The 72089-nt window shown below is 33.6% G+C and overlaps 4 protein-coding genes across 4 annotated transcripts; 1 reads left to right on the top strand and 3 right to left on the bottom strand.

Moving 5' to 3' along the window:
• The first annotated feature begins 22657 nt into the window (after positions 1 to 22657).
• On the top strand, positions 22658 to 26491 carry LOC128200734 (uncharacterized protein K02A2.6-like). The gene has a single exon (XM_052895070.1). It carries the CDS (start codon positions 22658 to 22660, stop codon positions 26489 to 26491), a length of 3834 nt encoding a protein of 1277 aa, XP_052751030.1.
• Positions 26492 to 30964: 4473 nt separating this feature from the next.
• LOC128200738 (UDP-glucosyltransferase 2-like) lies at positions 30965 to 38458 on the bottom strand. Its single transcript, XM_052895080.1, has 4 exons — positions 37567 to 38458; positions 35047 to 35269; positions 31812 to 32031; positions 30965 to 31258 (listed from the first exon to the last, which is right to left on the bottom strand). Exons 1-4 carry the CDS (start codon positions 38398 to 38400, stop codon positions 31009 to 31011), a joined length of 1527 nt encoding a protein of 508 aa, XP_052751040.1. The 5' UTR covers positions 38401 to 38458; the 3' UTR covers positions 30965 to 31008.
• A 5484-nt stretch (positions 38459 to 43942) lies between these two features.
• LOC113513128 (UDP-glycosyltransferase UGT4-like) lies at positions 43943 to 49690 on the bottom strand. Its single transcript, XM_031911227.2, has 4 exons — positions 48798 to 49690; positions 47769 to 47991; positions 46198 to 46417; positions 43943 to 44271 (listed from the first exon to the last, which is right to left on the bottom strand). The coding sequence occupies exons 1-4, from the start codon at positions 49629 to 49631 to the stop codon at positions 43980 to 43982; spliced, it is 1569 nt and encodes a 522-aa protein (XP_031767087.2). The 5' UTR covers positions 49632 to 49690; the 3' UTR covers positions 43943 to 43979.
• Positions 49691 to 56448: 6758 nt separating this feature from the next.
• LOC113514030 (vitellin-degrading protease-like) lies at positions 56449 to 70642 on the bottom strand. The gene is made up of 5 exons (XM_052895076.1): positions 70531 to 70642; positions 68756 to 68927; positions 63592 to 63844; positions 58766 to 58915; positions 56449 to 56646 (listed from the first exon to the last, which is right to left on the bottom strand). Exons 1-5 carry the CDS (start codon positions 70595 to 70597, stop codon positions 56467 to 56469), a joined length of 822 nt encoding a protein of 273 aa, XP_052751036.1. The 5' UTR covers positions 70598 to 70642; the 3' UTR covers positions 56449 to 56466.
• Between the last annotated feature and the right edge of the window lie 1447 nt (positions 70643 to 72089).

Genomic DNA, 72089 nt, shown 5'->3' with positions numbered 1-72089 from the left:
TGATTCCTTCATTATTTGCTATTTATTTTCCACTAGCTGTACCTTTGGATTTTACCTGCGACGAGTATAAAGACCAGAAGAAAACTTTGTACAAAAGTCATCAACTTGCATATCTCTGTCTCACGAGTGTGATGGGTTTGAAGGGAAAGATATTGCTTTAAAATTACAGGATATGAGAGATATAGTACCTTAGTCCTCAGAAATGGCAATGCATAAAGGGTATCGTGGGCAACGCATTATACTCTGTGATGTCCATCTTATATTTGCGTATGCGGTCAGCTAAACTATTGCACATCGACCCATTGGAGACTTTTGTGCTTCCCCCTGACTTATACTATCAATTTACAGATCCTATATATTACCATTGGGCCATATGATCCCGGCACAAAATAAGCCACACCTTCCTTTCTCGAGGGTGTTGTAACAGCTGACTGAAGGAGAGCGAGGGATGGGCAGCAGTGTCCCTCTTAATACATCTCTAAAACCTAACTGCGGTTGTCAATCCGCCTGCCAAGCGTGCAACTACTGGCAAAATCCCCCAAGGGGGAGGCTTATGTTCAGCAGTGGACAGTTAAATGCTGATGTGATGATGATGATAGTGATAATGATGTATTACCATTATGATAACCCGCAGCTTAAGACATTTATAGTCATTTTATTAGTAAAAGTTTTGTAAGCAAAAATTATATTTTAATGTAATAACTACCAGTTTAAATTACGTGTAATTAGATCGAAAAACCTCGACTATTTTAAGTTCGACTAGCTCGTGCTGGCGTCGCAGTCACTTATGACTAAGGATCACGATTTGATTCCGAATCTAGTGGAGTTTTACGATCTTATTATACGTACGTTAAACATGGTTGTTATTTCTATCAGGGGGGCCGTTAGCTGATTGCTGTTCATAAAAAAATCTTAAAAAATTCTCACCCCCCATAAGAAAGGGAGGAGGGGGCGTTCCAGTATTTGCCACGCTTGGCAGGTCAGTTGGCAACCACAGTTATCCCATGACGTTGATGTTTTAAGACGGACGCTGCTGTCCATCCTTCGATCATTAACTACCCTTAGTCGTCTCTTACGACACCCACGCAAAAGGAAGGGACGGTCCATTCTATGCCGGAAACACACAGCAATATAATAATACATTAAACATTAAAATAAATATATTTAATATTTCAAGTGTGATTTATTAATAAATATCAATAAAATGTTGAAGGATATTGAAATTGCTAAATCAAAATTTCAAATTGCCATAATATCTTTTGATCTAAGATTTTGTCAAATTTGACGTTGAAATTGAAGTTTATTAACGTAAGTAAATATTTGGAATTTTTTTCATTAATAAATACAATTTTGAGCCATTTAAAAGTAAAAATTCTCTATTAATAATTATGTTTATGTTGAATTTAATTTATATTTCATAATTTTGTATATCTTCATACTAAACGTTGTACAAATAAAGGAAACCTAAATATGTTGTAAAATCCGCTGATTGCAGATATAGTCTGTTTCAATAAGTAAGATACGAGTATAATGAAAAATAAAAATAAAATATATTGAAATTTATCTCAGAAACAAGTTCAAATTATATTAGTAAAGAATCGAAACATTCAATCAAGTAATATATGTTTTATTTGTATTACTAAGAAATATGTATGTACTTATAATTTAAAATATATACATATGTATAAATGTAGATAATATTAGTATAATATGTATGTTACTTTTAAATTACAATTTTTTCTCAAACATGCTTGAAAATGAGAGCATCATTTTGACAATCTTCTTCGAGATAAATCAAAATTGCCGTACTGGCCAGATACATGCGGGCAGCGGCCGGCAAAAGTTGTATGAAAATTCATATGTCTGTTTTGCGGCCAGATAAATTACTATGTAAACTCATATCTGTCCTGTAATTTAAAAATGGAATGACCTTTTACTTCGAAACCTGGCTACCAAGGAGGTAACTAATAAAAGATTTTATTTAAAGGTTTTATTGTTCGTTATTCGTCATTGAACATAAAAAGTAAAATTGTGTTTTTGATTTCCGCGCATTGTTTGGGAAAAGTACTATACAAGCCTTGGCCACAACTAGGCATTGATGGACCCACGTATGTGTGCCTCGGCTACGCCTCGGCCCACATTTGCACGTTCGTCCATCAATGCCTCAGTTGCTGGCCGCAGTAATGTACTATAAATTAAATATTGTTTATGACGTTGCTCCATCAATTACATTTTATGTTATTCCTGTTTTCGGTAGATTAGTAGATAACGCCATATAGTATTAAGTCTGCCATTTACACTTTCTCAGCGTATTAAAGTTTAATAAATAAATAACAGACGGTCTTGTATCAACAAAAGAGTAATAGGTCCGACCGATCGATTATTCATTTATTTATATTTTTATTATGTTTTATTTAAATATATACTAATAAAATTAAAAGGATTTTTTTAATGTACTTATCTCTGGAGCTACCCGTTGGATTAGAAAGATTCTTTAATGTTTGATAGCTCATTTCTTGGGAAAAATTATAGACTATAACATCACGATACCACCACGAGCAAAGCTTCGAGAGACAGCTTACTATCCGATCTGTAGTATATTTTTTTATATGGTTAAAAAAGTAAATATAATAAATATAAGGTACAAATATCTGAAGTATGTTTTTCTATAACATTTTTCTATCATTTAAGCCATTATTCGTCCACTACTGGGCATAAGCTATCCCCTATAGACTGCCATAAGTAACGATCTTGAGCCACCTGTATCCACTGACTTTCTGCCCTGCTTTTAAGGTTGTCACTCCATCTAGTAAGGGGGTCGTCCTACACTGTGTTTGTGAGTACGGGAGCGCTACTCAAGAACTTTTTTTCCGTTCCATCGAGCTACGTGACCAGCCCAAATTTTACTATAAAACAAATATATTCTAAAATTTTCGTTCAGAAAACTCTCACAAATGGACCACACTTTACTAAATTTCATCCAACACACCAACGGCGAGATGATATTACCGCGTGTGTTGTATTCCTATTATGTACGTATTGATATTTGTATTGGTTTTTAGATAGAAATCTCAAAATTGGTTTTGTTTATTCTTCCGCTGTTTCCTTTCGTTTGTTATTGCTGTCTTGGTGGAAAGTTTTGATTACAGATTAGATCTTGTTTTGATGATAGTATCGACGGCTGAGTGGAAAGATTCGTGTTATTTAATATGGATTTCTAATGTTTAGATACTGCTTGAAAATATAAAACAACATTTTTTTTTTTAATAAGCAATACTTTTTTTTTATCAAATTTTTTTTAAGGCTTTAGTACACCGGAGTGACTATGCCAGCCTCATAGGGATTGTCTGAAAGTCAGTCTATCAGTCCGTCAGGGACACCTTTACCCACATATATAGCCGTCTTGCATTGCGACTGCCAGGTTGACCCAATTTTAATTGGCATTACCGATATATAACGGCATATCGCCCAGAATCCGCAATTGTTTCAACCTCATTCGGAAGTCTTCTTCAGGGAGCGTACGGCGCCTTAAAATAGTAAATTCATAAAATTTCCTGTCATACATATATATAGACAAAGCGGCAGCGGTGGAGTGATGGAAATGGGTCGTTGAATTCCCTAAAATATTATTGAGCGTAATGATGGCTGGCTCATTCGTTATACTCGTAAACGGGTGCTGCTTGCGGGAACTGGTCTGCTCATGTTTACTTGTTTATTCATTCCATTTAATAATATAAATAAATAGAACTTAATGCTAACTACATTCATAGTACCTATACAATTCTTAAATTATTTATTTATTTATAAAAGACACACCAATAATATGCTCACTATAATTAAGCAGACAATATACAATGTTATTAGTAAGTAAAAGAGAAAAACTACTATTAAAAATGCTTAAATCTAAGTTTAATCAAAAAAATCTTACTCCTCACTACCAAGCTTAAGGCTATATGAACATATCAATTAAAGGTGTATACAGCTCTCACAGATAAGCGTCAATGTACACTAACTAACAATTATATCTTATATAATATATATATATTATATTATCTTGTACATAATAGTTTGAAAAGAGTAAATGTTGAGTTTCTTGCGAGTTCTTCTCAGCAGATAACAATATCCCGAACCCAGCATTAGAATCATAAAAATTTACGGTTTAAAAAGCTTGTAAACAAGTTTATTTGAATAAAGGTTTTTTCTATTCTATTCTAAAAAAAAGAAAGCACTATTTTAAATATTAACAAATTTTATTTATTTATTATTATACATAACGCCAGTACATTAGAGCTCGCACTAGGTGAAACTGTATCGCGGAAGTCCATAAAGGGATTACATAATTAATAGTTATTATTATCATGATTAAATTATGTCTAATTAATTACATTAATAATTAGACATAATGTCTCATTAATATAGATCAGTGAGCAATTTCACACAATTAAATATGACAGAAAAAAAAATAATAATAAAAATATGTATATAAACGTTATTTTGAAGATATCGATATCACTACTTAATTGATTAAAATTATTTTATTAAATGGTAATGGAATTAAATAAAATAATTACAATTAACTAACCAGTGAAATTAATATGGGTCCCTATAGATACAAAAGTAAGTCTTAGTCTAATTTCAAAATCTAATTCATAAGGATATCGTATTAAACGTACAAATATCTATACAAATATAGACAAATTGGAGCACCCCACTAAAATGGATACCATAAATTCGCGAATTGCAAATGCAAGTTGGTGTATTGAAAAACCTTCAGCGATCCGAATCCTTCGATCCGATAGGATTTGTTGCCCCACATCTATTCCGAACGAATTACATCACGGCCAAAAAAAATATAGATAATAAGGTAAATAGAGTGCGAATATTCAACAGGATAAGTCTTTCATTGGTTTTTATGATAAGGATAATATTATTATTAGATTATAATTGAATTCGGCAAATAAGGAAAAATAATATTAGATACCAAATTCTATTTGTTATCTTCTTCGAACGTTACTTGAAGTGGTAGTAAGTACAGCATAAGCTAATTTTACCGCTGTAATTAATCCACCATAGTATTTGTCCTAATCACTCAAGAATTCGGTTAGAAATATTGTTGTTTTTTTTTTTAGAAATTTTAAATATCGATATAAAAAATCATTAACTATTACATTCATATGAAAATAATGATAATATATAAGAATGATATAATAATAATGATAACTGTGATGATAGTGACAATGTTTTTGTTAAAAATGATGTTGATGATGATTATAATGATATTTTAATGGCGATATATATAGCAATGTCTCTTAAATAGTTTTTTGTTAAAATATTTGTCATAGAACTAAACTAACAAATATAGCTCGAAGAACAAGCGAGCTTTATGGACAATGCAACAGCTGCACAGTTTGAAGCTTCGATAAACGATGGGGAACAGATTTTTAAAAATCAACCTCGTGTATACAACAAGGAAACAAATTTCTGTGCATAATTAAGGTAATGTTTTACAAAAAAACCGACTTCAACTGCGGCAAATTCAATTATCTCTATATATCGATTTAAAAACTAAATTGCTAAATTAATTTTGATATGATGTCTATCAATCAATTCAAAATCGGTTTAAAATTGACCGAGTTATGAGGTAACAAACATAAAAAAATACAGCCGAATTGGGAACCTCCTTTTTGAAATCGCTTGAAAACCATCTCCCAAGGATGGGCGTACTCGGAGACGGAGCGACGATTTCAAACATGTTACAAAGAATCAGCAGATGCAAGTAGCTCAAAACCATTTCTTATGTTAGTCTATGGGAGAGGCTTATGCTGTAAATGAGACAATTACCGTCTGAAATGATGATGACACAAGTTTTCGCTGTAATAAGAGTCATATCAAAATTTTACTGCTCAATTATTCAAATTGAATTGCCAACTTCGTGATGTAATTTTCTAGAGTTTGTTTAAATTGCTTCCTCGTCTTCTATCTTTAACTTTGATGAGGAGTTTGAAGACTAGCAAAATGTAACCTCTTGAATACTAAAATAAAAAGTTCAGACTTTAATAGTTTATATCTGTTTTCTTATTTTAAGCAAAAACGATAATAATAATAAAGTTTTTATTGCACACAATAGAGATGTATACAAAGAGTATTTATACAGAATGTGCATATACAAAAGGCGGCCTTATCGCTAAAAGCAATCTCTTACAGACAACCTGGAATAATTTGGATTTCCGAAATTAAAAGTTGAAACTTATTTAATTTTCGAAAAAACAACAATATCCCAGTAAATCATTACGTAATAATGATGACGATAATATCAACCATTAACTGTCCATTGCTGAACATATGTGGCTTGGCAGACAGGTTGGCAATCACAGTTAGCTTTTGGTGATGTTTTTAGAGGAATGCTGCTACCTATTCCTCAAAAAACCCTTAGTTGCCTCTCACGACATCCACAAGAAAGCAAGAGGTGGTCCATTCTTTGTAAGACTACACGTATTACCAATAATTATATACAATAATTATTATAGCTACTGCCTAATTTATAAACTAAACTTACAATATAATGTGAGAAAAAAAGACAAGGCTATTTAGTAAAAAGACACAAACCAGAAAAACCGCACCTGAGTTTCGTAAATTTTGTAACATATATTTCTTATTTATTTATTTAAATAACTTTATTGACCAAAAAAAAATATGGTACAAAAGGCGGATTTAATGCTAGGAGCATTCTTGACCAATCGACCTCTGGGATGAGTAATGAATCACAAACGCGGTACGTCATTATTGGGATAGGTAAAGATAAATATTAGTTAAGAATGAACACATCAGATTAATCAATAATGGTAAGAATAAGTAACTAACGTAACTTTAGTTTTAATAGGAAGAAAATTTCTCCACTAAGAATCGAATTTGAGACCGTAGAGAGTTTCAAAATAAGCAGAATATATGTACCGCTGCGGTACCAAGATTATTTATGAGCCCAACAAATATATCACTACTATGATGTATAATCCAGGATCTGAGTTCCGTTCCACATTGACACGATCAGCGGGAAAACTCGTGCAGGCCCGGGGGAAATCTGAGACTGTCTTATAACTCGCACAAGAAATTTAATCAGAAAACAAAATACAGGATCTGGAAAACATAAATCTCAACATTGTATACCGATTAAACACAAAACGTCTTATAATTCAAGTTTTTGTTCTATAATAACAAGTCTTACAAACAAACAGACTCATTTTTTAAAAGATATTCTTTCTTTTTCAACCGTCTTGTAAAAGAAATCTCTCAATCCGATTATATTTTTTTATGTTTCTTATTTCATAAGGCCGTTAATTTTTTTTATACAACTTAAAATGGCAAACAAGCTGACGGCCTACCTGATGGAAAGTGGTAACCATCGCCTATAGACATGAGCAGTACCATGGACATAACAGAGTATACTTGTTTCGCCCACGATACCCCCCATGCGTTGACATTCTTGAGGACTTAGATGTTTTCCTCTGTACCCAGTAAATTCCCGCCATATCCCACCCTTCAAACCGAAACACAGCCATGCAAACACAACTGCTTCACGGTTAAAACACGAATGGGACAGAGGTACCCAAGCAACCGACTTTTGTACAAAGTCTCCCTCTGGTTTAGATTTTTTATCTGAAAGGATATACTTACTGACTGGTTCCATTGAGATTTTGGGTAAAATAGATTCAGTACTTTAGTTTAATTTAGTTTAGCATAATTCAGTTTGGTTTAGTTTAGTTTTGTCATCAAAATAATCAGTTTTGTCATACATATTTGAAGTCAGTTTTGTGAACATAAAACTTTTTAATATAGTCATGTGTGTGATAATATAATATTAAATGTATTTATTTATTTATTCATTAGTACATACATATGTACATGGTGGACTTAATGCTAAAAGCATTCTCTCCCAGTCAACCATGAAATGTGATAAAGGAAGTGTCAGAATACTCGAATGCAGTACTAGTAACGTATTCATCGATTAAATGTACCGTTTCATCAAAGTCGTCAATAATAAAATGGCAATTATTGGACAAATGTTAATTTTGTGTTAATTTCTGTTTAAATTACTGGTTTGATAAGTTCCCTCGACGGTTTGATTGCTATGATTTTGAATAAGTTTTCGTATTAAATGTTAATGGGGAGCTGGAATTGATGTCGGAATCGAAATGGTCGATCGAAGGGGTCAGATCCGGAACAAACATCAGTTTGGACTTGACACTGACTTAGTATGAATGATAATAACCCTACTACATTTATAAATGTAAAAGCTTGCAAAGATTTGAATTTAATGACTACCAGTTTAACTTACGTGTAATTAGATAGAAAAAAGCTCGACTAGTTTCGGGATCAATTCGTGATCCTTAGTTATGAGTGGCTGTGACGACGGTAGAATAACTACCATTAAAATATAAGGTGTGCTTACGAAATTTTTATCAATAAAGTTTGCAAAGATGTTAGTACTTTTGAATCTTTGTTACCCAGTCACGCTTAAATGGCTGAACGCTTTCGAATAAATTTTGGTACACGAATAGTTTTTTTAAGGTACGAAAATGAAATAATAAACTTGCCTTTTGTAGTGTAATGGATGTCATGACATTTTTGACTTCTAATTTGATCCGAAAATCTTCACTTTTAAGTGCGTAAATAAAAGTAGAAAATTAAAATAAAATTTATTACATATACATATATATACAATGAAACTTGTTATAGTAATTTTTCCTCAAGTATCGTAATATTTTTTTCTTATACTACGAGGATGGCAAACAAGCATACAGCCTGTCTGATGGTAAATGGTTACTGCAGTGTATGGACGCCTGCACACCCCTTGCACGCGTGTGCAGGCGTACGTGCAGTATGTATGCACATTGCTGACCCTAATAATATAAGACAATGGATCCCTTTTCTGAATACATTACATTTTATCCTGTGGAGTACTTATGGAAGTCACTCAAAACCACTTTTTTAAATCAGATAAGACCAAAGGCTAATAAGATTCTAAAAGCAAATGCTTACTGCACATACAAGCCTATTAGTTAAACAAGGTTCCAACCGCATAAAATATGGGCTTACTAAGTAAGTTGGAATCGTGCTCCCAACCCTTCGGGCACCGAATTCATGAATGTTAAATGCGGACGGACTGTGTCACACTAGAATGTTTCCTCGTTGGTTTTTGGACTACCTTCCGATTTGTGAGTGGATTAACGTTTCCGGATTTACTAAAGATCTCTAAATAATGCTTACTCGTACCTTTTCTGTTCGATTGATGTTGAAACGTATTTTAATTATAACTCTACTAGAGATTCGCTCAGACTTTGTAGGCGGAGGTAAAATATTAGAAAATAATATACAGGGTGTATGTTATAGTTTGGCAAAAATTAAACAATAAATTCAAACTTTTATATTCAACGTAAAATCAGTAGAAAATCTTTCTAGATTTTTCTTCAACGCTCTGGAATGAATACCATGGCCAGTCTGTGATATTTATGGTACTGTTCATATCTATGTGTAACGGTTATTTCTCCATCAGATGGGCCATCAGCTTGTTTGCCATTTCTACTTTTATAATTTTCTTTTAAAACTCATCCATTTGTGGAGGATAAATAAAAGAAGAATTCCAAAAGAGATTTGTCGAGCAAGAATGAATAGAGATATCGGTAGAGGCCGCCCTAGATGGACGTATGGCGACCAAATAGGTGATGTACTGGAGAAGGAACAAATTAAAAGTACCCGTAACCGGCGAGCGTGTATAAAAAGATTGATGAATGTGGAAGAAGCGAAAGAGGTTTGTTTGAATCGAAGCATTTGGCGTTCCATTGTTTCTGCACACCCTAATGCGAGACAGGCGTGACAGATATGTATGTAAACCTTTATATATAAGAGAATACTAGATTAATATTACGATGCTAATTGGGTAGATCGAAGTAGAGTTCTATTTTCAGTTTCCTTCTTTTTGATCAGTATATTTTGCTTTGTTCTCTTATTCACTTTTTATGACATCTAAACACTAGCTGTCATAGACAATTATCTAGAAAATTAAAAAAAATTGCTACATTATAATTTTCTCTTTTGTCTATACAGTTGGCATTTTTTTTTTTTAATTACACCAATCGGCTTGTTTACCCAGAACATACTAAACTGCAGCAATTTCAGAAAATGTCCTCAAGTGTCCTGAGATTCAAACCCAATGATGTTCACATAAAACAATGTGTCGAACGCACCGCAGAGGTCGTAAAATTGTTGAATAAGTCATAAAACACGAATATAATTTTTTTTAAGACAAATATTTTACAGAATGGAAAAGGAAAAATACATGATGAAGGAACGATTGTAATTTAATTAATTAAGTAAATATTAAATCATACCATATTACCGCGATTCGGTTGGCCTACTTTGCTTGCTTACGATTGTGGGCTCTCACGAAAAAGAAAATCTTTTAAGGATGGCTCATTGCACGCCGGTAATCCTGTTAGAGACACGCCAAAATCAAACTAAGCGAGTTTACTTTGCGTTCAGCAATTCATCGCTGCGTTATTTCCAGCCAGTTCCTTTCACGCGTGCTTATAAAACCAACTCCCAGTAGCAGGATATGTAAGCAGATATGACATAATTATAATTATAAAAAAAAAACATTTTCTTAAAAGACAACTTCTCTCGTGTTCCTGAGTGATGGTAGCCGATCTCTATCACTAAGGACCCTGTGCTAGTTTGCCTCTTTAATAACAAATAAAAATTATTAGAATGGAATAGAATAGAATAGAATAGAATGAATATTTATTGTGAGCCGTACATTACAATTTTTCGTAAGATGTTATTAACGTCTTAAAGGAAAACAGCCTACCCATACATCGGGCATACAATACGATTAATTACATAACATTAATTATTTTACAGTCATACATTAAAATCGTCAATAAAATTGAAAATAAAATAAAGCATGTCAATCAACAGTCACAAACTAACTCATGGTCACCATTAGAACATATTAATTATCATCTTTTTTTTTATACCACTGTGGTGACAAACAAGCATACGGCCCACCTGATGGTAAGCGGTTACCGTAGCCTATGAACGCCTGCAATACCAGAGGTATTACGCGCGCGTTGCCGACCCTATTATCTTATATATTAATTAAATTATTTATAGGTAATATATATTGTTATAGAGGCAAACTACAGAACTATCTTAATAGATCATGTTAAAAAAAATCCGATTTTAATTATAGTAAAACCAGTTATTTTGATTTATAAACTAAACTACTAGACTTATTTTGATAAAATTTCTATGGGACCAATCTATAAGTATATTCTAACAGATAAAAAGAGAATTTTTCAAATTAAATTACAACTCACAGAGTTATGAAGTAATAAACATAAAAAAAGCAACCGATTTGAGAACGTCCTTCTATTTGAAGTCAATTGAAAAATACCAGCGACCTATAATTCCTCTGAAGTTGCGGGTGCTTTTGGCAGGCGGTAGTAACTTACCGTCAAATGAGCCGCGTACTCGCTTCCCTCTCTATTAAAAATATACTTATTGCATTTATCGACTGGTCATTGGTGAAAATGTTACTGATGGATTGGACCATAGACATTATTTTCCTATCAGAAATGGGCTAAAGTAACCAGTATAAACTTGTTAGTTTTAGTGTACAGACAAATGCAGTATGACTCTATTTATTTATTTATTAGTACATATGTGTACATGGCGGACTTAATGCTAAAAGCATTCTCTCCAGTCAACCATAAGGAAGTGTTCGAATATTGGAATGCGGTACTTGTAATTATTAATATATATATATATATATATATATATATATATATTTGAAGCTTGAATTAGAAAGGATGACGATTCTCGTCATTTTTGGTAAATCAAGCGAAAATAATAAATATTAAATTGACTTTGTTTATTTATCTTTATTTGTTTGTTTGTTGCGTTTTGGCGTCTTAACTGCTCAACCAACAGTCATAAAATGCGCTGTAGTATTTGGCAAAGCGAAGGACATTGGATAATTTTTATCTCAAACAATATATTCTGGTCACCGAATGAAATCGTATGCACATATAGCCTTATCTTACCAGAGGGAGATTTTGTACAATAGTCGTTTGCTTGGGCACCTCTGTCCTATTCATGTTTCTACCGTGAAGCAGTTGTGTTTGCATGGCTGTGTTTTGGGTTTGAAGAGTGGGATATGGCAGTGAATTTACAGGTTACAGAGGAATAACATCTGAGTCCTCAGGAATGGCAACGCATGATGGGTATAATTGGCGTAACAGTATACTCTGTTATATATATATATATATATATATATATATATATATATATATATATATATATATATATATATATATATATATATATATATATATATATATATATATATATATATATATATATATACTCTTATTAAAGAGTACTAGAAACGAATACAATAATTTTTAAAATTTTTGTCTGTCTGTATTTATTCTATCATCACGTAAAAGCTAATGTGTTAAATTATATACAGCTTTCACAGCTGCGTTTCTTATGATCTAGCTTAATTTCTGGCGTACATTTTAGCTTACCGCTACACCGCATTCAGAAGTACTATTTAATTGGTATAAAATCCATGCTTACAAAAGCTATTTAAAAATATAATTTCATATCGTTCACGATATAATATCCAGAAATTACATCCATAAATGCACGGAGAGAACTCAATCTGAAAAATCTCAGGAACGGAAATAACCATTTTCTTTATTTTCCTTCAGCTTTTATGGTTTAACGCACGCGTTTGATACGATAAAGCGATTTCACGACCGCACTCTATCGCAGTTGTTTATTCGCAAGTAGATTTAGCTTCCCAAAAAAAAAAAAACTAAATTCCAGTGTTACAAAATTATTTGTGACTAGCTAATTAGCTAGCTGTAATAACTAGTGAAATTAAAATATAGGATATAACCTGCTTTTGTACTAAATTTCGGATCCAAAAAATTACGATAAGTTTACCTTGTTTGTCATAAAGGGACCTTTTGTCCGCGGACAGAAAGTCCCTCGACTGAGTACGTCATTAGTGTAACTATTAGACAAGCCTGTGTTTGTACACACTATGCGAATTTTCTCATTTACATTTTGCTACTTAACGTCATGTTAGGGAGTCGTTACATTAACTCACTGACTTCAAAAACTAAATTCTTATTTTTTTCTTTCCTTCTTGAAACATGAAACTTATTTTCATATTTCAGTACTAAAAAAGTATAAAGGAACCCTTATGTTGCGATTTTGTCCGACCGTCCGTCTGTCAGTGTTATATTTCGACAACTACTAATGCAAAATCATAATTTGAAATTTGAAATAGTTTTACGTTATATCGTATAGACATAGTTAGCAAATAAATTCGAAATAAATTGTTTGTGACAGACAAAGGAAAAGTTTATATGCGAGTGATCTTGTAAAGCAGCGATCCCTCAAGTGGGTTCCATGGAACCTAGAAGTACTGTAAAAAAAACACCCGAGGTTTCGCGAAATTATTTATACAGTGAAACAATTTCATTCTTCATATAAAAAGTTAAAGGAAACTATAAAGTGCTATACTTTATAGTTTCAGTTTAGAGTCCTCAGGAATGGCAACGCATGGGGGGTATCATGGGCGAAACGAAATTTCTAATAAAAGATTTTCTTTTTATTTAAATTACAGTAGTATGCTGCACAGAGATGTTGCATCTCTGTGCATCTTCTATAGAATTTATCATGGGGAGTGCTTTGAAGAATTGTTCGGATTGATACCTGCTGCTGATTTTCACTATCGTACAACCCGCCATAAACTAAAATTTAATCCCAACCATCTGGACTAGTGACGATCCTCCACCGTGCGTTTTTCAAAGCACTTTCTCCCACGCACAACCACTCTTTGGAATCAACTTCCAGCAGCAGTATTTCTAAACCAATACGACAACATAACCTTTAAGAAAAGAGCATATGTATTTATTTTTGAAAGGCCGGCAGCACACCTGCAATGCCTTTGGTGTTGTTTTGGTTTGCTTTGTGTTGTGACCATGGGCGGCGGTAGTCACTTACCATCAGGTGAGTCGCATGCTCGTTTGCCCCCTGTATTGTAAAAAAAAACAGTGTTTTAAATTTGTAATAATTTCCATAAAATAAAAGGTATTTGTTGGGCGTTCTTTTATCCTAAATGTTTAGAAACCCTTGCTATAAGGGTTCCGTTTTTGCCCTTTTGAGATTCATCATTCAAATCAGCTGTTAATTTTCCACTGCTGAATATAGGTCTCTACTATAAAGCGGAGTTTCGTTAGTTGTTGCCATACTTGGCAAGCGATTTGGCAAATGCAGTTAGGCTTGTGGTGATATTTTAAGAGGGAAGCTGCTGCCCATTCCTCGACCTTTAAGTTCTTTTAGTCGCCTCTTATGACGGCGTAAAGGGAGGGAAAGAAGGGCGTGGCCCATTTTAAGATAAGGAATCACAAATATAGAAAATATTAGTATATTCGGTAGATATACTAAACAAAGCATACATTTTAAGAATAATGCAAAAATCTTATTTATTATATATTCTCTCTCTCTTTTCATTTAAGAGTTTCCTCTTGTCGGTGCAACTAATTCATGCATCTTCCTCCAGCCAGCTCTATTCCAGGCCATATCCTTTATCTCCCTATACGACATGACGCCTAGTGTTTCCTTTATCTGTCCCATGTAGTTAATCCTCGGTCTTCCTCTTCCTCTTTTGCCCTCTATCTTTCCTTATATATTATTAAAGCATAAATTGTATTTATTTAAATTTTTTCCACCGAAAAATGCCTTTTTTGAAGTTGCAAAGTTTAAGGGCGCCCGTATACTAAACGAAAACCAAGTTAGTCCACAATTACTGAGGCAATTTTCTTCCAAATTTTCGGCGGTTGGTTGCCTTGATTAATGGAGGCGCGCTCGTCACCCCAAGAAATGAGATTTAATTGAAAAATATTTATAAACCACAGTATAAAATGGTTACTACAGTAGTATAATGTTATACAAAGTCACAATTATACCATAATTACTACCTACGCTTATATGTTTATATTTATATGTTTATATTTATTTGTGTATGTCGATACCTTCACTAATTCTGAACTGATTTATTTTTATAACTTATTTCAATTTATAAAAAAAAAAAACAAACAAGCTCACGGCTCACCTGATGAAAAATTCTAACTGTCGACTATATATGACATGAGTAGTACCAAGGACATCAGTGGATACACTGTGATGCCCATGATACCCTTCATGAGTTTCCATTCCTGAGGATTACTGTGTAATGCCTTTAATGCCTTGTAATTTCACTGCCTTATCGCACCCTTCAAACCGAAACACAACTGCTTCATAGCATAAACACTATGAAACAGAGGTAACTATGTCGACAACTTTTGCACAGTGATACCAGAGGGCGTCTGTTATCACTGTGCAAAAGTCAAATAAAATGACACAGACGCTATTAATTTTGATGCAGGTGGCTCAGAATCGTTTCTTGTGAGAGTCTATAAGGGAGGCCTATTTTATTTTTATTTATTTATTTAACACTTTATTGCACCAACATTACAGGATTTGTTGTACAATTTTTGATAAATATAGTGTAGTACAAAAGGCGGTCTTATTACTAAGCAATCTCTTGCAGACAACCTTTGGGTAGAGAATTAAAGAATAAATAGGTACGTTGCGCGTTAAAAAAATAGGTGCCTATGTCCATCAGCAATGGTCAGTTAACGGCTGATATGACGATGACTCGTACCTTAATTTAGTTTATTTATATAGGATATATATATATATATATATATATATATATATATATATATATATATATATATATAATTCTTAATTAATAATTCAGATTAATAAATTAATTAATTTCTTAATCAGAATTATATATATATATATATATATATATATATATATATATATATATATATATATATATATATATATATATATATATATATATATATAATTAGGCTACGTTTGTAGCCAGTTATGCGAACAAAATCTTGCAAACAGCTACGAAGTGTAATGATCTTAAACGTCTATCGTCCAATCATTCTGAATTCGCATTTTTCAGACAAAGGTTAACAAAATAATATTACTTACTTACTTATTTCTTTTATCAATTTTCCGTCCAAAGGTCAAAATGTTCTTGAGAGACTAGAAATCAACTTGAGTATTGTGTTATAAATGAAAATCAATCGACATCGTAGGTAAGTATGTTTATAATAAAATATATTTCTATTGTATTGGGTCTAATGCGTCTGATTCTGAAGGGTATCTGACCCCGACATAAATGTATAAAATTCATTTGGTAAATTCAATCACAAAATAATTAAATTGTGAGCTTTAAATGCAAAAAAAAAAATGAAGTTTGCCACGAAAACTAAATTAGAGATAAGAGAGCTAGAAATTTTTAAACATAGAATTCAAGTCTGTGATTTTTAGAATTCATCTATTATGCCATTACGACAAAATGACTTAACAGGTTTCAAATAAAATGAAATTTTAAAAATAAATAAATAAATCCCAGGAATGTAATGAAATTCAACTAAGTACTTATGTTTTTACTAATGAATCTCTATCACTGCTCAGCGCGGCAATACGACCAGTCTCCTAGGCACCCTACCAGTCGACAGTGACCTCAAAGAACTTTTTTATTTCACGTTAAAATATATTTTACTGATTTTTTTATAACACAAAGGGCAAACGAATGTACGGTTCATCGAGCAACCATTTGGCACTCAAATTGCGAACGAATACTAACACTAAAAAAATACGAACGGTTAACACTAGGCTCCAAACAGCGATCTATTATTTTTCCGAAGATCATTACGATGATTCGTTTAGAGGTGAAACATATGCTGCAAAACGAGTATAGACGAAATGGCAGTCGGAGATTGATGGTTAATATGGAAGATAGTAGAATTTCTGGTATTACTTGTAATAATAGTAATCAATCTTCGAGTGTTGGCAGTCGTACACAAACGAATGGTAGCGGAATTAAACAAAATAATTCTAATCAAACAACTAGTGATATTGTCGTGTCGTCTCGGTATAGAATGGGCTAGCCCTTTTTTTTCTGTGGGTGTCGGAAGAAACGACTAAGGGACTACTCACACTTATTCAGCTTCATTCGCGTTATCGTTCACTGAACGATTTTGGTTACACTTACAGCTCTGCTTCTATCAGCCGCGTACGGCGTCGTAAGAATGAGAAAAGCCGTCATAGCGTGCTATCTCCGCTGAAACGCTTGTCTACTGCGTACGGCGTTGAATATGCTGCATATTGTAAAAATAAAATAATTATAATTACTATAAAATAGGTCTGCGCTCCTTAATTCTTGCGTACATAATGATTACGCAATAATAAATCAATGCAGAAACAATACAGGTCGCAACTTGTCGAGAAGGAGTCGCGAAATATCCCTGCAAAGAGCTGTTTCGCCGCGTTCGATGGTGAATACGGCAGAACAGAACTGTACACGGCGGAGCAGCGCTGAACGCTCTTTATAGAATTCGCATGATAAATACGCATTTATCCTGAGAGCAGAATAGACGCGGAAAGCTGAATGGATGCGTACACGTCTCCATACAAAATCATTGTTTTCTATGCACAAAAGCTGAATAGAGCTAAATAAGTGTGAGTAGTGTTTAAGGGAACTGAATGGTCGAGGAATGAGCAGCAACTTCACCAAATTCAACATCACCAAAGCCTAATTGTGGTTGCCAACCCGTCTGGCGTGGCAACTATTGGCAAAATCCTTCTTATGAAGAAGACCTATGTTCAACAGTGGACAGCAAACGAAATTAATTGAAATGAAAGAATATTGAAAATGCTTTTAGCATAAAATAAATATTGTTTTATTTATTTCTTTCTGATATTAATCAAAATAATAATCTTCTTCGAGCAACAGACAAAAGGAAATCTGTCTGGTACATAACATTATTAAATACACAATAAAAATAATTAAAAACGTTCAACAAGAAAGTATTCTGCGTCTTTGACTTATTCTGATGGTCTTGGCTAAAGAAACTCCGACATAACTAACAGTATTCATTAATTAACTCTTCAAGTCGCAAACTTAAGTAATTGAGTTTAACTTAACAGCTTTGACACAATTAGAGAGATGTAAAGTTAAAATTACCAACGTAAACATCGTCTTAATTTTTTTTACGTATGTTGTAATTTTTATAATTCTACACAATTGCTCGTATGAAAAAACTTTAAATTAATCAGTGAGTTATCGAGAAAGCTACACTCGGAGTATCTTTGCGTGACAGTATCCGAATATGATCGGATATCCACAAAAAAAAAATATAGTGACAAATATAGCCCGAATGATAAGCAAACTGAAGTGACAATGGGCTGGTTACATAGCTCGAAGAAACGATAACTGGTGTGGAAAAAAGGTTCTTGAATGGTGACCTCATATAAGCAAACGTAGTGTAATACAACCATCACTAGATGAAGTGCCGACTTAAAATATATTGTGGAAGTCTTCGTCTTTGCCATTAAGAGGTTTTGCCAGCAGTTCTCAAGTTTACAAAAATTAATTATTTAATAATAATTAAATAAATTATTTAGATCACAGAAAATAATAGAAATTCTCAAGTATCAGTAATGCCTTTTTGCCATTTTGCGAATCGTTTATAACAAAATCTTAATAACAGACATTTATGTGAGTTCACCATAAGATTGGTAGTATCATATTTGACACACAATACATCGTAATAATATCTTTCACATTATACAACCCGCTCAGTTAATATTTCCAATATAATAAGAATAAACCTACATCAATATACGGCTCCATATTTATACATCAGTACCACATGGCGTAATATTATCAAATACCTTCCAAAAGGCCTACTATCGATATTGGATCTTGTGCTATGGAGATAAGGAACATTAAAGTAAATGGACTCGAAATAGAATCTTCCGTCTGTTAATAACATCATGTTGTTCTCAAACTTGAGACAAAGTTTCTAGTGTGATGTTTTCTAGGAACATGTGTTTTGGTAAACTCTAATAAAGTAGCAGTGTTTTAACTTTGTTATAAGATTGGATGGGGACTGCAGAGGAATAGTTGAAAATCACGACCAGTAAAAAGGATTGTATCCAAAAATGAAACGTTGTGGGTTCATGATTAAATTGATTAATGTTAATGAAAAACTAAAAGCAAACTTCGTATATTCACTGTGATGAAAGGAATGATAAAATAATGCATTCTCAGTAACATTAATAATAAATATTGCGATCAAAGTAAAGCTTGTATTGCCATAAATCGGAAAATATTAATACCAATATTCATTTTCACATTTTGGAATCGACTTCCAAAAGCAATATTCTGAAGCCTTTCTAAGAATATGCTCTTTTCTTTTCAAGAATTTCTCAAAAGGCTGACAGTAGACTCGCAATTCTTCTGGTAATACAGGTGTTCATGGATACCGGTAGTCACTTATCATCAGGTCAAGATTTTTGGCCACGCTCTCTCTTTAACTATACCACCAACTACTACTTTTTCTTCGATAAATATAGTAGCAATAACTATTATCAAATTCTCGCAATGAGTCATTGCAGAATAATGCCTTTCGCCCTGCTAAAAATGTATAAATACGACAATACGATCTAAATTTAGACAATTTCTGTTTGCAGGCGGTGAACGGTTAACACTAGGCTTTCACTAGGCAAATTATTTGAGCAGCGATCAAATAATTTGCCTGAAGATACCTCGTTTAGAGGTAAAAAACATATCGCAATAGATGCACGAACAAAATGGTAGTCAGAGATTGATGGCCAATATGGAATGTTGTAGAACTTCTGATAGTAATAGTGGTGGTAAATCTTGGAGTGTTGACCGTCACACATACTAATGCTACCGGAATTAAACAAAATTATTCTATTTAAATAACTTTTCAACAAAATATTGATATGCTGAAACTTATGTTCACCTTAGCTCACTTCTCACAACCCTAAAATTACAGTCATAAACTTATTTTTTATATTTTAATTAAATAAATTGAGGAAATTTCGCTTTAAAATCACAAATTGACATAAAAGTTATAACTCAAACAAGTTTAACTGAATAAAAATTAAATATGAATTTTTCATATTCTATTGGAAACACGTTTTTGCCAAATGAAAAATTTTTAACGTAAGCTTTTAAAAGCTGGAAATGAACGGAAGTCGCACCCTCGCGTAGTTTGAAACTTCATAAATGAATAATTTTAATTTTCTGCCAATAAAATGCACATGCTATGTTTTTTTTTAAACCGACTTTAAAATATTGACTTTTGAGATTGCTTTGATTTCAATAAAATTTATTTAATTATTTTAATGAATTAATTATTTAAATGTGGATACTTTGAAACATTTATAATCATAAATCTCCCAACAAACATGCTTAATGCTTTTAATTTAAAATCTGAACCAAAAATCGTTCAGATCTCTATGTCTCTTATGTGATTAATTGAAAAATTTCTATACAAATTTTTAAATAATAGTTAAACTAATAAACAACTTTTAGATTATATATTACAAAGGCTAAATATTTGTAAATATAATTTGTAAAAAAAAACGCCTGTGTAAATCTAATGTAATAAAAATACTCTTGATGTGAAAAGAGGAAAGAGGATATAAAAAGGGGTAGTAAAAGTTATAGTTTCCACAAAAGGCTCTGAATAATAATTCTCGTCTCCTATCATCCTTGTGTTATTGAGTTTATTGAGGGAAAACCTTTTTTTTCACTATTCACTGCACAAAATTTCAATTCATAAGCATCTATAAATATAGGAGTGCCTCAGGGGTTTTTACTTGGTCCACTTTTATTTTTAGTACCGGTTTATATTCTTTATTGCACACAGAGAAAAATAAAAGTAAACATACATAATTAAGCAATGTTTTTTGTTAAATATAGATTAATTTTACTTATATTAAAATATAAATTGATTTTATTGATTAATATAATAAAATTTTGACTGGACGATATTTATAAATAGAAAATATATTTATTAAGTCCAATAGACATAAAAACAATGCTGTTTAGAAATTTAATTTTCTGTCTGTATGTTTGTTCCATCATCACGCAAAAACTACAAAATTAGATACGGTTTTCACATATATGTTGCTGAAAGAATAGAATAGAATAGAAATCATTTATTCAAATAAACTTACATTGAAGCACTTTTGAAAAGTCATTACATTTTTTTTAATCTACCGCAATTTAAAAAATGACTATTTGAAAATCTAAGTTTACTCGAATAAAAATATTTGTTTCTTCCTTATGACGATGTAGTGACAAAAATCGAAACGGGAATATTGCGTTGATTTGGCTATTTATAGAGGACGAATAAAAGAAGAATTACTTGATTACAATTATTTTGTTTAATTTATTTGCAAAACTTAAAGGATCAAAAATTTCCTAGAGCAGTTCGATTTTTTTTTAATTTGAACAGAAAACTATTTTTTTCTGATTTAATATACATGCATAATGCATTGCATATAAATTAGTATCATCATCATCATTTCATTAGACTGCCATAAAGAACGGTTCTGAGCCACCTGCATCCACTGACTCCCTGCAATGCATTTTAGGTCGTCACTCCATCTAGTGGGTGTCGTTCTACACTGTGTTTGCCCGTACGCGGTCGCCACTTAAGAACCTTTCTTCCCCATCGGTTGTCGGTTCTTCGAGATATGTGACCAGCCCATTGCCACTTCAGGCTACGTCGGCTATTTTGGTTCTTTTGCGAATAACCTCGTTTCGGATTCTATCACGAAAACGAAATTAATATACATACATGGATAGAAAAATGTATCTATTTTTGACGTAACTTTGGTCTGTCTATATAATCTAAGGATGTTTATTACAATATTTAAAAAATGTTGGACTACTTCCGTCCAGTAAAAAATATGTAACTACAAGCTATATTTAGGCCATGTTTTAGTACCGATATTAAGGACAGCTCAGTTTAATCTGTAACTGTCAAGTTTTAAGCGCTCATAATACGTTTCCTGCAGTGATATTATTAACAAAATGTAAAACACTGTCTAGAATACTGATTGGAACTAAATCTCTCGACTTAGTCTCAAGGCTAAGTACTAAGTGCCTTGTAACACAGGTCTTTTCAAAACTTACATATTTAGTTGTACCTCAAGTTGATTTTTTTTATATAACTTAGAATGGCAAACAGTCTGACGGCGACCTGATGGAAAGTGGTAACCGTCACCTATAGACATGAGCAGTACCATGGACACAACAAAGTATACTGTTTTGCCCATGATACCCCCCACGCGTTGCCATTCTTGAGGACTCAGGTGTTATTCCTCTGTACCCTGTAAATTCACGCCATATCCCACCCTTCAAACCGAAACACAGCCATGCACACAACTGCTTTACGGTTGAAACACGAATGGGACAGAGGTACCTAAGCAAACGACTTTTGTACAAAGTCTTCCTCTGGTGAATACTTCTTGATACTTAATGTTATGTATTTATTAGAGATGTCTAATGACAGTTGATATTTGGTGTAATGAGGGTAAAAGATAAATAAATCAGTTTTGCTTATAATCTCAACTTGGATGTATTCTTTATTGGCGACGAAGTAAATAAAAATTGTTTATTGTGAAAATGGCAGCAACTATTTCAAATATTGTGTTTCCTGGACAATTCAACCCAAAGACTGATAAGTGGTGTGATTATAAGGAACAGTTAATGTGCGCGCTCGACGCGGCGGGCGTCGGTGAGGATAACCTCAATAGGGGCCGATCACTGTTCCTTTCTCAATGTGGAAAAGACACTTTTGCATTAATTGCATCGCTTTTAGTTCCAAAAAGGCCTACAGAAGTACCTTTAGTGGAAATTTTGAGGGTTCTAGATAGGTTTTTCGAACCAGAAGTTAACGAAATTCTACAGGCGGGAAAATTTCACAAACGACAACAGTTACAGGGAGAAAGTGTACAGGACTATGTGGCGGCCATCAGCCAGCTCGGAGCTAAGTGCAATTTTATAGACTTGGAACGCCAGTTGAGAGACCGACTAGTGCTGGGGGTGCGGGATGATCGCTTACGACGCGACTTATTGAAAAAGAAGAAAATAACTTATGAAGTTGCACTACAAACATGTCTGGACTATCAAGTGACATTCCCTGATTTGTACCCTGCCAGTACGTCTAGCGAATCAAAGCAAACTCCGTTAAACGTCACCGATTGTGAACCTATGGACATTGGCATTGTAAAATCTAATGAATGTCGACGGTGTACACGCGGTCATAAGCCAGGCGAACGTTGTCCATTTTGGAAAGCAAAATGTTTCTATTGTAAGAAGTTTGGACACATCGCGGCGGCATGTGATAAAAAACTGGGCCGCATGCACCAGGTTAACGAGACGGGGAAATGTAGCAGAAGTGGTGATACGGCAGTAGAGGAAATGATGGGGATCTATGTTTGTACTGATAATTATACACCACCAATAACGGCAGAGGTCATAATAGACGGTGTAAAATTATTAATGGAAGTAGACTCGGGGGCATCACGGACCATTATGTCGGAGGAGACATATAAGAAGCTCTGGTCGACACCTCCACCGTTAAGAGCCACTACTTTGAAGTTGGTGACGTGGACTAGAGACCCAATAAAAGTGTTGGGAGTAGCAAATGTGCGGGTTATATTAGCGAACAAGGAAGCACAGTGTGAACTTGTAGTAGTGTCAGGAAATGGTCCAAATCTGTTAGGCAGGAATTGGTTCCAAACACTAGGACTTCAAGTGTCTGGTTTGTGCTGGTCGGAAGAGGATATAATACTTTATAAAAGGGAATTTCCTGAATTATTTAAAGAAGGATTGGGGGAGTACAAGGGCCCTAAAGTATCGTTACACTTACGGAAAGACGCCACGCCGCGTTTCTTAAAGGCTCGCGCGGTACCATACCCACTCAAACAGAAAGTGATTGAAGAACTGAATAAGATGGTAATAGAGGGCGTGCTAACACCTATTCGATATTCGAAGTGGGCAACACCATTGACACCAGTGATGAAAGATGACGGGACAATACGGATGTGTGGCGATTATCGTGTGACAGTAAACACCGCGATAGATACAGACACGTACCCCCTTCCAACAGCAAATGAAGCGTTTGTAAGGTTGAGTGGGGGTAGAATATTCAGTAAATTAGATTTAAAGCAAGCGTATACACAGCTAAAAGTTGATGATGCGACTGCAATGCTGTTAACACTCAACACTCCAATTGGTTTAATGAGAATGAACCGTTTACCGTTCGGTGTCAATGCGGCGCCAGCTGTTTTTCAACGCCTGATGTCAACGGCGCTTGCAGGTATGGAGGGCGTCGCCTGTTTATTGGACGATGTGGCGGTAACGGGATCCACCATTGAAGAACACAATCACAGACTTAGAGAAGTGCTAAGTAAATTGCAAGAAATGGGATTTCGATTGAATGAAAAAAAGTGTGTTTTTGCGGCGAACAGCATTACGTTCTTAGGCCACATGATTGATGCGAAAGGCCTCCACCCGGCACCTACGAAGGTAAAGGAAATTCAAGAAAAACCGGCTCCAACTAACAAAGAGACGTTGCGAGCCTTTTTGGGCTTATACAATTTCTATGAGAAATTTTTACCTGATAAGAGCACTATATTAGAGCCATTATATAGACTATTAGAATCAAAGAGACCCTGGAGCTGGGGAGAGAAAGAACAGAAAGCTTTCAATGAGGCAAAACGTTTATTGTCATCGGATCTCACATTGGTGGAATATGATTTACAAAAAGAATTGCTTCTCATCTGTGATTCTTCAGAATATGGAGTAGGAGCGATTATTGCCCATGTGATGAAAGACGGATCTGAAAGACCTGTAATGATGGCCTCGCGCACATTGCAAGCTCATGAGAGACGATACGGGCAAATTGATAAGGAGGCACTAGCAATTATATTTGGATTGACCAAATTTCACGAATTTTTAGCAGGTCGTAAATTTTGTATAGTTACAGATCACAAGCCACTGGTAGGGTTATTCAATCCTTCAAAGCCTATACCTGAACAGATTTCGCCTAGAATGTTACGTTGGTCACTTAAACTCGCTTGCTATGACTATAAACTAAAGTACAGACCTGGGAAATTAATTGGCAACGCGGATGCTTTAAGCAGATGGACCGCTACGGATACATCCAGTGTAAAGAAGGAAGTGTCTGGTGATCTGCTTCTGTTAGAAGAGCAGTTGAGCGGATGGCAGCTAAATGCTGGCAAAATTGCTGAAGAAACTAAAAAGGATATGGTGCTGCAAAAAGTAATGTTCCATGTTTTACACGGCTGGCCACGCAAGAATACAGATTCAAGTTTACAAGCTTATTGGTCAAGAAGAGAAGCTCTTTCACATAATAATGACTGTTTATTGTGGTGTAACAGAGTAATAATACCGGCATCCTTGCAGGAAAAGGTTTTGAAGTTGTTACATGCTCCACACGCGGGCATGGTCCAGACGAAAGCGTATGCAAGAGGCTATGTATGGTGGGTAGACATGGATCGTCAAATTGAGAATATTGTAGCCGCCTGCCAACAGTGCCAATTAGTAAGAAATAAACCACCAAAGGACCCTCAATCTTGGATTGTTTCAGAGAAACCCTGGAGTCGTGTACATGTGGACTTTGCTGGACCCTTCCAGGGGAAAACATTTTTAGTTCTAGTAGATAGCTATAGCAAATGGTTTGAAGCCGAAATAGTACCAACGATGAATAGCGGGACAGTGATAACGGTGCTAAGGAAAATTTTTACTTCACAAGGACTGCCTGACGTACTAGTTTCAGATAATGGACGCGCATTTACCTCGGAAGAATTCAATAATTTCTTAAAAAAGAATGGAATTAAACATTTGTATTCCCCACCTTACCACCCAGAAACGAATGGGCAGATAGAACGTGCAATTCAAACATTTAAAAATAAAATGAAGAAACTTGAAAGCCAGAATATACAATGGCAACAAAAATTGTGTAAAGTTTTATATTATTTAAGGACAGTTCCTAATAGTTCCACTAACAAAACACCAGCGGAACTACTCAATGGGCGGAGATATAGAACGGCAGTGTCAGTCTTACACCCTGATTCGATGCCTAGCCGTACTGACCAGCAACGTGAAGTGGCGGCACAGCACCGGCCCACCCGTACCTTTGCAGTGAATCAACCAGTACTGATACACATGTACGGGCCAGGAGAAAAGTGGCGCAGAGCCACTGTGGAAACAATAGAGGGGCCAACGACTTACAGGGTGAAAACGGAAGATGGAGAGTTACATCGCCGCCATACTGACCAAATCTTGGCCAGACCATCAGACATGACATGTCGCCCATCTGAGTTAGACAGTCAACTCATGAAGGATTCAGATTCAGAATTGACACCGGATTCCCCCATATTGATTCCACCGCCTGATTTATGGCCAGATATTATAGGAATACCTAATTAGCATTTCATTATTGTGATTGTCAATTTTAAAATATTATTATGTATCTATTGATTTGTAAGATAGAATCATTGCTTTGTAAACCAATCAATATGAGAGAAAGGTATGTTATGTATTTATTAGAGATGTCTAATGACAGTTGATATTTGGTGTAATGAGGGTAAAAGATAAATAAATCAGTTTTGCTTATAATCTCAACTTGGATGTATTCTTTACTTAATATTACATTTTGTGAAGAGAAAATAAACCATTAATTCATTCAGAGGTAATAAAACAGTCTTTCCTACTCATATTACAAGCTCTAAAATTATCCTTTACACATGATATCAATAAATACTTTGACGATCTCAGTTTTCCAACTTTCATATACATTATTCATGAATATTCTGTTTGTTAAATACAAAATATATTAAACTTGACAACATAAATCTTAATTATCAAAATTTTATTGTATCTAGTGAGAACCAATAAAATTTTATGGCTGAGATGAATCCATAAAAATGTTTGGATGTTTGTTATTCAGTTGCGTTTGGTGTCTGAAGGGACTTCACCGAAAATCAACACAGCAATGAATTGCATTCTATAATAACAAATACTATGTTTTGTTATTTATTTACATAACTAAAACTTACTGTTCGTGTAGCCAATGTTCATATAATAGCCAAGAATAGTGTAAATGTGAAAAGAGAAAAAAATAACTGAAATATAAATTGCCTTATGGTCCCAGAATGGTATGGTGGTCGTAACAGGCGACAAATGAAACATAATAGTCAATAAATGGGCAACAATATCACTTTCATAACATCACTAAAACCTAACTGCGATTGCTACTGACAAAACATCCCTATAGAGAAAGACCTATGTTTAGCAGTGGACAGTCAACGGCTGATTAATATATAAATAAAAATAAAAAGTGCAAATTTTAATAAAGTCTCAAATATAATACATACTTGTTATAGTAGAAACTAGACAATATCTGGGTATTGTCTCTTAACTAAATGCAACGTCAGCGTTATCCAAGAGATGACTGAGGAAATTGGTGCAAGCGAATGCCACGTGTATCGATTCCGCGAACATTCGAGCCACAATAATATTTATTATTATATTAATATTTTACTTAATAATTCTGTGTCTAACATCAATCAGAAGTACACATTGTTTCAATTGTAATCTTAAATATTTTATTAAGTTTAATTTTAAAATAAATTGTTTTTTTTTTTTTGTTTTCGCCAATGACTCCAATAACTTACATATAAAAAAATACATATAAAAATTAAAACTATTTACATTATGAAAATATTACTCGTATTTATTAAATAAAAAAAAATTAAAATTTTAGTATATTCTTCGTTTTTAAGAGACGACAATTATCGCTATCATTTAGGTAAATTATAATACGAGTAATTTATCCGAATTGTCTCCACGTTTTGACCATGTTACACCGGCCGTGGTCACGAGTAGACTGATGTAGCGCTATCACGCCCTCGCTTTCACAGAAATATTTTCTTCTACCCTCGCATTATACATTTACGTCATATGATTTGAATAATTATCTGAGTTGAATCGTATCTTTATACTTAGGGTTTCTACATACAACAGTGATCGTATCTTTGTTCGATGTATTTATTTTATTTTTAATGAGGCACAAATATTAACCATGTTAGGTTTATATATAGGTAATTATGGTTTTAATGCTAGGTTACAATTCAAAAACATGTGTACACAACATGATTAACATTTAGACGTAACATTTCAATTTGACACGTGGAAGACATAATAATTAGTAAACATTATATACATATAATTTACATTAAAAGAAATTTAAACCATAAAACTATCACCACACAAGAAACACAGCCCAGCCATCCTAAACATGAACTATATCACTAAATACTAGAAAGTAGTACAAGTTCATTCCAAACGGCTCACGCACCCCCTGAACGATGACAGCTTCATGTCGAATATATCAATGAATTTGTGGTTGTATTTACCGACTGCGCACAATATCAATGTAATGTTTTTTTGTATTACTACGTTCCAGGTCGCGGTGAGCTAGAACCGTCATCTCGATCGAACGTTTTATGTTTGTTGATTTCAATCGTTTCACGTACTATTCTTGAATAAAAACGTCGTTCCGTGAAAAGGTTTTTTGGATAGTGAAACACGATGTAATGGTTGGTACCCCTTGTACACCATAAAACAAGCAATGCGAAAGTCTAACCTCCTTATTAATAAAAACTAAACCATTTTACAAATCTGTTTTAAATATGATACTGTTTTGATAATTTTTTTCAAATTTGGAATTTACCGCAAAAGAAAGAGATAAAACATCGCAATAACTAAAATAGGTTTATGAGAGATTTGACGTTTTTATGAATAAGGGGGAAAAGTTAGAATGTTAATTTTTTTTCGTATTAACTATATGTAACTTTTCTGTCAAAATAGATTATTATACATTTAAGAAAGGATTTTAGGGTATATATTGTTACAAATTGGATTTTTTGTTGCAATTTATACTAGAAAAATTGGGAATTTGGACCTGGAAACATACGTTGATTATAAAATCACACGATATAACTTATATATATATAACATATATTAAGCCAAGATGGGTTTTATGCAATAACAATAACAGTATCTCGGTATATATATCCGGCCATACAAGGGCAGGGCTCAGGTGTAACTTCCTTGATCTCAGCCATTTCATGCTCTTTAGGCGTAATATCAACAACATTGCCAGATTCCATTTTTTTTAACTTAATATATATAAAATAACTGTATCTAGGTAATGTCTATATTTTATTGTAAATAGTTTCGTAAATGTATAATATTTTCATGTAATAATTACCAGTTAAACATAGGTGTAATCTGGTTAAGATAAGACGACTAGATTCGGGACAATTCGGGACCCTTTGCGAGTCCTTTAAAGAGTGATATTTAAAAAATATAAAGGGCAATAAAAAATATTTTTTTATACTTTGTTTCTATATGTTTATCTATCTGTATGTTTATTCTGATATCAAGTAAATTATCACATTAAATTGAATATAATTTTGTCATTTATATTTCTGAAGTTGTAACCTGGACTTTGGCGTATGTTTTCCCTTAATACGCTAACTAGAAGTGGTTACCTACTTTTAACCTAATTTGTAAGTGCATTTTTTAAGAGGAAAAAATTCAGGTCGGTTTCCAGCTTACGCAGTTATGAAACAACAAACATGAAACATAAAAAAAAAACAAACGAAATTAAAAGTTTCTTTTTTTTAACTTCAGTTAAAAAAAAAATGTTTATGCAGCTTAGAATGACAGACAAGCTGACGAAAAGTTGTAACCGTCGCCTATAGACATGAGCAGTACCATGAGCAGAGTATACTGTTTCGCCCATGATACCATGTGTTGCCATTCCTGAAGACTAAGGTGTTATACCTCTGTACCCTGTAAATTCACTGCCATATCCCGCCCTTCAAATCGAAACACAGTCATGCAGACACAACTATTTTACGATTGAAACACGAATGGGACAGAGGTACCCAAGCAATCGACTTTTGTACAAAGTCTCCCTCTGATCTTGTCCGGGTTGCAATAACATTCTGCTCTTTAGTAATAGTAGAAATAATATTACATAAATAACGACAAATTAATTTTTTAATTTTTCATATACAGCATGTTTTATATCGAGTATCAGGTAACTGCTATGATTACGTGGTACTTATAATATAATTAATTTACCAGTATAATCTAATTACCGATCCGATCCTCTTAACTACAAATATTTATCTTAATTAACCCGTATTGTTATTGAACTGATCCAGATAAAGAGGGTAATGAGGTTACATGTTATACAAATGTTAATTAATTAAATATAATTAATAAGATTGAAATTAGAATTAAATATAAATAAAGATAAAAGTGTATCGCTAAACGAGTTGCTAAGCGCAAAAGCGATTTGACTGTTTTTTAACCGACACGAAAAAGATGAAGAACATTGTAATAGAAGATAAAATAGAAGGAAGGAGGGAAAGAGGGAGACCAAGACATAGTTACATCAGGCAGATCAAGGAAACAATTGGTGTTATGTAATATCAAGAGGTGAAGTGACTCGCAGAAAATCGTAGTGAGTGGCAAGAGCTCCACCGACGAGAGCGCAGCTCTTAAATAAGATAGATAGATATTAAAGATACATCAAATAGAAAAAGATTCTTAATTTAGTTGTATTTAGTTTTATGTTTGTTACCTCATAATTCAATTATCAACTGTTTTTTTTTTATCTGAAAGTATGTACTTATAGACTAAACAGGAATCGTGGAAATTTTATCAAAATCGATTAAGTAATTTATTTTTGTAATCAAAATAACTGATTTTGTCATAACTGAAGTCAGTTTTAAGATATGTATATGACGAAGGCGGCCTAGAAACTCTTGACAGCAAAGGGCGATACTCAAACATGAGTATTAGTATAGACAAAACCATAGCCAACAATTTTCATTTGTCTTTATTACTGTATCAGTGATAAATCTCAGTTAAATACACTTCATCGTACACTTGATTAGAATTATCGTTAAAATTATGGTGAACAGTAAACTTAATAATATGTATCCAATGAGTTCCAGCTCCAAGTACTCTGTCCAAGATATGTTAGCGGCTGGTGAACGAAGGTGTTTCGCACCCCCGTGTCGTAGCACGTGTTCTGTCCACCAGACGGCGCGCTCCAAAGAACTCTCGGGTCGATCGGACATCAGTGAGCGAAGTTTGACGATGTTGTCTCGATAGCTAAAACATTTTTTTTTATTAACACATGACTGTATGGATTCCTATATCCTCTACGTGTAATAAAAATTATAAAGATTATTTTAAATTATTAAAAAAAATGTATCAAAATATCTAAAAATATATATATAAATCTATATGTATATATAACGAGAAATTAACGGATGAAGTCGAAACAATTTTCGAAAACAGCAATCATGTTTCAATGTAAACAGGTTTGTTAATTTCTGGCAATTTGTTAGTTTCCGCTTGGCAAGCGTAACAACTACGCTTTTGGATTGACAACCGCAATTAGGCTTTAGAGATGTTTTAATAGGGACATTGCTGCCCATCCCTCGCCCTCCCTTAGTCGCTTTTTACGACACCCACTAGTTGCTACGCTTGTCAGGCGGATTGGCAACCGCAATTAGGCTTTAGAGATGTTTTAATAGGGACATTGCTGCCCATCCCTCGCCCTCCCTTAGTCGCCTTTTACAACACCCACGGGAAAGAAATGGGTGGTCTATTCTATGCCGGGACCACACTACCAATACCTCAATACTAAACAGAGTGATACCTATTATCATTCATGACAGTATCTATGGTGTTTTTAATTTTTTCCTCAGAGAGTTCTTCCATTTGAAGTCCCAATCCTATTTTAAGTCGTTCATATTGCTCCACATTATACCACTGGTCTCCAAGCACTGGTATACCAATTAACGGCACACCGGCACTAATCGCTTCATCAGTTGACTGCAGTCCTCCTTGTGTTATAAACAATAGTACATTTGGATGCCCTGTAAAAATATATCTAATATATAAAATTCTTGTGTCGCGGTGTTTGTTACCACAGTCCTCCGAAACGGCTTTACCGATTTTCATGAAATTTTGTGTGCATATTCTGTAGGGCTGAGAATCGGCCAACATCTATTTTTCATAACCCCCAATGATAGGGGTGACCCACCCCAAAATTTTTGTTTTTTAATTTATTTGACAATTTTTTTTATTTTAATTTTATTATGATTTAACATTGAAAAATACATACAAATTCTAATTTTCACGCTTTTGCGATCAACCCCTTTTGTTTAATCGTAATTTTTATATGCCGCAATAAGGTTGCAAGATGACAATCGAATATAATAACATAATTGTAATACGATATATTTTCATGTATAGTTCTAGAAATAATGTATATGGTAAAACAATGTTTACCGAGTCAGCTAATATTATTATAAAACATATTTTTTAATACATACACTTTATCTACACACCACACTCATACATTTGTCTATAAACTACGAATTTCGGGGGGAAGGGATTGTTAGTAATAGAGAGGTTAGTTCCCATTGTTCTCAATATACCCTATCAGGTCGACCTCCACATGGTTTCCCCTGGAAACTATTGTGACTAATTTATCGTTGAATTCGTTGACTAACTGGCCTGCCTTTTCATCTTCACCTATTACTTCTCAATTGTACCCCACCGGTGTATATTGATAGCGCAGGAGGGTTACCTTGTCATTTTTACCCATTAAAAAAAACTACACATATTACAACTTTACATACACATATATCCTATTTTTCTTTTTACTTTTTTTCTTCAAAATGCAAGTAGCTCATGTACTCATAGATGACTCATAGACATGGCCTAATTCACATATATAAGGGCAGTAAATTTATTATCTCAAAACTAATATTGTTGTTATTATTATTGTTATCTATATATTTAAATAATATTTATCATTTGTAGTTTAACCTTTATTTGTATATTTTCTGTAATTCCTTAAATTTATATAAGAAATTTAATTATGTAAAGTACGGTAGCCTGACCTTCATAACACAGAATTTTCTGAACATGGAGGTCAGAGACACTTACTGTGAATCAATATATAATGTACATGTATCTTGTAATTGCATCTGCATATTTTTATTAAATAAATTATTAATATTGTTTTACAGCAGTTGCGTTTGCATGGCAGTGTTTCGGTTTGAAGGGTGGGATATGGCGTGAATTTACAGGGTACAGAGGAATAACATCCGAGTCCTCAGGAATGACAACGCATGGGGGGTATCATGGGCGAAACAGTATACTCTGTTATGTCCATGGTACTGCTCATGTCTATAGGCGACGGTTACCACTTTCCATCGGGTGGACCGTCAGCTTGTTTGCCATTCTAAGTTGTATAAAAAAAAACCAAAAAGAAAAAAATATCACTTCAATTGTGACAAAATCAGTAATTTTTACTTGAAAACTAAACAAATGAATCGATTTTAAAAAATAATTCTATGAGACCAGTCTGCACATTTGTCTCCTTTTAAAGATTAAAGTATCTAAACTTTTAAGTATCTAAAGTTAAAAAAAAAATACTTTTCCAAATTAGTTTATAACTGGCGGAGTTAAATAGCTTAAAAAAATGCAACTGAATTGAGAACTACCTTCTTTTAAGTCGATTCGAAATTGAAAACTATCTGACGGTTTGCCTTTAAGAAAATGGTGATGTCTCTCTAGCATTGATGTTCCTAAAAGTTACGAAGTTATGACCCTGTACCCTTTCATTTTATCTCATATCCCAACTTTACCCTTTCATTTTATTCCAATATCAAACTTACTGCATAAGCATAAGTTGCAATATCATCAGATATTTTAACTAAATTTCTACACTCTACTTATGTTGCTGGCAAACTGGATAGTTGGTTTTATAAATATATATATATATATATTAAGGTGGTAAACAAGCATACGGCACGCCTGATAGTAAGCGGTTACCCTAGCCTATAAACGGCTGCAATGTCAGAGGTATTACGCGCGCATTGCCAACTCTAATGAAACCTATTTACCCCTTTTTTTTAAAACCCTAGCTGTAATCTCTTAGGAAAAACTCAATAGGGGGCTCATTCCATAATCTGAGCGTTTGTGGGAGAAAACATCCAGGCTCTTTTGATGCATCTTTTACACTCCATGCCCCTCCCTTCAAATTTATTATTTTATCAAGTAGAAATATCATCAAATTACCTGACTGGTGCTCTATACCTTTCATCAAACCTTCATTTTAATACTGTCTTTATCCACCTTCCAATCCAATCTGCCAAGCTAATTATATGCCATCTGATACTCTTTTTGATCATATTTCTCTTAGATCGTAGGCAAAGAGAATTTAGTAAAAAAGGCCTCTATCATAATATTATATTATTACTCATACATGCCGCCTACATACACCCCGATTCCAGAAACTCTTGATTACTCCTTCAAATGGACGGTCGGAATAAATTGCCTACCGTTCCGTTACCTATATGATTCCATTTTTTCATTGCAACTACTGGCAACCCAATACAACTTTTAATTCTCTTTTTTTTATTGTGGCAATAGCGCGCACTTTCTGCTAACGTTCCTATCTAAACTGTCTAAAATTGTACATTTTTACTATGTGAAAATAAATGTTGCCTATTTCTGTGTACTGTATACTACTATCGTGATTAAATTTCATCTCTCAGTAATTTTTGTCATAATAATATTATAAAAAGTAAATATTTAATTTCTTTTTACGATTGATTTACATCGACAATCTTGCAAACAATTGGATCTGGGTGAGTGGCGGTCTTCCACCGTGCGTTTTCAAAGCACTTTAATCCACGAACAACCAATCTTTGGAATCAACTTTCTGCAGCAATATTTCCGAACCGATACAACATCATATGTTATGGTGGTGTTGTGGGTGATCATAGCGGCGGTATTCACATACCATCAGTTGAGCCGCAAGCTCGTTTGTCCCCTGTTTTATAAAAAAAGCGAGGTGTTATTAAATTAATACTTACTAAGAAGATCTGACTGCGGTAACCATTTGAAAGTTTTGATGTTTTGAGGTTGATTAGGCATTTCATCTTTATCCCACTTCCATAATACGTCATAAGGTAGACGTGACAACACATTTATTAACATTTGCATTTTTTCCTTTGGCAACATTGATGGGTTTACGTTTGTACCAAAACTAATATATATGACTCCATGCTTCGATGCATCTAAATACGATTGTAGATCCTGGAAATAGAATAGGTATTTATTATTTAGCTATTTCTGGCTATTCTAATGTCTAAGTACTTTTAGGGGGGAAAGAATCGTTAGTAGTTAGGGATAGACTGCCACGAGGAACAGTCCTGAGCTATCTGCGTCTACTGACTCCCTGCAATACATTTGAGGTCGACACTGTATCGAGTGGGGAGTCGCCTTACATTACAAACTACTAATATAGAATAATTTTCATTAAAGATTTATAAGAGAAGATTAAACTATTGGTGACTACGATACCACGACATAACTTAGATAAATCATCATAGATTACCTAAATGATTACGTTCATTTCAATCTCTTATAAACCATACAACCATAATATTCATTTAAAATAACGAAAATAAAATAAAAATGATTATAACAGTTTTATTTATAAATTAAAATTACTATAACTTTAAAAACTTGATCACATTTACGGTATTTTGAGAAAAGAAAACAAAAATGTTTACTCAGATGCTGTAACTAACTGCGAGAGATACGCAAAATAAAAAAGAAAAAATAACACCGGTCAACACTGTTTTTGTCACACGAACTTTGTGATGATTTTTATTTATTTTGATGTTCCCTCATTCAAAAAATAATAATATTTTGTTTTAGTCACATCCAGTTTTTTTTTGTTACAGCCATATATTCTTTTCTGATCTTATCTTCTCCATTTACTTGTTGTTGTTTGAATAACTTAATTTAGGCGACTGTATAACGATTATATTTAACTAAGTTACGTTTGTTACATTGTAAATATGCCACAAAAGTATTCTAATAACCCGGACAGCTTTTGTTATGTGTGTGGAGAATTAACTTTTACATCTCAGCGTCGAAAATTTACGCCATTAATTGAAAAATGCTATTTAGACTATTTTCGTTTATTAAATACAGTGAACATGTTTGGAAAATTTGTGGAGATTTTAAAGTCATTGCTCTTTTGCTTGGGCTACAGCTTGGTTACACAAAATCATTTGCAAATGGGACAGCAGAGACAGAAAAAGTCACTACACAAGGAAAGTATGGCTCAAGCGTGGATCACTTACTCCAGGGCAGAAGAATGTTAAAAATGATACTTTAGTGAACCCTGAGGACATACTTTTACCACCGTTGCATATAAAGCTCGGCCTAATGAAAAATTTTGTAAAAGCTATACCTAAAGATGGCAGTGGATACCTGAAAGAGAAATTTCCCAAACTCAGCGAAGCAAAAATTAAAGAGGGTATATTTATTGGTCCACAAATACGGGAACTAATGACAGATACAAACTTTGAAGGAAAGCTGAATGATCTCGAAAAAGTCGCCTGGAAATGTTTTGTGAATGTTATCAAAAATTTCCTAGGAAACCATAAAGGGGAAAATTACAAAGACTTAATCAATGAGCTTATAATTTCATACAGAGCTTTGGGATGTAATATGTCTTTAAAAATACATATCATGCACTCTCATCTGGATTTCTTCCTCGAGAATTTGGGTGCAGTGTGACGAAAAAGGCGAAAGATTTCATCAGTACATTTCCTTAATAGAAAACCGCTATCAAGGGAAAAGGAGTTCAGGAATGCTAGCAGATTACTGTTGGAGACATAAAAGGGACCTACCAGAAGTCAAACATTCACGAAAACCATAGCTATTTATTGTACATTAAGGAATATTTATTCTAAGTGTTTGTAATTTTTGTACTTTTTATAAAAATATATGTCTTGATATCACAAAGAAACCTGATGTGTAAAATTTTTTCTATTGTTATATTATTATTCGGTGATCATAGTATATTTAAAATTTGGTATAAGTTTCCTGTGACAAAAAAAAGTTTAAATTTTGTTGACCAGTGTAATTTATCTGTCCCTAAGCAGGATCTTTGTTCTAAAAAAGACAGTAAGAATCTCTGAGTTTTTATGCTAAGAAATATTTTGTTTACCGCTATTTTTTACAGCTGGCGGAGATAAAAATTTATAAGTAAAGTCGTATCAGAGATTAAGAGTTAAGTTTTGTTAAACTTTGGTATGTAATATTAAGCTTTCTTATCAGATTATAACTCAAAATGTTTGTAAAATATTTGTGCTTGTAAAATACTTGTTTTTTAATATAAGTACAAAATTCGTATTCATTATCCTAAATTCGACAAGGGGCAAGTGATATCCCAGGCTGTGTGTTTATTTGCCATCGTCATGATATAAAAAAAGGATTATCAATTTAATAATTAGATACAAAATATTCTTTACCGTTACAAAGAATAACATAATTATGAAATTTCTAAAATGAAAATTGAATTTTAATAGTCTTACCTGTGGCAAGTCTTTCTCAGGATTGCGATGCAGTCCTCCCAAATATATTGTGCTGGGTGGAACAGGCCTGTTCATATCCCATATTGGATGCACATTAATAAATAACATATCCACATTATTCTGCAATTCATCAATACTAGGAACATCTGAACCGAAATTCTTTCTTATCATTTTATTCATAGCTTCACTATCGAAGTAAATTGTGGCCACTATGCTATAGTACATGTATAGTTCAGATATTTTCTCCCATATTGTGAGATTGTTGACTCTCTGTCGACAAAACCCCATCGGATAAAGGAACGGATGAATAGGGCTGCCAATAACTTCCATGTTATTGTATATTGGCAACATAGAACTTATAAGAATGAGAGGCGCCTTGTAATAATGTGATAGCACCATCCCTGGCCTGAAGTAGGACTCTAAGATTATCAAATCGAATTTTAATGTTTTATCGCGTAAAACATTTTGTAATGCAACCGTGTTTATTTGCTCGTCAAACAAACCTAAGCATATACGATACATGGTTGTTATTTGTTTTGCCACGTCTTCCTTCTTGCCGGTCGTAATTCCCGCATTTAATATTGCGTTTATCCATTTTGAATACGATACGTCCCGGACGTCTATTTCTGTTAAGTTTCCAAGAGGATTCTCTTTAGTAAACGCTGGGTCTGTTGTAATAACAAACACTTCGTGTCCACGTCTCGCTAATTCGTGCATCAACGGTCGAAACACTATTTGGTGACTTATAGACGGAGTTGGGAAGTAACCTAGTATCTTGGCAGATTCTGTATTAACAGCTAGATATACGAGTGCTAACACTATTATTCTATTCATTATATAAAACGTCTGTACACGACTTGAATTATCTTATGACTAACTAATAGCTACGATCTAGCTTATCTAACGTCTATTTTACAAGTATAATTCAATATAACATACATAACAAGAACTATTCATATAGTTAATCTTTCACTAACAAGTGATAGAAGGTATACATATATAATTAAAGTCAATAATTATTTAAGTAACTAACATTTCATAGGAATATTAAATTTAGCACATCCTTTCCCGTAGATGTGGTAAGAGCTGAAGAGAGAAGACCGAGGAATAACTACATAAAACATATAAAAGAAACACTAGGTGTCATGTCGTATAGGGAGGTCAAAGATATGGCCTGGGATAGAGCTGGCTGGAAGAAGATGCATGAATTAGTTGCACCGACAAGAGGAAACTTTTAAATGAGGAAAAAAAGATATTGCTAAACATTTCCGTGTGGTCTCGGTATAGAAAGGGCCATCCCTTCCCTTCCCATAGGTGTGGTTGCCAACCAGCCTGCCAGGGGGGAAAGAATTGTTAGTAATAAAGACTGAGAATCCCATTGCTAGCAACCCAACCAGGTCGACCCCCTCGCGGTTCTCCCTGGAAACTATCATGGTTAATTCCTGATGAATTCATCATGATGGGCTAACTGGCCTGTTTTCATTCTCATTTATAACCCTTCATTGGTGCTTCGCCAGCGTATCCCGTTAGCGCAGGCGGGGTTACCATACAATTTTTACCCATAAAAAAAAAACCAGCCTGCCAAGAATGGCAACTACTGGCAAAACCTAATAGGGGGAGACTATGTTCAGCAGTGGACATTTAACGACTGATATGATGATGATGATTTTACGAAAAAAAAAATAGAAATCACCTATCTGCCCTTGCAAAATCGGGATAGGTCGCTAGTCATAAATAAAACAGTATAAATGTAAGTCTAGGTACTATATTACTATTAATATTGTCTAAGAATGATCCCCGTTTCATACAGATGACATTGGATTGGCATTTCAATGGACTAATTATACTGTCACCTAGTTTCTATTTATATCCAGCCTCTGCAAGTTCATTCTCGTCGACATTGATTCTATTGCTGTTATCAAATGACTTCAAAAAGAGAGAGGACCTCAATTCGTTTGTATTTTGTTTTATGTTTATTACCTCCTAACTCCGGTAGTTGGGAGGGGGGGTCGACCTCTACGTGGTTCCCCCTGGAAACCATCGTGAACAATTTTTGTTGAGTTCGTCACGATGGGCTAACTGACCTGCTTCATCCTCACCTATCATCCTTCACTGGTGCCCCGCCGGTGTATACCGATAGCGCGGATGAGGTTACCAATTACCATTCCATTATCACCCATAAAAAAAACTCCGGTAGTTATAAACTAATGTGGTCATTTATAAATCTTTTTTTCAACCAACTTCAAAAAGAAGATTTTCAATTCGGCTGTATTCTTTTTTATTTGTTATCTCATAACTTCGTCGGTTGTAAACGGATTTGGATTTTTGCTTTTGGATACGCTTACAAATTTATAGAAACTTTATCAAAATCGGTTCAGTAGCTTAGTTTTGAAATAAAAATAACTAGTTTTGCTACAATTAAATTTGTTTTTTTTTTATATGTTTTATTATTTAATAATAATAATAATAATGTTTTTTTTTATGGAATACAATATTAAATTATTATCTTCATGTCTATAAGCGACGGCTATCACATTCCATCAGGTGGGCCGTCAGCTTGTTTGCCATTCTAAGTGTCATTCAAAAAATATTTTATTTCAAGAATAAAATATATTTTACTTATTATACAATATTTTTTGTACTTGCGCTCAGAAAGGTAGGTTAGATTAAGTTTGGTTTGACGAAAGCTCGAGAGAATTTTTTTTATATAAAAATCTTACATTTACCGACGTTGATAAATCCTGAGACTTACTAGGTAAACCTAAGATTTATCTATATATAGAATTTTATAGTAAATATTTACATTTATAATACATATATATATATATATATATATATATATATATATATATATATATATATATATATATATATATATATATATATTAGTCTGCAATAGGTCCGGCGGTATTTATTTATTGATTTATTACTACCATTTACCCGCGACTTCGTCCGCGTGGCCGGATATCTTTACTGACCCGGGTAAAAAGTAACCTTATATCCTTCTCCATCCCATACACTACATGCACATCAAATTTCATAGTGATTGATTAAGTCGTTAAGGCGCTATAAGGCAATAAATAAACTCACTTTCACATTCATAATATTTGTATGAATATTATTTATGATTATTTAACATGAATGTTGTTTTATAAAACGCACTTGTTATAATGTGTTTATTTTATACAAAACATAATATTTATAGCAATTACATCATAATAGGTGCGTAATAATTATAAATGCAGGCGGTGCATTATCTATTGCGGAAATAATATTTATTGTCACTCTTAATAAACGTTTGCACGGATAACTTCAAGGCTAATGCAAGAAGGTCATTCTTATAGAAATGTATTGATATTGATGGGTACATCATATCATCGTTGCGTTGGTTTGGCCATTTGGAGAGGATGGATGAAAAAAGAATTACGAAAGAGATTTATCGAGTAAGAATGAATGGAGATGTCGGTAGGGGCCGCCCTAGACGAATGTATGTCGACCAAATAGGCATGTCGCCTATTTGCTGAAGAAGGATCAAATTAAAAGTACCGGTATCCGGCGAGCGTGTATGAAAAGATTGATGAACGTGGAAGAAGCGAAATAAGTTTGTTTGAATCGAAGCATTTGGCGTTCCATTGTTTCTGCCTACCCTAATGGGAGACAGGCGTGACAGATATGTATGTATGTACGCATGTATCATATCATCATTAAATCAGCCTTTAACTGTCCACTGCTGAACATAAGCCTCCCCTTTGGCGGGTTTTGCCAGTAGTTGCCACGCTTAGCAGGCGGATTGACAACCGCAATTAGGTTTTCAGAGATGTTTTAAGAAGGACGCTGCTGCCCATCCCTCGCACTCCCTCAGTTGGCTCTTACGATACCCACGGGAAAAGGATGGGGTGGCCTATTTTATCCCGGGATTACACGGGCCATTGATGGGTTGCTATTTTTATTTTCATCATTATAACAACTACAGTGCAAGTCCTATACATTAGAGAATTGTAATAGGTTTCTATGATTTTTTATGGTAATTTATAGTGTTTTTTAATAGAAGTTAATGAAAACGTAAACAAATAATTGTTTCATTCTTATATCCGCTTATATCCAATAACAAAACAAATCGAAAGTCAGCTTAATAATATATTTGACTAATTTAACTATGTTTTGATTAATTTAACAATGCAATGCCGGGCCGACTAGTGGCAGGATTGGAGCTAGCCTTGAACATTCCTTCGGTTTACAAAAATCAATTTAATATCCATTATATATATATATATATATATATATATATATATATATATATATATATATATATATATATATATATATATATATATATATATATATATATGTAGTATATCCTTCAGTGAGGGAACTTTCAGATATTAAACTCAAAATAATAAATACTACACTTTGATCAGTAAGAGTTGACTCTCAACAGTTGAATTTCAACAATATTTGATTGCCTATTTAATGTTCTATTGAAACAAGATTTATTTGGCATTTTTCTTTTATAGTTTCAGCTACTAACTCTGTTACTTGTATTGCTATTTACAAGTTAATAACGTTTAAAAGAATTAGTGCTGTGAAATTTTTTTCATATATGATTCATTTATTTAACTCTTTATTGCACCAGAAACATAAAAATAAACAATGACATATAAACAACTCCAGTGAAATACAGTAGCATAAATTTAAGTACAGATTAAAATACATATACACAAAAGTACAAAAGGCGGTCTTATCGCTAGGGCAATCTCTTACAGACAACCTTTGGTTTATTAAATAAAAACAAAAAATAGAACATGAATATATTTTTTTTAATCACTTTCAAAAACGAAGGGTCAGTATCTCAATTTGCTTGTATTTTTGGTGTTGATGTTACGCCATAATATCGGTATCATTGCAAACTCTGCATCCACTTCGATAATTCTTTTTTCAATCGATAATTTCGACTTTCGTGTTAAAAATCTAATTAAGTGCAGTAACTTTTACGTGATATTAGAACAAACATACAGACAGTCAGATAGATAAAATTTCTAATATTGATTGTTTCGGCTCTCTATAAGTCTTATTATGACAATTCATGACATTCATTGATGCCTATATATGGGTAATAGTACTATACTATATATATATATATATATATATATATATATATATATATATATATATATATATATATATATATATATATATATATATATTACAATTTTAAGAAGTCCATGATGCTGTGACGTCCTAGTGACGATTATCACTTTTAGTCAGCTGTCGATTTGTTCTGTTACATCTAATACTAGCGACCTGCCTCGGCTTCGCACGGGTGCAATGCCGCATCGCTATGTTGCATTTTAAATCTGTAATATCTTCGGAAATATTCATATAAATTACATGCTGTAAAAGGCCATATTTATCTATAATAAATGAACAATGTATTTAAGGTACTTAGTTGGATAAAAATTAATGCTGTATTACTTAAAATCACTTTGTATATAAACCATTTTTTCTCGTAAAATGTAAAGGATAAAAAATGGTTATTGTAAGTTATCCTTAAGAGATAGACATATATGGTATATGTCTATTTAAGGATACGCAGACTTTTTTGTTGACCTTGTTAAGGTGTATAATACTGTAGTACATTATTTTGATTTATCTCGTGGGTTTCAGCCAGCGTTCGCAATGTAAGCGACATCACATTAGAAACCCCTAAATTTATTAGTGTTTCTCTACAATATTATGCATGTATTATACATATAAACCTTCCTCTTGAATCTATCTATTAAAAAAACTACTTCAAAATCCGTTGTGTAGTTTTAAAGATTTAAGCGTACGCAGGGACGGACAGACAGCGACAGCGACTTTGTTTTATACTATGTAGTGATTACAAAACCAATTACCGATTAAAATCATAATAATATTACCATTAATTACCTGTTATTGTATACACAGTAATAAAGTGTTCAAGTTGTAATAATAATTATAACTTGAACAGTTTATTACTGTACAATTATATAGAAATAATTCTCACAGGTATATAGCATGTCATAAAGGCAGTTATGTAATTCTAATAATCATAACTGCCTTGTTTAGTTTGTAAATATTTATATATTTATATATATATATAATCTTATATTTAAATATATATTATAAAATTTTAATAAATTCTTCATATTATTCGATCAAACTAATATTAGTTCAAACTAAACTAATAAATTAACAAAAATAATTATTAAAAATTATTTTTGTTAATTTATTCATTTAATTATATAAATTGAATTTTGTGATTTAGGTATATATTTTTAATTCTATAGACGCTGGAATTTGTTGACACTTAATGAAATGTGTAATTCATTTTTATGATTAAAAAAAAACAATGATACTACATTCATATATTTTTAATTTGATTTAAACTATTTTTAATTGATTTTCTTTAAATGTTCATCTGAAATATGACTAACTGTGATAAATTTATATAAATAAACAAATATAAATACCGAGATAATTATTAGAGTCAATATAGTTAATAGTACATATCCAACGAGTTCTAATTCCAGGTATTCTTTCCATGACATGTTGGCGGCTGGAGACCGAAGGTGTTTCCCGCTACCATGGCGTAGCACGTGTTCCGTCCACCATACGGCACGCTGTAGTGGAGTCTGGGGCTGATCGGCCATCAATGTACGAAGCTTTATTATATTATTGCGATAGCTATGAAAAAAAAAAACAAAACAAATCTGTTAAAATACACTTCTAATAACAAGCTTTTGTAATGTAATCCGCTATCTTAGGGTGGCAGTTAAATTAAATATAGTGTACTAACTACTAACTTTATTGTTTTCTACTATTCAAGCTCTACCTTAATACCAATGTTACCAGGTTAGAAATATATGATCCACCATCTTGTGACGGCGGCCATTTTAAAACTGTTAAAATAATGAGTATGACATATTATTACAAATTGTCACCAGAATTAAGGTTGTATACAAATTTTCAGTCGAATCGGATATCAAGAAGTAGTACTAATTCAGCTTTTAAGATTTGACCTAAATAAACAAACTACCAAACATACATTGTAAAATAAACAAAAGCTTGTAAAAATGAACCCTATAGGTGGCAGTAGAGGACAATAAGTGTTGACAACACTAGTCAAAAATTTTCAGTTATTAAGTTGGTACTAATGTATAACGCGGGAAATTTTTTCTCGCCCTACTTTTTAATATTGTATTGTTTTATTGTATTATATGGCGCGTACTGTTTTATACAATTATTTGAAATAAAAATAATAGTGTTGTAAAATACACAATCGAGACTTAACAAAAAAAACTTTTACAGGTAAATAACACTCACATACCTGCTTCCTTATGCAAAGCCTTAAAATATGTGTAAACAAAGCGAAAGTCTAAAATTAACTAAAATAATTTTGCATTTTTTAGGAGTTTGAGTAACATCATCCAGTCTACCTAGTCACGTACATAAGTACCTTTATATACATGTTAGGTAGCTAACATGTATATAAAGATACTTATGAACATATAACGTTCAGTTATTACACAGTCCCAACACGAACTTATTATAATAATGGTAATTTACTTAGTTACTATTCCAATTAGACTACCATATTGTCTGGCTGAGCCCATAGATGAAGGTTTGTCTATTGTTTATTGGATTTAGTTGGTTTTAACTAAATTTAACAACGAATATGGGCATTTTATTGTGTTAAATTGTGAATGGAAATATACATCTGAAGATTAAATGTTCAGATTTGGATGATATAAAATAATTGGCACTTTTTGTACTTTAGAGGAGAGATAGTCATGTCATCCCATAACCTTAATTTACGAAAGCTGGCAACACTAGACAACATAGAGCGCATTTAAATGACTAGTGGTCTTGACAATAATTATCCACGTATCTTATTTTTATTTCACTTCATCTTGTGAAAAATATTACTGATAATGTTTCACAGTTTTTGAAACCTAATATATCTAAAAGTGACTTTGCTTGTTCCATTTTAGCGCTTTAACGGGTAAATCAATCGTCATGAAATTTGAATATATTTTAATGAATATATTATATTATTACCTTTACATTATATAAAACAGAATCTTTATGAGTAGGTACGATAAACATAAAATATGTTCATAATCATAAAACATTTTCGTTGCCTAAACTACCCTCACATTACTTGGCGTTGGTGTTACAAAGTAGATACATTTCATTTCATTTTGTACTGTATTATTCTGTATTTATTCATTTCGTCAGTTATTTGTTTCACAGAATAACTACTGTATTTTTATTTTTCTGGTCTGATCTTAAGTTTTAATATGCTCTAGTTGTTAAGCCATCAATTGAATCGTGTCATATGTATCGAATCAGAATAAATAAATATATAAATATTATTATATGTAATAATAATATAGTCTCATAGAAACTTTACAAAAATCGGTTTATTAATTTAGTTCATATATCAAAATTTTATCACAATTGAAGACTGTTTTTTTTTGTGGAAAAAATTCTAAATTATTTCAACCCATATTCCTTCAGGACAATCATCCAACTCAACTGGCTGAATATTCTTCTAAAGTAAGGTTAATAATTTCGATTCTGTCCAATATAAAAAGTAATTTTACCTACCTTTTATCATTTAAAACTGTATCGAGAGCGTTCTTGAATTTCTCCTCCGTGAGCTCTTCCATTTGCAGCCCCAATCCTATTTTGAGACGCTCATACTGTTCAACATTAAACCACTGATCTACAAGCATTGGTAGACCAATTAGCGGTACTCCAGCGGCTATGGCTTCATCGGTTGATTGTAGACCTCCTTGCGTTACAAACAATAGTACTTTCGGATGACCTGTAAAATAAAACTAAATATCAGTCACACGAGCTTTTACCACGGACTACTTCTCGTGACTTGAACATGTTCTCTAACTAGTATAAACAGTAGCCTGTTTTCTTCTCTACCTCATACAGTACGTTTTTTTTTATGCAAAATTTATTATTGTCATTCTGACAATAATAAATGTTTCCTTTTTTTTATACAACTTAGAATTGCAAACAAGCTGACGGCCCATCTGATGGAAAGTGGTAACCGTCGCCTATAGACATGAGCAGTACCATGGACATAACAGAGTATACTGTTTTGCCCATGTTACCCCCCATGCGTTGCCATTCCTGAGGACTCAGGTGTTATTTCTCTGTACCCAGTAAATTCACGCCATATCCCACCCTTCAACATTTTACTTATGTGTTAGAAATATGAGTATATATGGAAGTTATAATTTATAAAACAATATCTTGTTTCATTGCAATCAAAGAGTGAGCCAGATGTAGTCGTGCCAGACATAAGAGAAATTTCTTAGTTATTTTTATCACTTGATACTTTAACTGATTAATCAACAGTTTTGATATTTGATTTATACAGAATTCCTTATATAGACAAAACAAAAGATACTTTTGAATCCAGTCAAAATATGCATCCCGGTAATGCATCTGAAGTTGAGAACAGCCTGTAAAGTTATCAAGACTTAGATAACCTGTGAAGATTTATGATGCAATTAATTTGTGTTTATAAAATAATATTCTAAAATAGATAGCAGATTGATATCTGAATACTATACCTAGGGTCAAGAGTGTGTGTGTGAGAGAGACCGAGTGATGTATACCGTACATAACAATTTGCTATACATGATGCTAATACCTAGATCGGATCAAAATACTTTAAGTATACTATAAACACAATATATAGATATAAGAATATAGATTAAGTACTTATGCTTAAAATGAGATAAAATTGCTAGAAAATGGTTTTAAATCTTTATGTAATAATATTTAAAATGAACAAACTAATAGTTTTATAAATAAAAAGCTGTGACCTTCTCCTATAGATATGAAGAGGAACAAAGACATAAACTATACCAGTATATCACAAACTATGCCTTGATGCTCACGGTACTCTCTATTCATTGCTATTTCTACCAACTATAATATTATGGCTTCGTATCCAGTCGGCATAGAATAGGTCCCCCTTCCTTTCCCGTGGATACAAGTGAGGATGAAACCAGGTCATGCTTTCATCTTCACCTATATCCCTGACTGGTGTCCAGCCAGTGTTAACTGATAGTGCAGGCGAGGTTACTATTCCATTACCACTTATTTAAAGCGACTGATCTTAAATTAGTAGTTTAGTCATCTTGAATACTTACTGAGTAAATCCGACTGCGGTAACCATTTGAAAATTTTGATATTTTTGGGCCGATTTGGAAAGTCGTCTTTATCCCATTTCCATATGACATCGTAAGGTGTACGAGAGAGTACATTTGCAAGCATTTTAATTTTTTCTTGAGGCAACAGTGATGGATCAATATTTGTGCCAAAACTGACGTATATGACGCCGTGTTCAGATGAATCCAAAAAGTTCTTGAGATCCTGAAATAAAGCAGTAATAACACTTTTTAACTGACTTCAAAAAAGAAAGAAGCTTTTAATTCGGTTGCATTCTTTTTCAGTTTATCTCCTCATTTCAGACCTACATCATTTATGAACCAATTTGGAAAACTATTTTCTAGTTGAAAAAATATACTTTCAAATTAATCTCATACAAATTTCATCAAAATTGGTTTTGTAGTTCGGTTTCTAAATTAAATTAACGGACTTTCCTTCGACTGAGGTCAGTATTTTTTATTTTGTAAAAAAATATACATATATATATATAATAATAATATTACTATATTATACTATATATATACTATATACTATACTATACATACATATAATAATATTACTCAACTAATGAATACTTTTAATGCCATTTTTTAAATATAACGTAATAAATGTAAGAAAATATTGAATTTACAGCTTGAAATATAACAATAATAATATAATAATAAATGAAATATACCACTACATAAGATCAGGAAAAAGCAAACTCGATACCATATAGATCGGTACACTAAAAGATATGCTCTTTTTGTATTTGGACATTTTAATAAACAATATTATTTATTATGAAACAAATAGCGTATATATTCATTCAAAGCAAAACTGATTAACAAACTTTCAGTTCAATTTAGATATTAACCAAAAAAAAAAATACTAAAATAAACCTAGTAAATATTATTCTATATTTTGGTGAAATTTACACCGATATATACAAATAGAATTAAGAACACGGAATCCTTTTCTTACATACATTAAAACCTTTACGTATTTTTACAGGATTTGATTTAACTTACCTTTGGTAAATCCTTTTCTGGATTACGGTGCAATCCTCCCAAATAGATTACGTTCGGCGGTGCGGGACGGTTCATGTCCCAAATTGGGTGTACATTCACAAACAACATGTCAACATTGTTTTGCAATTCGTAAACAGAGGGCGCATCTGGCCCGAAATTTTTCTTAATTATTGCATTCACTCTATCATCATAAGAATCGACATAATTTAAAACATTATAATAGCTATAAAGTTCGGTTATTTTCTCCCATGCCGAAAGGTTGTTGACTTTTTGGCGGCAAACTCCCAACGGGTAAAGTATTGGATGGACAGGACTCCCAAGAACTTCCATGTTATTATATATAGGTAAGAAAGAAGTTATAAGAATAATAGGTGCCTTATAGTAATCAGAGAGAATAAGGCCTGGTCGAACGAATGACTCCAAAAATATCAAGTCGAATTTCAATGATTTATCATTCAACAATTTTTGCACTGCATCTGTGTTGATTTGTTCATCAAACAGGTTAATTATAATTGCGTACATAACAGCGATTTGCTGTTTCATATCGTTTTTATTGCCCGTCGTCATTTCTGGACTTAGGACTGCTTCCCGCCATTTCAAATATGATATATCGTGGATGTCTATTTCAGTTAGATTTTTCGGGGCTTTACCTTTAGGGAACGCCGGGTCTGTGGTCACAACGTACACTTCGTGGCCACGTTTTGCGAGTTCGTGCATCAAAACACGGAACACTACTTGGTGACTTATAGACGGTGTTGGAAAGAATCCTAATATCTTTGCACCATCTGTATTAACTGTCAAGTATATTAAGGTTAGAGCTATTACTTTGAACATTGTACAAAACGTCTATTCACAGCTTCTATTGGCTAATGACTGACTAATAGGTACAAGTCATCTGGCGGCATTGATTGTTTATCATTTACACATTCAATTTAATCTCCAACAATTTCCTATGCAAATATCTAATAAGTCGTAAATCGTCAATTAATTGTAAGCAAATATGAGGCGGTGACTTATTTTTGTTGACGAAGGACTTCTTTCAGATTTCTTTACTTCATTTACCTAATCTTTTTTAACCACATTATTAGTAAATTAAATAATATAATCTTATTACGTATGTATATAGTTTACGTTAATAAACGAGTTTTAAAAATAAAAATAAAATACATAGTTTAGCATGAAAATTAAATATAGGGACTAATGTAAATAAAAAGAGAGACTGAGCAAAAGTCGTTAGCACACGTCCTTCTAAGCAAACTTTAAAATCATTGTCACAGCTTAATGTGACAATAAAATTAATACACAAGTATAACATATTATCTTAATAAACAGGAGTGACACCATACCATACCATGATCGTCACAGTATATACTGTGCTCGTGGTACTGCTAGCAATATAATGTGTATAAACATAGATCTAGATTAAAATAACTATAGGTAGATAAGATTTGATCACACGCCAAATATTTAAATGAATGAATTAAATACCATTTATTTATAGAAAATAGTTTTGCATTTAAAATGCAATTCATAATGCAGATAAGATGCGACATGCAATATGCAAATATTAGTGCAATAGGCATATTTATATGTTTGTTTTTTTTTTTGACGGGTGAAAATGGTATGGTAACCCCGCCTGCGCGAACGGGATACGCTGGCGGAGCACCAGTGAAGGATGATAGATGGGGATGAAAACAGACCAGTTAGCCCATCATGATGAATTCATCAGGAATAGCAATGGAATTTTCAGTCTCCATTACTAACAATCCCTTTCCCCCCTCTATATGTTTGTTACTATATGTATATATTGTTATGTAAGTCAAATTTTATTAATATTATTCCTTATAATTATGCATATGTGTTATTGTACAGATGCTTTCCTGAGTAAGAGTATTAAGACTTTATGGAATTTAGAATGGCAAACAAGCTAATAGCCAACCTGATAGAAAGTGGTAACCATCGCCTATAGACATGAGCAGTACCATGGACATAACAGAGTATACTGTTTCGGCCATGATACCCTCCATGCGTTGTCATTCCTAAGGACTCAGGTGTTATTCCTCTGTACCCTGTAAATTCATTGCCATATCCCACCCTTCAAACCGAAACACAGTTAACTTGTTATTGAGATTGTAGAACTAACCCAGGTGATGAAATAAATAAATTAGTCTCTCTTTTCATTGAAGGTTCCTCTTGTCGGTGCAACAAAATTCATGCATTTTCTTCCAACAAGTTCTATCCCATGCCATATCCTTGACCTCCCTATACGACATGACACCTAGTGTCTGTCCCATGTAGTCATTCCTCGGTTTTACCCTTCCTCTTTTGCTTTCTATTTTTCCTTCTACTATGCTCTTTAAAAATCGTCACGTCGTATAAGGTGAACCAGCATTTTGCCTCTTCTATTCCTAAATAAATTAGTAATTGAATAGTAATATGCCATTAACTAAGAGTAATGCGGCGAGAATTTAAGAATTTATATAAAAGAGTTAAGATATAATAGCTTAGTACAGTTTTGTATATACAATATAGGTTTGATTAATTATATAAATGTGACAACGTCGAAATTGTCTATAAATTAAAGAATAGTTTTGTATACAACTTAGAATGGTGAACAAGCTGACGGCCCACCTGATGGAAAATAATAGCCGTCGCCTATACACATGAGCAACACCATAGACATAACTGAATATACTCTTTAACCCATGAAACCCTCAATGCGATGCCATTCCTGATGACTAAAGTGTTACGCTTCTGTACCCTCTAAATTCATTGCCATATTCCACTATTTAAACGGTAACAGCCATGCCAATATAACTGCTTCACGGTAGAAACACGAATGGGTTAGAGGTACCCTAGCGACTTTTGTACAAAGTATTTTTTTTTTATACAACAGAATAGCAAACAAGCTGACGGCCCACCTGATGGATAGTGGTAACCGTCGCCTATAGACATGAGCAGTACCATGGACATAACAGAGTATACAGTTTCGCCCATGATACCTCCCATGCGTTACCATTCCTGAGGACTCAGGTATTATTCCTCTGTAAAAAAAACACTAAATGTTTTTGATTATTATTCAATAAGTGTTGTGTTAAATATTATAAAGTTACTTTTTCTAAAGATACAGAAGATTTTAGTAAACAGAATCTATTACATACGAAAGATAGCATAGAGATTGATTGATATTTCAGGATATTGACGGAGATCAGATCTATGGACCTTATTAGTATAATAATAGTAAATAATTATATAGATAAGAAAATTAATGCACATCTTAATTATACTTATATAATGTTAATTATTGCTAATTATATATATAAAGATAAGAATATTTGCTAATTTATATTTTATCAATGAATATTACAATTAATGAAGTTTATACAAAATAATTCTATAATAATTTATTGGCTATTAATTAATAACAAGGAAGAAAGAAGATAACCAGCATGGATACAAGAATATTACGGTGACTTGGTTACTTCAATCTATCTTCACACCAACTCCCTTGCAGGGTAGGCAGAGAGAACCGTGCGCTAAAGACCTACTCTTACATACATTTATTCCTTTACTTTCATAACTTGTCTCATGCTTGCATAATGGTGACGTAAACTCTTGACTGCTTCTTCAGATAGAATAGAGTCTATCCCCTCCTTTCCCGTGGGTCGTAAGAGGCGAAAGCTAGAGGAAATTATTAGGGAGAGATGGGCAGCAGTGTCTCTCTTAAAACATCACTAATGTCTGACTGTGGTTGCCAATCCGCCTGCCAAGCATAGCAACTACTGGCAAAATCCTCCAAGAGAAAGGCCTATGTTTAGCAGTGGACAATTAACAGCTGATGTAATGACGATAATGACAGTCGGTCTGATCATAATAGGTTAGTTTAGGTTTCTCTCGATAACATTATTTTTCACACAATTGTCTGAAATTTGATACAATAGAATTTGACTTGTGTCTCATTGAGATGTACGTATGAGATGACCACAAGCATTAAATAAATATAATATTAAATTGACAGAAATGCAAAACATTAAACTAAACTACAATAAAAACACAAAAACTAGTAAAAGACCAGTGAGTGATAGGTGAAGATTGAAAACTCAGCTGTTAGCCCATCCTGATGCATTCACTTAGTATTAACCACGACGGTTTCTAGAGGGGACCGCTTGGAGGTGAACCTGACAAGATAATTATATTGCTAGTTGTTGGTACCACTAGTCCCCATTACTAATTCCTCCTCCTTCCTGTGTGCGAGCGTGCGTGCGTGCGTGCGTGCGAGTGTGCGTGCGTGCATGCGTGCGTGCGTGCGTGTGTTCGCGCGTGCGAGCGCGCGTGCGTGCGCGCGTGCGTGCGTGCGCGCGTGCGAGCGTGCGTGCGTGCGTGCGAGTGTGCGTGCGTGCATGCGGGCGTGCGTGCGTGCGTGCGAGCGTGCGTGCGTGCGTCCGTGCGTGCGTGCGAGCGTGCGGGTGGCGGGCGAGCGTGCGAGCGCGCGTGCGTACGTGCGTGCGTGCGTGCGAGCGCGCGTGCGTGTGTGCGTGCGTGCGTGCGTACGTGTGTGTGTGTGTGTGTACAAAAATATATAATAATAAATATTGTATGTCATATATACATATCATTACAATAGTTGATAGTTGCTTTCGAAGATAAAATAGGAAAAACACAAACAATTTTCTATTAAAATTAAAATTAGTTCTTGTATAAATGTTTTACTTTTTAATAATTAACATTATATGATTAAAGATAGATTTCGAATATCATGTTAAGTTTGTTATAGTGTAAAATTTTAACTTCTATCAGTACAAAATGAAAGTAATTTAACTTCATAAAGTTCGATATACTGACGTCAAACTTCCAAGTTTCTAGTTAAAAGTTCGGTTTCTTTACTATAAATTTAGTGAAGTATTCAGATATAATGATCAATTGTTTTACCAGTTGTTATTTTCTGTGCAGTTTACAACTAAATTTTTTTTTTAAATAGAGAGCTACGATTTTATTAGGCAACACTGAAAAAGAAGGTTTCATTTTATTGATAGAAGGGCGAACTAGCTGATGGTCCACCTGATGGAAAACGACTACCGTCGCCCCTGAACACCTGCAATACGATAGAAGTTCCTTATACGTTGCCGGCCTTTTAAATGTTTGTAATCACGTTTTATGTTTTTATTTTTTGAGTTTTTTCGACTATAGTAATAAAGATTGATAAGACAATTGATGCTTATTTCGTCTTTTGGAAGGGACAATTGAAACTAAAATTAAGAGAGAGATTTATCGAACTCGAATAAGTGGCAATATCGGTAGGGTCCACTTTAGAAGGACGTTTGTCGACTGAATAAGTGGCGTACTAAAAAGAGCCAAGTTAAAAGTAACCGGTGAGCTTTTTTTTTTATTGGGTGATAATGGAATGGTAACCCCACCCGCGCTATCAATATACACCGGCGGGGCACCAGTGAATGATGATAGATGAGGATGAAGCAAGTGAACTAGCCCATCGTGACAAATCAATAAGAATTGTTCACGATAGTTTCCAGGAGAAACCACGTGAAGCTCGACCTAATAGGTCATATTGCTAGCAATGGGGCTATCAAACTCCTTTGCTAACAATCTCTTTCCCCCCAACCGGTAAGCTTGTATGAACAGAATAATAAGCGGGAAGGGATTATTAGGAATGGGGTCTAACAGCCCCATTGCCAGCAAAATACCATATCAGGTTAACTTCCACGCGGCTTTCCTTTGAAACCTTCGTGGTTAATTTTGTAGAATTCGTCACGATAAGCTAACTGATCTATCACGTCCTCATATCCTTATCATTCCTTATTAGTACCCCGCCAGCGTATACCGTTAACGCCGCTAAATTACTTATGGATGGATGGTATTTTTTCTCACATTTTCGATAATAAGTTGAAAGCTACATAGTATAAAAATAAATAAAAATCATACATACATACATACATACATATCTGTCACGCCTGTCTCCCATTAGGGTAGGCAAAAACAATGGAACGCCAAATGCTTCGATTCAAACAAACCTCTTTCGCTTCTTCCACATTCATCAATCTTTTCATACACGCTCGTCGGTTACAGGCACATTTAATTTGGCCCTTCTTCAGCACGTCGCACGTACACGTATTTGGTCAACATACGTCCATCTAGGGCGGCCCCTACCGACACCTCCATTCATTCTTGCTCGATAAATCTCTTTCGTAATTCTTTTTTCATCCATCCTCTCCAAATGACCAAACCAACGCAACATTCCTTTTTCGATTTTTGTCACTACATCGTCATTCAGTCCACACTTCTTTTTAATCACACTGTTTCTTACTCTATCTTTTAATGTAATACCTAATAATAATAAAAATCAGTCGTAAAATATACAAATGAAGCCTTTTATTGATTGATATCCCACTTGAACTATTAGCCCCATTTGAGAATAATTGAAGATCCCAGGCTCACAGGCAGTATCGAGCTCTTAAGTGTAAGGCGAGATTTTGACTCCCTATGTATGTTCTACCGCTTGTATAACGGATTTTGTTCTGAGGAATTGTTTGAAATTTTTTTTTTTTTCTTTTTCTTTTTTTTTTTTTTTTATTCAACTTAGAATGGCAAACAAGCTGGCGGCCCACCTGATGGAAAGTGGTAACCGTCGCCTATAGACATGAGCAGTACCATGGACATAACAGAGTATACTGTTTCGCCCATGATACCCCCCATGCGTTCCCATTCCTGAGGACTCAGATGTTATTCCTCCGTACCCAGTAAATTCACGCCATATCCCACCCTTCAAACCGAAACACAGCCATGCAAACAGCTGCTTTACGGTTGAAACACGAATGGGACAGAGGTACCCAAGCAATCGACTTTTGTACAAAGTCTCCCTCTGGTAAAATGGTGAAATGATGCCCATAGGTACCTTTTATCATCGCACTGCTCGCCATCGACAGGGAATTTATCCTCATACACTTGAATCTAAATGGTCACGTACAGTGCGGTTTCAAAGGGATTTTCTCCCGTAAACGCTTAGGCTGTAGAATAAGCTCCCTGCCGAGATTTTCTTTAGAGACTACAGTATGGGGGTTTTTTTAAAAAAGGTATATTAAGGTTTATTCAGAGCGTGTAATGCGCACGTGACACCTCTAGTGTTGCAGGCGTCCATAGGCTACAGTGACCGTTTACTTTCAGATGAGTTGTAGTATGCTTGTATGCTACATTAGTAGTATAATTTTTTTTTTGAAATTTTGAATACTTCTTCCAGTTACCCTAACAAAAAAATATTTCTTTAGTGATTTCTATTGTAATATATGTAAAACATTTTCAATCTTCAAATTGACAGCATTAATAGTTGCTGAGAAATAGCGCTGTGACAGACGGACAGATGGACGGACGGACAAAGTCATATTTTATTTATTTTTATTTTTTTATAACGTTTCCTTTATTTCTTTTTGGTACGGAACCCTAAAGAGAATTTGTTGATGAATGTGGAGGAAGCGAAAGAAGTCTGAATCAGGGCATTAGATGTTATATTGTTTTTGCCTACTCCGATGGGAAACAAGCGTTATGTACACACATTTACTATAAATTTGATTAATATATTTAATATAAATTTCATATTAAACACACCATTTTGTTTATACTTCTTTAATTAAAAAAGTGCAAAATCATATAAAGAAATTATTTAATGGAAAGCTCTTAATACATGTTTTAGTCTCAAATATGCAATGTGTTCGTCCAGCCAAGTGCGTAATGCTGATATTTTAGCGTAAACACCAGGGTACTGAGGTCTGGCACAGCCTAGACCCCATGACACGACTCCCACCAATTTATTGCCGTGGACTAATGGACCGCCACTGTCACCCTGCAAAAAAAATCATCGATTTAAAATATATATACTTACAACGGCATCCCCTGAGGAGGTAGTACTTATAGACTACTAGCATTTTCTAATAGCTTTGTCTACGTGTATCAATATATAAACTTATGGGATATGTACTAAACTTTGTACAAATCTATGGGGCATGATGTAGTCTGTGTAACAAATTTCATTCAAATCTGTTCAGCAGTTTAAGCGTGACTTCCATTGCTATAAATATACCAAATAAAAGGCATGCCCATATTTTGCATATTTGAATACAAAATAGCAAAGAACACCCTTCTGCCGAATTATTCTAGTTTGTTAAAGGTATGTACTACTACCGAAAGTGAAATAAAAATTTTGTTGACACACAAAGATATTTTTTTTGTATCAGTCATATTTTAACTCACTTTAGGTTTCGACTTGACTATACTACTAAAACACAATGTTCTCGTATTTTAAATTACTTAAATAATATAAAAATAAAAATTTGTAAGTAACCCCTGAGCTGATAACCTTGAAACGTCTCGATCTTCATAAATACTAGCTAAGAACCATCTCGTTAGTTTTCAAACAAAAAAATTGCATCGTAATCGGTCCATTCGTCTAGAAGCTACAATTCCACAGACATACACACAGATATATCTATTATAGACACGTCAAATTTATAACATTCAACTTTTTGCGTTGGGGCTTTAAGTATATTTTTAAGTACACTATTTTTATTAGGATATGGCAGTAAATTTACTGGGCACAGAGGTATAACACCTTAGTCCACAAGAATGGCAACGCATAGGTCGTATCATGGGCTAAACAGTATACTCTGTTATGTCGATGGTACTACTCATGTCTATAGGCGACCATTACTACTTTCCATCAGAAGGGCCTTCAACTTGTTTGCCATTCTAAGTTGCATAAAAAAATACGCTTTAAACCTAAAAAGTAAAGTTTCTCATTAAGTTACATTTTTCTTTATCTCATGTTTAATTGAAGTCTATGTTTTCTTTGAAAAAAAATCTTAAATTAGGTATTTTCTGTTATATTAATTATTTATATCTTAATATTATAACTATTTATTCAATTCAAATATACATTTTTATATTAAATATTCAAATCTGTTCAGCCGTAAGCGTGATTTTGTAACAAACATCTAAACTTCTCGAGCTAAAGGGCTCTACCATCAAGATCGTGGCTCGTAAATGAATCATAAATGAATCATAAATGAATGAAATCTGGAGTTCTTTGCAGACGTACATATTTATAATGTTAATGGGTCTTTAGAACGATACGGTTTCTGTTAAAAATAAATATGCCCTTTAGAATGGTAATCAAATCAACGCTCCACCTGATGGAAAGTGGTAGCCCTCACCTATAATACTTAAATTATAAAAGAAAGCCAAAGTAGAATCATGATTCATGATTACTTATACTAATCCTGAAGAGAATAGAGTTAAACTTCCGTATCTGTTACTGCTATATCCCATTCTTCGATCATGTGTCCTGGCATTGAATAAGCCACTCCTTCCATCCTCGTGGTTATCGTGAGAAACGACTAAGGGAATTATTAATAATCAGGGAATAGAAAGCAGCATCTCTCTTAGAACATTAGCAAAGCCTAACTACGATTGCCAACCCGCCTGTTAGGCTTGGAAACTACTGGCAAAATCCCCCTTAAGGAGGATACCTATGTTCAACAGTTAACTACTTATATGTATGAATAAATTCCATTCTTAAAATCGAAATATAGCGATGCAAACACAGCTGTTAAAGGACAAACTCACGAGAGGTAACTCTGTCTCACAGAATTACCTAAGTAGACAGACAGACAGATACTTTATTGAATTAACATTTACGTGCTATAAATATCAAGAACAAGTAATTAAAAAATTTAAAAAAAAATTTAAAGATAAAAAATTTCTTTGAGATCACTGCCAGCTGGTAGGATGCCTAGGATACTTGCTGCATTTCTACGCTGACCAGCCTTCTGATCATCAGAGGTTTCTACCAGCCGGCGTGAAATCTCCATACTAGATACTCTTTATTGTTTCCTCCAAAAGATTACAATAGTAAACCTATTATACTAGATATAAACAATTACAGATAACTATTTAATTGTTAATACCTGACAAGCATCTTTCCCGCCCTCAGGATATCCAGCGCACAGCATCCTAGAAGTGATGGTGTAGTCAGGTGAGTAGGCGTGATAGCAATCTCGTTCATTCACCTTTGGGACTTGCGTTTTTTGCAAAATCTTCGGGTTACCACCGCCTTCCTAAAATAAAATTTATTACGAATCTATATTAACATTATTTAGAGGAAAGATTTGACCGTTTATTTGTTTGTAATGGATAAACTGAAAAACTACTCAATTGATTTTAATAATTCATTCACTTGTAGAAAGAAATATTATTAGCGAGTAAAATACGCTAAATATTATTTTTGAAAATTCTATCCACATGTGAAAAGCCGGGCCGGATTGCTAGTTATTAACAAAAAAGATTTTATTATTTACTAGTTATGTCCCGCTTCTACCCACTTGCAATCAAGTACTTTAGATAAAAAGATTTTTTCTACATGTGTATTAAGAGAAGACATTTATTTTACCTGTGACTTGACCGAAATAAAATGTAGCCTAGATCCTTTTCCACCCAAAAACATATGTAAATAGCAATTTCATAATGATTGGTTGACTTTTAAGACAAAAGAATTTTTTTATTATTATTTTTTTTATACAACTTAGAATGGCAAACAAGCTAACGACCCACCTGATGAAAAGTGGTAACCGTCGCCTATACACATGAGCAGTACCATGGACATAACAGAGTATACTGTTTCGCCCATGATACACTCCATGCGTTGCCATTCCTGAAGACACAGGTGTTATTCCTCTGTACCCTGTAAATTCACGCCATATCCCACCCTTCTATTCGAAATACAGCCATGTAAATACAACTGCTTTACGGTAGAAACACAAATGGGACAGAGGTACCCAAACAATCGACTTTTGTACAAAGTCTCCCTCTGGTAAATAATATAAAAAGTATGTATTTTGAATGTCGAACGATTAACATTAGGTCCCGAGCAGCGATCTAATAATTTGCCTAAAGATGCCTCATTTAGAAGTGAAAGACGTGTCGCAAAACGTGCGTGAACAAAATGGCAGTCGGAGATTGATGGCTAATATGGAAGATTGTAGAACTCCTGGTAGTAATAGTGGTGGTCAATCTTCGAGTGTTGGCAGTCACATACATACTAATGGTATTAAACAAAATAACTCTAATCAAATAACCAGAGATATAATTCTTGATTTTTCTTAAATATGTATATATTTTTTAAAAACATTGTTAAGCTTAAACATAATGTGATTTATTTATTTCATACTAGCTGCATACCGTGGTTTCGTTTACGTATATCAGTACATAAAGTATCTTATGTATTAAATTAGAATGAAATCTAGTCGTGCACCAATTTTCATTCAAATCCATTTAATAGTTTTTACATAAAAGAGTTACAAACATCCATCCATCGTGACAAATTTACATATTTATTATATGAACGAGATTGGCGCGAGAGAATGATGTGACGATAATTTAAAAAACAAGCGTTTATACGTAGATATAATATTATATCTACTCGGGTAAACATTACCTAGAATTATATAAAACCTTTCAATATTAAGTTTATACCTTGGAATGTAAAATATCTTGTTAATATTGCTTATCGCGTTGTACACAATTATATCTGGCCTTGAAAAATGGCGTACTTAATATATTTTTTTATAATATAATATATTTGTTATAAAGATATCTTAAGAATTTAATAAATAAATATAAGGTATTGTAACGATATTCAAGCTTCATGGTTGAACCGTGATCAATATTTATCAACTAGACATGATTAATATCAGTAGAAACCCAATATATAGATATCAGAGTATATATTGTGTTTCTTTAGATATCGATAGCAAAGAATAAGATCATCCCCCATTTCGATATCGCCCATACCAGACTGCTATCAATATTAATTTCACTATTATATATTGATTAACCGATATTTTATGTCTGTTATTGAACAAATAAATAGATATTGTAACTACAATATATAGGTATTACTATATATTACCCATTACCTATTATTAATTAGTTTACAAGTTGATAAATAAGACTGATTTTACTCTTTTTTTAAGCTCTTTCTTATGATGACATAGTACGCACAAAGCACAAAATTTTATTTATACTAATAACAGATTGTATATATAATAATAGATTATAGCAGTTGTAGCTCTGTAATAAAAGAGTATTTTTTATGTACATGTTCAGAATTTGAAAACCCGTGATATGATATGTATTGTATATATATGTATATGTAAAGTGGCGCAATAAAGAGTAAATAAATAAAAGGAAAAAAAAAAACAAAGTCAGCATCAGGATTGGATGAACATCGTACAAAGTCAATATATTGAAAATAATATTCAGTATCTTATATATGATGTACGACTGTATTGATGCTGACTGTACGAGTATTATATTTTTATTTTCTCATCTCGATGATATCGCAAAAGGAAACTAGAAAACAAAGCATAATAGAGTAGTATAAAACACTAAAAACTCAAATTGGACTCTAATATTAACCCTGAGGGGGAAACGGTTTATGAGTGATGGGATCTAATAGCTCCATGTGTGTGTGTGTGCGTGTGCGTGTGCGTGTGCGTGTGCGTGTGCGTGTGCGCGCGCGCGCGCGCGCGCGCGCGTGTGTGTGTGTGTGTGTGTGTGTGTGTGTGTGTGTGTGTGTGTGTGTCTGTCTGTGTGTTAACAGACATTTAACGTTTAACTGTTGAGATTCTTGCGGGTTCTTCTCAACAGATAACAACTATCCGAACCCTGCAGTGGATTCAATAAAAATGACTATTTAAAAGTGCTTGTAAAGAAATCTATTTAAATGTGTATTTGAGCATATACATATATCCATATTATATTTAATAAAAATTGTAACAAAATACAAATGTTTTCTTAATGCTATAAATGTTTTAAATAGACTTGAGTTTGTTTATACGTAATCCTTGGCGCCTGTTAGTATCATTCTTGTATAAAGTACTATAATTTTTGCAAACAATATTAACAAAAATGACAAAAACATATGCAAATTGACTCAACACAAAAGAAAAATAAATATAATAAACCATAAACCGGTTTAAACGAGATCTGCAGACGTGTGCGCAGAGCATGTACAATTCTGTTTTTATAATAAAATAGATACAGAAACATAGCAACAGTGTTTCGTTAGATTAGATTAATTTATTAAGAGATACGACACATAGGTTAGTAACATGATCAAGCGTGAGAAGTCATAGAAATAAAAGAAACCGCTAGAAAACTTGGTTTGATTTTTTCTATGCAATTTAGAATGGCAAACAAGCTGACGGCCCACCTGATGGAAAGTGGTAAGCGTCGCCTATAGATATCCTAAGCCGTCTTTCAAAAAAAACGTTCACGCTCACTTTTTTACCTTATCCGAGCAGTAAGTGCTTTATATTATTTTTAATTTCGTGTATAATATAGTATATGTCATATATGTGTAAGTATATTTGTTATTCATATATATTTATTCGTTTATATATGTAATTTTAGTATGTATGTATATCAATAATTATTCTGACACTTCCCTATGGTTGACCGGGAGAGAATGCTTTTAGCATTAAGTCCGCCAAGTACTCATATTTGTACTAATGAATAAATAAATAAATATGAGCAGTAACTTGGACATAATACAGTTTACTATTGTATATTGTTTCGCCCAACTGTTGCCAAAATATATTAAAATTAAAATTGTACAAGCATCTTTACATGAAAAATGAAAAATTGAAAAAGAAATATCAGTAAATAAGCTGGTATATGCTTGGAATTTTGTCGCATGATATATATATATAAAATAGGTGATGAAAGACCCAATCAAATAGGTCATCATATTATACCTGTCCACTACTGAATAGAGACTTCTCCCTTGGGGGTTTTGCTAATAGTTGACACGCTTTGCGAGCTTTATATATGCCTAGTCATGCAAATACAGGTGCTTTACGGCTTAAACGTGCAGCGCGGTTTCAGAGATGTTTCTCTCCACGAAGCACAAATTAACATAACCTAGATTATGGAATCAACTCCCTGTCGAAGTTTTTCCAAGAGACTGCAGCAGGGGATTCTTTAAAAAAGACGTTTTGTTTGTTTCCTTTTCGTAATTCCCATGATATTACTGGCGTTCAGTAACGGTAATGACAAACGGTGGTGATATAAAAAAAAGCCGGTCAAGAGCGAGTCGGACTTGCGCAACGAGGATTCCGTACAAAATCATCAAGTTTAATTTTTTTGCTACAAACTTACGGTTTTCGAATTTTTTCCTTTACTTGTGCTACATGACATTGCTTTTTGCGAAATTTCATGAGTTTAGGTCAACAGGAAGTATCCTATATTCGCAAAGGATTTTGATTTTGGTTTGCGTATGTCAAAATATGTGATATTAATATATCATAAACGGCCGTAATTTTCGATTGCGTTAATTTAAGAAGCTTGAATTTTTTCGCTGCTTTAAGAGATTGTGGACCTGAGTATATGATATTAATTTTAACTACCTACACGCGTTCCTAAGAAAAAGGGTCTTGACAGACGGACGAACGGACAACGAAGTGATCCTATAAGACTTTCGGTTTTTTTTTTTTAGAGGTACGGAACCCTAAAAGGAAGAACGAGTCAGACAGAAGTATTAAAGTAGACGACTTTTGTATTTCTTTAAATAGTTCAGTCAGTGATTATACCTCGGTAACGCGGACGAAGTCGCGAGTAAAAGCTGATACTTAATATATGTATTAAGTATAACTTTATATATATTTCCAATCTTAAGAAATTACATTTTTTTTACATATATTTCTTTAGAAAAAAAAAGTTAAAAGATATTTACCACGGTATTCCCCCAGCCAGTTACTATAGCCATGTCACCGTCTTCCAACTCCTTGCCGGATTCCATCAGGTCAATTGAGGATGCGTTTTCATTAAAAACGATAGGCCTTGATAGCCAGATCAGTGCTATGTCACTGTCCATCCCTTTGTAGCTGAAACCTGGGTGCGAGACAAAATCTCCGACCGAATATACATCTCCTCCTCTTGTGTTTGAAGATGAGCCAACGCGAACTTCATAATCGGAGGGGTTTGGACTGAAATAAAATAAAAAGGAAGATAATACCAGAGGGAGAATTTGTACAAAAGTCGATTGCTTGGGTACCTTTGTCCTATTCGTGTTTCTACCGTGAAGCAGTTGTGTTTGCATGGCTGTGTTTCGATTTGTAGGGTGAGATATGGCGTGAATTTATAGGGTACAGAGGAATAACACCTGAATTCTCAGGAATGGCAGCGCATGGGGGGTGTCATGGGCGAAACAGTATGTGTGTGTACTGTTATGTCCATGGTACTGCTCATGTCTATAGGCGACGGTTACCACTTTCCATCAGGTGGGCCATCAGCTTGTTTGCCATTCTAAGTCGTATATAAAAAAAATACTTATAAGTAGTGTATTATAAGTGGTATTTATGTATTATATGTGTATTTCTTATGTATTATTATGTATAATTATTTCAGTACGTTGCTATAATTATGTCACATATTTTTCACCACATCTGCCCTTCATACGCTTTCTGTTTTTACCTAATGGTTAGCTGTAAGAGAATGCCATATGGCATTAAGTTCGCCACTTGTACAAAGTTTTATTGTTTTTTTTTTATACCACTGAGGTGCAAACAAGCATACGGCCCACCTGATGGTAAGTGGTTACCGTAGCCTATGAACACCTGCAATACCAGAGGTATTACGCGTACGTTGCCGACCCTGAAGAAACCTTTTTACCCCCCTTTTGAAGAACCCCATGTTGTAGTCTCTATATAACTTTATAAAGATAAAGTGAGCATGCTATATAGCATTAAGTCCGCCTTTTGTACCCAATATTTTTTTAAATATTGTTCTCAAATATACTGCTTAAGAATAAATAAATAAAAATACTTTTATATAACTGAAATATTTTAATTCTTTTAACATATATATAGGCTTCAATCCTGTTTTAATTCAAATAGGATCACCCATACAATATCGATTTTTTGTGTAAATATTTTAGGTAAAAAATAAATAATTAAATATTTGAAAGCCAATATATAACTTATGATGCATTACAGTTAATTTTAATATTAGATATTCTCTTCCATTATCTTTCTACTATTAACACTGGTGTGCCATGCCGCGTGGTGGCGGCATAGAATAGGCCACCCTTTTCTTTCCCGTGGGTATCATAAGAAGTGACTAAGGAAATGTAATTGTCGAGGGAGGGGCAGCAACGTCATTAAAAGCCTACCTGCGGTTGCTAATCCTTCTGCCAAATATGGCAACTATTGTCCCTCTCCCTTCTAGCGGAGGCCTATGTTCAGCAATGGACAGTAACAACAGATATGATGATGATAATGAAAAAGGAAAGATTTGGCTGTTTAATGTAAAGAATAAACTAAAAAAATACTGACGTAAAAAAGCAAACATCTATAGAAAGCTACATTATAAGTCAGGAACATGGATGTTCTATATGTATGTTACTATATCTTTATACATATTACGCCAGGCTTCTTCCAAGGAAATTAATTCCTTTGTGTTCTCACCGTAGGTTCTAATTCAACTAGCACCGCAGAAGTATTCGCCATTTCGTTTCTAATTTGTTGAAACGACTGAACCAACACAGGCTCTAATTAATATAATTTGCTTAATAAAGTCTCGTTGTAATAATATTAATCAATAGACATTTAATTGAAACAGTAAACAAAATTAGGATTATATTCGAAAATGTAACACGTAGTTTAGAGGGGGGGGGGGATTTTTTTTTAATGGATGATAATGGAATGGTAACTCCGCCTGCGCTAACGGTATACGTTGGCGGGGCACCAGTGATAGATGATAGGTGAGGATGAAAAGGCAGGTCAGTTAGCCCATCGTGATGAATACACTTGGAATTCAGCACGATGGTTTCCAGGATAGACCACGGGGAGGTCGACCTGTTAGGGTATATTATTAGCAATGGAACTGATAATCCGCATTACTAACAATCCCTTCTCCCCTAGGGTGGGGATTGTTAGTAATGGGGACTAATGGTCCCATTGCGAGCAAGCCCTGTCAGATCGACCTCCACGCGGTTCCCCCTGGAAACCATCCTGATTAATACTTGTTGCATTTGTCACGATGGGCTAACTGACCTGCTTTCATACTCATCTATCATCCCTTACTGGTGTCCCGCCAGTGTATACCGATAGCGCAGGCGGGGTTACCATTTTATTATCAATCATTAAAAAAAACACGTAGTTTGGGTATAAATAGACTTTTCTCGCCATGAAAACAGCGACTTCAATTGTTTCTGGTTATTTTATTAGAATTATTTTATTAGAAAAAAAGAGGAAAAAATAAAAACAAACTGTAGATAATTACAAAATTTCGAAATGTACATTCATAAAAAAGTGACGATTTAAAAGTGATTGTTAAAAAGTCAATTGTAATAAAGATGATCAGAAATTGATAATATATCAATACAAGAAAAGGAAATCTTGAAATAACTTTTTATTACAAGCCCTCAGGCTAGTGATAGTAACAGATAAAAACAATAATATCCTCATTTTATGGATCGAGATATGTGAACATATGGTGTTCATCAAATCATCAGATCATGGTGATTATAATGAGAAGCTATAAATGGCTTATTATGGATTCGTATCCATAATAAGCCATTTATATAGATAAAGAGGGTAATAAAGCCAACATTTTTTATTTTCTGACGTTTACTTTTATATCGATGATTTGAACTCACTAGTTCCTTATGGCGGTCTATCAGGGAGGCCGATGTTCAGCAGTGGACAGTTAACGGCTAAAATGATGAATGATGATGATGATCTTTCACTATTACTCCGTTAGAACACGTATACCAATAACATAGGCGTAGTTAAGATTCCATTTTCATTAATAAAAACTATTAAACAGAATTTGTACGTACAGAGATTGAATCTTCTACTATTAGAAGTGAAACAACTTGTTTAACCCACAAATAATTTAAATAAATAATATTAAGTTTTTTAAAAATCTTATAAAAGAATATAAAAAAAATAAAACGAAACAACATAATTTTAAAACAAATATTGCTCGCTATATAAAGAAATAATCCAGCATTGAAATTTTAAAAACTTAATAGAAAAATGTAATAAAAAGAATTTTTAAATAGAGAAAATTAAAAACAAGATTTCTTTTCATCGAATAAGAAATAAAAGACTGAATAATGTTTATACATAAATAAGGCGGAGGGAGTTAAGAAAAAAATTGTATAAACTAAGAATCTAGTTAATTGGCTGCAGAAAAACACCAGTTAGAAAGCAACTTTCAATATAATTTACAACGCTAATTATACAAAAGTGATCATTAAATGAAGTAAATATTTAATTTCAGACTATTGTCGTATCGCCCGTTAACTGTCCACTGCTAAACATAGCCTCCTACGTAAGAGAGGTTTTGCCAGCAGTTGCCAAGCTTAATAGGAGTGTTGGCAACCGCAGTTTGGCTTTTGGTGATGTTTTAAAAGAGACACTGTTGCCAATCTCTCCACTACAAGCTCCTTTAGTCGCCTCTTACGACACTCACGGGAAAGGAAGGGGTGGCTTATTCTATACTGACGGACGGAAAATACCAAGTCGCGACATATGAGTTTCTTTGTAACTCTTTTGTACGGAACCCTAATACAATCGAATTGAGAACTCCCAACTATCGACCGCTAACTGTCCACTGCTGAACATAGATTTCTCCCTACTGGAAGATTTTGCCAGTAATTACCATATTCGGCAGGAGCGTTAGCAATCGCAGTTAGGCTTTGATGATATTAAAAGACGGACGCTGCTAGTCATGCCTAGACTATTAAATTTCCTTAGTCAACTTTTAACTTACCACGCGAAAGAAAAGGGTAGCCCATTCTACACTGGGCCCATACGGTGAGTGCTTTAATCACGACGAAAAAAAAGGTTTTATAATTATATATAAGACATAGCAAAGCATATAATCTAAACATGATTGTAAGCACCTATAAACCTTGCCTAGACTATAAATACTTGCAATACTAGAAGCATTGTGTACGCGTTATCGAACCTAAAGAAATCTCAGTATTTCTTTTTTTAAGAAAGCAAAATCTCGACGCAGATCACTCATTGCTTATTTTTTTTATATTTATTTATTAATGCACGTTGTACTGTTGGTGTTAGTGGCATCCCTAGTCCGTCACCGTTTACCATCAGGTCATCAGAATATCATCATCAAGCATTTTTGTTTATCACCTTCATCATCTTTCTATTATAATAAAACTAGCTGACTCGGCAAACGTTGTTTTACCATATATATTATTTCTAGAACTATACATGAAAATATCGTACTTCAATTATTATATTCGATTGCCATCTTTCAACCCTATTGCGGCATATAAAAATTACGATTAAAAAACAGGGGTTGACCGTAAAAGCGTGAAAATTTGAATTTGTATGTATTTTTCAATGCTAAATCATAATAAAATAAAAATGGAAAAATATGTCAAAAAATAAAAAAAAAAATTTTTGGTGAGGGTCACCCTTACCATTGAGGGGTATGAAAAATAGATGTTGGCCGATTCTCAGACCTACCCAATATGCACACAAAATTTCATAAAAATCGGTAAAGCCGTTTCGGAGGAGTTTGGTAACAAACACCGTGACACGAGAATTTTATATTTAAGATTCTAACTGGAGGATGTCGTTACATGGATGATTTTGAAAAAAATAATAATAAGCAGCGATAGAAGCTAAAATTTTTAGAATATTTTTTATGTTGTCTGTTACAATGTTTGTTCCAGCATTACGCGAAAACTACTGCAACAGATTGAATGCAGTTTTCACTATTTTGATCCGGAAAGTCTAATTTAAAAACTGTTATATGTTTTATTTTGATACGCCAGGTAGAAATAGTCCCATTTCATTAATTATCGTACTTCTGAAATGAATATTACGTTAAAAAATAGTAAAAAAAAAACAACTACTCACGCCATCATGCAATGTGCGGCTGTCACTATTATGTTTTTAGATATGATCGCTCCACCACAAGAGTGCCGGCCTAAGTACAGGATGGAGGCTTGATACGGTGCTTCAGATATTTCTACATCTTCACCACCAACTATCCTTACATTTTCTGCACTTTTCAGTGTTGGCGCTGAAGCTGAATGTAAAAAAAAAAATTTAGAACTTATCATGTACCATATCATTTCCAACAACTGTCCACTGCAGAACATAGGCCTCCCCTATAAAGAGGAGATTTGCTAGTAGTTGCCACGCTTGACAGACGGGTTGGCAACCGCAGTTAGACTTTATTTATTTATTTAAACTTTAATGCACAGTAAAATTCATTCATTCATAAATATGTACATTTGGCGGACTTAACACCGCTTTACACTTTAGTGGTATTTTAAGAAGAACGCTGCTGCCCAAGACCATAAAATTCCCTTAGTCGCCTCTTATGACATCTATGGGAAAGGAAAGGGCGATTCATTCTATGCCGGGACCATATGGCAATAGTGAAAACTTACAAATAGTTAAATTTAAACTTTAGCCTTTTTTACACATATTTTACCAGAGGGAGACTTTGTACAAAAGTCGTTTGCTTGTGTACCTCTCTCCTATTCGTGTTTCAACCGTAAAGCAGTTGTGTTTGCACAGCTGTGTTTCGGTTTGAAGGGTGAAATATGGCGTGAATTTACAGGGTACAGAGGAATAACACCTGAGTCCTTAGAAATGGCAACGCATGGGGGGTATTACGGGTGAAACAGTATACTCTGTTATGCCCATGGTACTGCTCATGTTTATAGGTGACGGCTAACACTTACCATCAGGTGGACCGTCAGGTTGTTTGCCATTCTAAGTTGTATAAAAAAATATTTAAATATACTTGAAAAATTAAAGAAGACTTGATCTAAACTAAATTAAATCGGAACTAAATCGGAATTGGAAGACGCCATTCACTTCAGTTCTGCTGTGATTACATGGTATAATCAACGTAGATATGTAGGCAAATCAGTTATATATTTTACTGTAAACGCGTCGCGTTAAGATCGAATTGTGATTTTAAATATATATAAGATATAATTTTATATCATTCAATATAACAGTAATATAACAACTTCAATTAAGTGATATAAGTTATTACAGGGTACAGAGAAATAACACCTAAATCCTCAGGAATGGCAAAACATGGGAAGTATCATGGGTGAAACAGTATACTCTGTTGTGTCCATGGTGCTACTCATGTCTATAGATGAGGGTTACCACTTTCCATCAGGTGGGCCGTCAGCTTGTTTGCCATTCTAAGTTGCATAAAATAAATCAAAGGATAAATTGATCTTGGAGAAGATTTTGAAGTATCTCACGTTAGGTCAACAATTTAGATCAATCTAAATAATTAAGGAAAGCTTAAAATATTTAGATTTATACTGCTAATGCATATAGAGAAAAGTCTAATATATAGATCCGAAATAAAAGTAATAAATTAACTATTTCCATGCGAAGGCACTAAATATAATTATGGAATAAAACGGTCAAAGAAAATATATATTCAGATTCTAATAAATGAAAAGATATTAAATAAGATAAATTTTTTCAGTATATTTTGTATAATATATAAAATAACAGTATATCCGAATAGGATTAATGAAAATAGCGTAGAACGTAAGAATGTAGAACGTAAGATTGTAGTAGCGACGTAAGAACGAAGTCAACGCCATAAGAATATCTAATGTTACAAAAATTTTAGAAAATGTGGTACTCACAGACAAATCCGAAGACGGCGACTCCTAACAATAACTTGTACATGGTGATATAGTAACTGGCCATCATCCTTAACTATAAGCATCAATTTATACCTGAAAATTACAAAAGATTATTGGGTCAATACAAATACAATTAACTGATAATTTTGAACCTTCACACCAATTCCGACAGATAAACGATTGTTAAGATAAAGTCCATTAATATGTAACAAGTGCTTACAGATGTTGTTAGATATTCTGATAAAGGTGCTTTGTTTACAAATTAGAATATTATAATCCAAGATTACGTAAAAAGCGTGAACGTTGTTCATGAAATAAAAAATTGGGTCAAACACGCTGTTCCGTGATAAGTTGTGATAAGGCTTGAAACAAATGACTTAACAGAAAAATATTTTAAAATTCCAACTGCGTCGTAGGTAATACTTTGTATTGAATCAGGCTGAACATCGGCTAGACCTTTATCGGATATTGACCGGCATTCAAAAGACTGATTGTAAATGCACTTAACAGTATATTGCGAGTTCAAGTATCATTAGAAGGTTACATTTTCAATGCAATGTTTGCAAGAACTATTATTATCGAGAGATTGGCTTTTTTAGCCAGAAAAACCTGTAACAGTGCTACTTTTCTGTAATGTTTTGTGCTGGGCCAAATTTTTGGAGTTCGCTGCTAATTCTTATTAGTGATAAGAATTTTAAAAATGTTCTTTATTGTCGATGTTTTTTATCTTCTCAAGATTTAAAGTGTAACTTCCAAAGGAGACATATATATGGTTTATGTATGAGTAGGCTACAAATTATGTGTTGCAGAATACAAAGTAATTCTGAAAGCTAAATCCAGGTTTTTAAATGCCAGAAAATATCGGATTTTAATTAGATCTAAGTACTTTATACTAACTGAAGGTGAAATTAAGGGCCTTTGGAACTGGTGTGTATGAATGAGAGGAGTTATGAAATTGGTTGAAGCAAAAGATATATGATAAGATAAATAGAGGTTTTAGCATTCGGGTTTTCCTGCACCATAAATGGTATAGCGTTATAGATTATGTCACTTAATGATATATTAATAATTAAAGATAATTTATTGAGTAAATAATACAATCTTTCTATGTCAGGGTGAATAACAAATATGTTTGGGCAATTCTTACTAATTCTATAACTGCGTAAATTAAAATTATTGTTTTCACAGAATATACTGTGATACTGATTATATCTTTCATGGGTTTTTTTTAATGACATTCATTAAAAAAATTGAAATGGTAACCTCGCCTACACTAACAGCATATGCTGGCGGGATGCCAGTGAGTGGTGATAGATGAGAATGAAAGGGAAGTTAGTTAACCCAGCTGAATTCCAGGTGTATTCATCACGATGGTTTCCAGGGAGGACCACGTGGAGGTCGACGTGATAGGGTATATTGTTAGCAATGGGACAGGTAATCCGCATTACAATCCCTTCTATCCCACTTTTCGTGTGTTGCCCTTTTTGAGGACTAAGATGTTAAATTTTGTACTTAGTAATTTCATTGCCATATCTCACCATTATTTTCTTTGAAGAAAA

The sequence above is a fragment of the Galleria mellonella genome, unplaced genomic scaffold, assembly GCF_026898425.1.
Source record: "Galleria mellonella isolate WM207_F2 unplaced genomic scaffold, CSIRO_AGI_GalMel_v1 utg264, whole genome shotgun sequence".
NCBI lineage: Eukaryota > Metazoa > Arthropoda > Insecta > Lepidoptera > Pyralidae > Galleria > Galleria mellonella.
This window is presented reverse-complemented; position numbering and strand designations above follow the sequence as displayed.

What these genes read in the sequence shown, in the direction of transcription:
- LOC113514030 (XM_052895076.1), bottom strand. Translation starts at nt 70,597, where the DNA reads ATGATGGCCAGTTACTATATCACCATGTACAAGTTATTGTTAGGAGTC. An exon ending in GCCGCACATTGCATGATGGC is followed by an intron (nt 63,845 to 68,755) that starts GTGAGTAGTTGT and finishes ATTTTATTTCAG; the next exon opens with TCCAAACCCCTCCGATTATG. An exon ending in CTGGCTGGGGGAATACCGTG is followed by an intron (nt 58,916 to 63,591) that starts GTAAATATCTTT and finishes ATTTTATTTTAG; the next exon opens with GAAGGCGGTGGTAACCCGAA.
- LOC113513128 (XM_031911227.2), bottom strand. Translation starts at nt 49,631, where the DNA reads ATGTTCAAAGTAATAGCTCTAACCTTAATATACTTGACAGTTAATACA. An exon ending in ACCGCAGTCGGATTTACTCA is followed by an intron (nt 46,418 to 47,768) that starts GTAAGTATTCAA and finishes TTTATTTTACAG; the next exon opens with GTCATCCGAAAGTACTATTG. An exon ending in ACAGTTTTAAATGATAAAAG is followed by an intron (nt 44,272 to 46,197) that starts GTAGGTAAAATT and finishes TTTTTTTCATAG; the next exon opens with CTATCGCAATAATATAATAA.
- LOC128200738 (XM_052895080.1), bottom strand. Translation starts at nt 38,400, where the DNA reads ATGAATAGAATAATAGTGTTAGCACTCGTATATCTAGCTGTTAATACA. An exon ending in CTGAGAAAGACTTGCCACAG is followed by an intron (nt 35,270 to 37,566) that starts GTAAGACTATTA and finishes TTCTATTTCCAG; the next exon opens with GATCTACAATCGTATTTAGA. An exon ending in ACTGTCATGAATGATAATAG is followed by an intron (nt 31,259 to 31,811) that starts GTATCACTCTGT and finishes AAAATGTTTTAG; the next exon opens with CTATCGAGACAACATCGTCA.
- LOC128200734 (XM_052895070.1), top strand. Translation starts at nt 22,658, where the DNA reads ATGGCAGCAACTATTTCAAATATTGTGTTTCCTGGACAATTCAACCCA.